The sequence below is a fragment of the Narcine bancroftii genome, chromosome 1 (assembly GCF_036971445.1).
Source record: "Narcine bancroftii isolate sNarBan1 chromosome 1, sNarBan1.hap1, whole genome shotgun sequence".
Classification (NCBI taxonomy): Eukaryota; Metazoa; Chordata; class Chondrichthyes; order Torpediniformes; family Narcinidae; genus Narcine; species Narcine bancroftii.
Genome location: NC_091469.1, coordinates 219,070,574 through 219,142,662, shown reverse-complemented (window position 1 = coordinate 219,142,662; position 72,089 = coordinate 219,070,574). Strand labels below are relative to the sequence as shown.

General features: G+C 42.6%; 3 protein-coding genes across 5 annotated transcripts; all 3 read left to right on the top strand.

The window, feature by feature from the left end:
- Nucleotides 1–9,114: 9,114 nt before the first annotated feature.
- On the top strand, nt 9,115–15,342 carry LOC138739267 (arrestin domain-containing protein 3-like). Of its 2 annotated transcripts, none has more exons than XR_011342135.1 (3): nt 9,115–9,343; nt 13,461–13,571; nt 14,920–15,331. XR_011342135.1 is itself a non-coding variant. In XM_069890996.1 (3 exons), exon 1 carries the CDS (start codon nt 10,204–10,206, stop codon nt 10,498–10,500), a length of 297 nt encoding a protein of 98 aa, XP_069747097.1. In that variant the 5' UTR covers nt 9,562–10,203; the 3' UTR covers nt 10,501–11,874; nt 13,461–13,571; nt 14,920–15,342. The 2 variants fall into 2 exon arrangements, 1 of the variants encoding a protein (XP_069747097.1); XM_069890996.1 differs by lacking the exon at nt 9,115–9,343 and adding an exon at nt 9,562–11,874 and having other exon boundaries at nt 14,920–15,342.
- Nucleotides 15,343–30,996: 15,654 nt separating this feature from the next.
- On the top strand, nt 30,997–56,867 carry LOC138739250 (arrestin domain-containing protein 3-like). Of its 2 annotated transcripts, none has more exons than XM_069890941.1 (4): nt 30,997–31,789; nt 45,036–45,105; nt 54,968–55,118; nt 56,688–56,867. In XM_069890941.1, the coding sequence occupies exons 1-4, from the start codon at nt 31,543–31,545 to the stop codon at nt 56,808–56,810; spliced, it is 591 nt and encodes a 196-aa protein (XP_069747042.1). In that variant the 5' UTR covers nt 30,997–31,542; the 3' UTR covers nt 56,811–56,867. The 2 variants fall into 2 exon arrangements, with proteins under 2 accessions (XP_069747042.1, XP_069747053.1); XM_069890952.1 differs by lacking the exon at nt 30,997–31,789 and adding an exon at nt 39,206–39,672.
- Nucleotides 56,868–60,344: 3,477 nt separating this feature from the next.
- Nucleotides 60,345–66,129, top strand: LOC138739261 (arrestin domain-containing protein 3-like). The gene is made up of 2 exons (XM_069890982.1): nt 60,345–64,358; nt 65,707–66,129. The coding sequence occupies exon 1, from the start codon at nt 60,992–60,994 to the stop codon at nt 61,286–61,288; it is 297 nt and encodes a 98-aa protein (XP_069747083.1). The 5' UTR covers nt 60,345–60,991; the 3' UTR covers nt 61,289–64,358; nt 65,707–66,129.
- Nucleotides 66,130–72,089: the final 5,960 nt, after the last annotated feature.

The following is a 72,089-nucleotide window of genomic DNA, read 5'->3' as shown; positions in this document are numbered from 1 at the left end:
TTGCAACTTTCCAAGCACCTTCTCCCTTGAAAGTCCAGTATACTGCTCATGTCTTCCACAGTGATAAGTGATGCAAAATACTCGTTCAATTCCTTTGCCATCTCCTTGTTCCCATTATAATTTCTCCAGCATCATTTCCTATTAGTTCTATATCTACTCTTGCCTCATTTTTACTCCTCATATATTTCAAAAAGCTTTTAGCATCTTTTTTGATATTATTTGCTAGTCTCCTTTCAAAGTTCACCTTTTCCTTCCTGATGACCTCCTTAGTTGCCTTCTGTGAGCTTTTTAAAAGCTTCCAAGTCCTGTCTCTTCCCACTAATTTTTGCTTCCTTGAATGCCTTTTCCTCTACTTTGGCTTTGACTTCTCTTGACAGCCAGTTATGACATTTTTCCATTCAAATATTTCTTCTTTTTTTGGGATATGCCTGTCCTGATGTTTCCTCATTTCTCACACAAACCCCACCCATTGCCGCTCTGCCATCCTCCCTGCCCGTGTGCCTTCCAATTAACCATCGTCATTTCCTATCTCATACCACTGTAGTCCCTTTCATTCCACTGCTATACTGACATCTCTGATTTTAGTTTCTTCCTCTCAAACTGAAGGGCAAATTCTATCATGTTATAATTAGAGTCTCCTAGGGGTTCCCTTACTTTCAGTTCCCTTATCAACTCTGGTTCATTGCACAATACCCAATCTAGAATTGCCATTTCCACGGAGTGGATCGCTGGTAGCATGTGGGAAGCACTATGTCAGAAGTCAGAAGCATAGCAAGTGGGCCAGCATTGGGATTAGACTGATAACTGGTTCAGACCATGTGTTGCAGAGAAAGAATCTGCTCACAGCCAGTTTTAACAGAGTTCATATACAATAAATGGCAGTGCCTTCCTGCATGTGGGCTTCCTGTTGCGGTCAACCTGACAAATCATTGTTAACATTTGGCAATAATTTAATCATTGTTTCACGGAAATCCAAAGCTTATCATCTCTGCAGATAAGTGTGACTGCAGATAAATCACAAGGTTGAGAGGTTCCCTGCCTCCACTTAAACAATATGCAACTGACTCTTGTATGTTCTTGTAAGCAACTTATGGGTGAACCCTTAACCCTTTGTGTTCAGATTTTCCTCCACACCGTGCTCCCGACCATTTTACTTGCGAATGTTCGATCACTAGAGAAGATTAGCTGAGGCTGAATCTGGTGATTTCAGAAACTCCATTCCAGACTCAGCTATCCAGTTCCATGGCCTTATTTCCCTCAGGGCAGTCAGCAATGCTACTGCTTCTGGCAAGCCTCGAGGAGGGCAATTGTGAATTTACATCAACAAAAACTGGTGCACCAATGTCTCTGGTGTAAAGAGCTTCTAATGTGCAGAGATGGAGTACCTGAGGGCGAAATGCAGACCTTTCTACATGCCAAGGGAATTCACGGACACACTGATTGCCTCAGTCTATGTTCTGCCTTCAGCAAATGATGGAGGGGCAATGAAGGAGCTTTATGGTGACATCATCAAAGCCCAGACATCCCACCGTGACATTGACATGACTGCAGCTGGCAAGTTTAACCACATCAACCTGAAAACTGTCCAACCACAGTTTCATATCACGACAAATTCACCTCCAGAAGGAGAACATCCTAGATCAAGTGTACAACAATGTCCCTCACTCATACAAGGCTGTCCCTTGCCCCATTTTGGATGCTCAGACCACCTATCTGTCCTACTAACCCCGGCGTACAGACCACTGACAAAACAAACAAAGTCAGTTCACAAGAGAGATCAGGATGCAGCCAGGGTGGGGCCACAGTTGCACTGCAAAACTGTTTTGAGACCATAGACTAGAGCTGTTTCAGGGAGGTGGCCACTTGCAACAGCTGTGTAAATGTCAATGAGTACACAAAGTCAGTGACTGGCTACAGCAGCAAGTGTATCAAGGATGTCATGGAGATGAAATACTTCACAACCAGGGCAACGGGAAACCATGGTTCGATCCAGATGTCCGTGCACTTCTCAGAGCTTGAGATGCAACCTTCAGCGCAGGAGACAAGTTGTCACTAGGGTTAGCCAGGACTGAACTCTCCCGACAATCTGGAAGACAAAGCATGGGTACTCACAGAGACAACCCAAGCCACATGTGGCAAAGGATCAAAACTTTAACAGACCACCTTGCGAATCAACAACAAAGATGCCTCCCTTCCAGACAGACTGAACATTTTTTATGCATAGTTCGACAAGAATAGGCTAACACCAAAGAAAGCTCCATCACCCCATGAAGAACAGGTCCCTGCGTAGCTTTGGTCGAGGTGTGGAGAATCCTATTCAAGGCAAACCCATATAGGTCAGCAGGACCAGACGACGTGACTGGTCAAGTACTAAAGGACTGTGCAGACTGATCGACAAGATCCTTATGGAGATCTTCAACACCTCACTGCAGCAGTCCATCGTTTCTGCAGGTTTCAAGCCAGCACCATCATCCTGGTTCCAAAGAGAACGACTCTGACAGGTCTCAGTGACTACCACCCAGCGGCATTGACCTCACCATTATGAAATGCTTCAAGTGTCTAGTGATGAAATACATCAAAGCACATCTTTCAGAGACAGAAGGCCCATTTCAATTCACCTACAGTCGAACCATTCCACTGACGATGTTTTAGGCTTGTCCCTCCACTTCATCCTGACCCACCTAGAAAACTATATCTAAAACATCAGGCTGCTGTTCATTGACTTTAGCTCAGTGTTTAATACAATCTACCCCAGACACTGGTGGAGAAGCTGTCCTCACTGGGACTCAACACCCCTCCCTGTAACTGGATTCTGGGCTTCAAAACGGAAAGACAGCCATCTGTCTTAGTTGGCAGCCAAATGCTGAGCACTGGTGCACCTCAGGGCTGTGTATTTAGACCACTCCTGTTCATGCTACTGACCCACAACTGAATTGCCAGATCCAGTTCGAACCAAGTCATCCAGTTTGCAGATGACGCAACAGTAGTTCGCCTCATCAACACTACAGACACAGAAAATCTTGTGATTGTGGTGTGAGAATAACAACCTTAGTCTTAACGTAGATAAGATAAAGAAGATTATTGTGGACTCAGGAGGACCAGGGGATGACCACCTTCCACTAGATGTTAATAGCTTGGTAGAGGAGAGAGTAGAGTCCACTTGAGAAGTAACCTATTCTGGACTTGAAACATTTCCTCACTTGTCAGGAAGGAACAGCGACTGCCTGACCTTGAAATGCTGAAGCAGGCAAGGCTACTGGCACCATTCTGTCAACTTTCTGCAGGAGCTCTATTGAGAGTGACCTGGCCGGCTGCATCACAGTGTGGTACAGTTGCTGCAGAGCATCAGATCAGATGTCATTTCATAGGACCACAAAAGTGGCAGAGAGTATCACTGGGGTCTCCTTCTCTCCCATCACTGTGATTTACTCGGATCTTTTTTTTTTGAAGAGTGCTTGAAAAATCAGGGAGGACCTCTGCCACGCTGCACGTAACATCTTCCAGCCAATCCTCTCAGGAAAAAGATACAGAAGTATCAGAGACAGAACCACTAGGCTGAAGAACAGCTTCTTCCCACAGGCAATGAGAATGATTGCTAAAACAACTCTCCATGGTCCTCCTATTTATTAATATACAGTATGTGCATATGAACTGTGTATATGCATTGTTTGCCTATATACAGTAGGTGTTATGTTTGTACATGAGTTTGCTTTGTTCTCTACTGTGGACCAGAGAACACTGTTTCATCAGCTTGTACTGGTACAATCAGATGACAAATAAACTTGAATTAACCACAGGAAGTGCAGCTAGCTGCAGCTCCTTATTGAACGAGTCAAGGAACAATGAATTTGGATAAACTCAGGATCAACTGAGACGGTCAGATTGCCATTAAACTGATGTGGTCACATCTAAGGTACAGACTGCAAGCTGAAGAGGAAGAAGGAGGCCGACTATTCCCCGAAGTTACAAATACAGGTAGTCCCCCCGCTTTTCAAAAGTTCCCTTTACACCACTTTGCTTTTACGAAAGACTTACATCACTATCTGTTTTCGCTAAATAAAAGAAACCCAGAGGATTTTCGCTCTTACGAAAAAAGGCGAAAAGCGTAAATGGTGCTCAGCTTTTGTTTTGCAGTGAGCCATTCTAGAGGCAGCGCGCACCCCGAGCAGTGAGAGTGGCGCCACCAAGCTCCTTCCCCGGGAACTACACTCAGCATCAATCACCATAGCTTTGAATTGTGACTGTGAGCATCTGTGCTTTATCTTGCTTTATTTTGTGCATCCGTTCACAAGATATGTCCTAATGTATCAGAAAAGCCTAAGAGAGCTTGTAAGGGTGTTACATTTAGCTGAAAACTGGACTGAGAACACTCCAAAAAAAATTCCCATATAAATTAATGGTAATTGATTCTTCGATTTACGCCGTTGTGGCTTAAGAAAGACTTCATAGGAATGCTCTTCTTTCGAATAGTGGGGAAACCTGTACACCAGTTTGTATATTGCTGGGGGTCATGACATAATAGAGGGTAGCAGCAGCGACCATGTCATTGGCTCAGGTAAGAAATTCTTTGTGCACCTGATTAAAGAACCACTTCTGTGGCCACAAGCAAAGAGTCCAGGGTGATATGTTGCCTCCCTGGTGCCAAGGTCCTGGATGACTCTGAACAGGTACAGGACATTCTGAGATGGGTGAAAGAGCAGCCAGAGGTTGTGATCCATATTAGACCAATGACATTGGTAGGAAAGGAGGTGATGTCCTGCAGAATGATTTCAAGAAGCAAGATAGCAAGTTAAAAAGCAGGACATCGGGGTGGTGATTTCAGAATTGTTACCCATGCGACATGCTTTTAGGAAGAAACAGGAAGATAGCGCTTTTAGTGCTCAGCCAAGGAGCAGGTGCTGGAGGAGGGTTCCATGTATGTGGATTATTGGGCTCACTTCCAGGGGAAATAGACCCTGCAACCAGGGATGGGTCGCACTGTGGTGAATGTCTGCCAAGCTGCCTGTCTCCCCCCTCTGGCGAGCCTTGCGGTACTAACATTGGCTGTGCATTATCTCTACTGTTAAGGACAGTCCCCTTGGCTATAAATGTGTATGCACCTATTGTCTTTCATTATTGTATCATGAGTTTCTGCTAATAAAAGCCATGATTATTGTTTGACCACATCGTCTTTGTCTACTTCATCAACTGGCTCTTCAGGCACCTGAACCAAAGGGCAAACAACATCCTTGCAAGGAGTCACCCAAGAGACTGCAGATGCTGCAATCTGATGTGTTGGAGGAATTCACCAGGTGAGCAGCAAGACTAGAAGAAAAAGGATTGTCAATGCTTTGTTCCAGAGCTTTTTATCAAGATTGGATGTGGAGTTCCAGCCTGTAACATTGATAATCCCTTTGGTTCCACTTAGATGCCTGGTTCACTGAGTACCTCCAGCAAATTAGCACCTATGGCATCCTAGGAAGAACATAAAGGGACAAGTGAATGGTCACAGCAAGACTACTTGGCCTAGGTCAGCTTATTTTAATACGGAGTCTGGATCCGCACTTGAAATTATTATGGTGTGGCTGCAAGGGAGATAAAGTTAGCAGTTCAATATTCCTGGGTTTTGTTGTTTTGAACAAGATAGAGAGGGAAGTTAAAGAGGTAGAGGCATTGCATTTCTAATGAAAAACAGTATCACAGCTCCACGCAGAGAGGACCAAATAGGTGTCTCATCTACTGAGGCAATGTGGGTAGAGATCAGAAATAAGAAATAGGTAAGCAGTCTGACAGGGCTACACACTAGTCCTCCCAATAGCCACCAGGAGGTCGAGGAACAGATATGTAGACAGGTAATGGAAAATTGCTCAAGCAGCAGTGTTGTTAGACTGGGAAACTTTAATTTCTCCTATATTCCCTAAGGCATTCGTAGTGCTTCGATAGGGCTGAGTTTGTGTATCCAGGAAGGTTTTTTTTTAATAGATAACATTGGACAACAATTTTTTTTTCCCCAAAAGGTTTGCATTCTGAAAAAAAAGGATAATGATAGACAATTTCAAGTGAATACAACAATAATTTCAGAATTGCTATATCACAGGAAGTTGGAGAAAACTTTAATTAACTTCTATTGAAGTTAGAAAGTTTAATCACATACTGATGTCGACACATTGAGTCGTTGAACTGTTGCTGTTTTTCATTTGTACTCAACATTTGATGCCTGTCAGGTCAGTCTCCAGCAATAGTCGGCCAGCATTAGTGGATCCCAGTTGCCCTGATACCACTTTTCCATGGTCACAATGTCCTGGTGAAACCTTTCACTATGTTCGTCGCTGACTGCACCAAAATCAGTAGGGGCAAATGCAGAAAATGAATTTTCAGTGACATGATGCACTTCATGGTTTTTTTTAATGCTTGAAGTAGACTTAAAATTTGACAGGAAATCACAAAAATGGGTTATATCTAAAAAAAGACATGTGATGGAAAATTTTTAAGCTGATGTTCATGATCAGCAGCCAAAAATCCATAAAATGTGCCCTAAATTGTTCAAGAAACAAAATTTTCATTGTCCAGTGTAATGTAACCAGGATAGTGGGGGAGGGGGAGGCTGGTGGGAGGGAGGGGAAGGGGTCATACTAGACCAGTGGTTCTATGCCACAGGTGCTCTGTGGTTAGTAAGGGATTACTTAAAGTGGGATGTGAGTGGAAAAAAAAGTTGAGAGCAACTGTGATGGGAAATGAACCTGGCCACGTGACTGGATTTCAACGAAAAAGCATTTTGGGAATCATTCCAATCAGGATAGCAATTAAGATAAAACTGCATAAAATCACACTTTCAAGACAACTATGTTAGTCCATTTACAGAAAAACCCTTATCACTTTTCTAGGTATTTTGTGATAAATAAACTTAAACAAAGCAAAGATAGACCATAAATCCAGCTCACTTTTGTATAAACACAGCACTCACTAATTTGTACACATTGCTTCCCTCCATAAAACAATGCCACACCCCACATGTAATTGCATGCCATGAGAATTGTTGAGCTCCTCTATCTTGTTCTTCAACATTCCATAAACATAATTTGCTCAACTCCACAAGTTTTTTTTCAAGCACATTTTCTTTCCAGTCTACAAACAGAAGTATTCAGGAGTCTTGGCTCCTAGCCTCTGATGCACAATGGGAGCTTCCTTTCTCTCCTACCCAGCCCCAGACCCAGACACTCCCTCCTCTTCTTTCCAACCCTGCTTTACCTCTCCCTACCACTGGATGACCCCTGCCACTGGATGACCCCTACCACTGGATGACCCCCACCTCATTCCACCCCCCCTTCATCTGGTCAAATAGCCCACCCCTCAGACCCAACACGACTCCCAACCTTTCTTCTCTTCCTCTTACCACTCCTCTTCCACATTCCCCTATCACCCCAGAGTCCCATCTTCTCTACCCATCCTCTGGACCCACACCACCCCAGCTCCTCTCTTTGTCTTCACCAACTATCCTGACATCTCCCAACGCCCACCCCCCCCCACCCCGACTCTGACCCAATTTAACTAAGAGGAGTACAAGGTGTTGTACTTGGGTAGGTTAAACAAGGTCAGAATGGGCCTGGAGAATGTTGTTGAGCAGAGAGTTAAGAGTTCAGGTACTGTATATACTAATAACTAGTGTAATAGTCAATCCCATATAAAAGTAACTCCCCCCACATTTTTGCATATTTTCCATATATCCCATGATTCCCCTACTGTTGGTTCAGCTGCCTGTCCACCAACGCTTCCGACACCCCAACCACAAGCCTCATTCCTGCTGAACTCCCGATGTCCTGACTGCTGATCCTCACCCTAGCTGTCTGCCCACTGGACCTCCCAATGTCCCTACCCCAGATCCTCGCTCCGTCTGCCCGCTCAGCTGAGTTCACAACGCCTCAACTGCAGATGCTTGCCCTGGCTGCCTGCCTACCAAAGCTCCCAACCCCCCAACCATAAACCCTCTCCTCGGCCAACATCCCACCAGAGCTCCTGAAGCTCCAAATGCGGATTTATCATCTAGTCCCGGCAATCCGAGCTCCCAACACCTTGAACAATGCAGCTACTTACTGCAGTGACCCAAAAAATTGGTCCCCAAAACTTGGCTATTACACGAGTATGTATGGTACATAGTTTCAAACAAGTGGTGACACAGATAGACAGGGCAATGATACCAGATGGCATGCTGGCTGGCCTTCATCAGTACAGGAGCAGAAATATCATGTTACAACCATACAAAGCATTGCTGAGATCACACTTGAACTACTGAAAAATATATCATTAAGTTGGGAAGGGTGCAGAAGAGATTCAAATGAATGTTCCAGGACTGACAGGGTTGAATTATCAGAAGCTGGATAAGATGGGATTTTTCTCCCTCGTCTTTAGGAGGCCATGGGGGGGGTGGACCTTATAAAATCATGATGGGAATAAATAAGATTAAATAGCGACTGACTTTTTCCCAGAGCAGGGGGATCTAAAACTAGAGGGCATAAATTTAAGGTGAAAGAAGAGGAAAGATTTTAAAGGGAACGGAGGGGCACCTTAGAACACCACTGCACAGAAACAGGCCCCTTCGGCCCTTCTAGTCTGTGCCTTTTCACGGAGTGGTGGGGTTTTTTTTTGAATGAGCTGTCAGGGGGTATGGAGACAATTTGAAGGTTCATGAATTGGTTTCAATGGATAATGGGCTAAATGCAAGCAAATTTTTTTTTAGCGTGGTTGGCAGGGACATGTTGGGCAGGAGGCCCTGTTCTCTACATTTTTTTTAATTTAGACATACAGCATGGTTACAGGCCATTTTAGCCCATGAGCCCATGTTGCCCAATTAATCCACACTTTTGATACATTTTGAACTGTGAGAGGAAATTGGAGCCCTGGGGTAAAACCCATGCAGACACGAGGAGAGCATACATTCAGACAGCGCGGGATTTGAATCCACGTCCTGATCGCTGGTGCTGTCAAGGCGTTGCGCGAACAGTGCAGGCCCTCAGGCTGGAACCTCCCCAGAACCCCACCCCACTCCACAATGACACCGCGACGTTAGCCGGGCGAGCGGAACGACACAACGTGGGAGTGGTGTCACCAGAGCCCCATGTCCCCATGAGGTCCCTCTGTTTGTACTCAGTTGACTGCTTCAGGTGGATTTTCCGCTAAGAATGCGCCGGAAAAAGAGAACGCGGCCCTTTGATTTGCTGTTCAGGTGACAGCGCTAGAAGCGCAGCGCTGGCCACCTGAAGGGACAGCTGAACCGGGATGCGTATCTGAGCGCACTCCGGCTCCTGTCCCTTGGGCTGTCAAGTTAGGATGGCTGGCGGGGGGAGAAGGAGGCTGGAGCGGCCGGAAGGTGAGTACAGCGCTCAAGTCGGGTACCGGCATTGTTTCGCCCAGCCCCCTTCTCCACCCCCCACCCCCCCCCCCCCCGGCCGCTCCAGTCCCCCTTCTCCTACTCCCCCCCCCCCCCCCCCCACGCCGGCCGCTCCAGCCCCACTTCCCCCACGCCGGCCGCTCCAGCCCCCCTTCCCCCACGCCGGCCGCTCCAGCCCCCCTTCCCCCCCGCCGGCCGCTCCAGCCCCCGCCGACCGCTCTAGCCCCGCAGTTCCCGTGCTGACAGCCCAGCCAGGTGCCGCTGCCCCGACGTCCTGTACCGGGGGAAGGGGCAGCTGGGAGAGGAGCTGTCAGGTGCTCGTCAGCTTTTAGGTGGCTGCATTCAGATGGCTGGGGAGGCCACTGTGCTGCGGCGATTACCCTTCTAGGAGGAGGGTTACAAAGTTCGCCTTGCAGGCGCCTCCTAAATATGCGGCTTTTCAAGCGGAGCAATTGGCCACCTGAAAGTGCCGAGATAGGGACAAGTGTACAAACCGCTTTCTTCACCATGCAGTTCATTTCTACTGCCTCTCTCAGAAGGGAAGCAAATTCTGCTCAGACAAGCTTTCTCTGGCACTTTGCCATGACACCTGAAGAAGGGTGGAGCCCATCGCCTGTTCCAAAACAGTCAGTGATCGTTCCAAGTCTTCATTCCACAACTTAGCGGGGAAAGGTCCAAGACCAGCCCGTCCGTGCAACCTCCACGGTCCTGGACCCGCCAGTTTGAGCACCCTCCACGGTCTAGGTCCAGCCTGTCCGTGCACCCTCCACCGTCCCGGCCAGTCAGTCCGTGCCCTCTCCAAGGTCCAGGACCAGCCCATCTATGCACCCTCCACGGCCATGGGCAAAGTGAAGAAATTTGCCATCGTTTACGACCGTCCTGTTTACTCCAGCGGGGAATGCGTCACTGGGCGGATTGTGGTGGAGCTTACGGACCAGATCGAAGTGACAGCTCTCAAAATGCACGCCAAAGGCGAGGTATACGTTCATTGGACTGAGGGTCACGGCAGTTCCAAAACCAGTCAAACTCGACTTTACACTCAGGAGCTCCGAAACTTAAACCATCAGCACCTGATCATTGGGGCAGGTAAGTGTGCCGGACCGTTGCATAGCAGAAAGAGTCCAAGCAGTGACTGAGAAGGTGTGTATTAACTCAGCACCATTGGCGACGGGCGGTTGGATTCTCCCTTCCACCACGGGTCACTCTGGCCGACTGCGGAGCACTCCACGAATCTAGTTTCCCCCTGTCATCTAAAACAAGTCTACTGAAACCTGAAAGGAGTGTAAAGATCTTACTTTGTGGTATGGCATTGTGGAGAATTGGAGTCTCGTCGTGTCCGATCGTGGGTGAGGCCACGGCAAGACCCACTGGACAACTGGAGACCCCAGAAGTAGTCCCAGGGGCAATGGGACAAACGGTCTCATGTGGGTCTGGGCCTCCTGTGAAATGTCAAATAAGTGAAAGGTTCAAAAGAAAATACTTCATGTGGAATGTGCAAAGTTACTTTCTTCCTGAATAAGCCACTTTTTTGGAAATTGTTGGGCATTCTCGCGGTGGATGTCATTACAGTCAGAGGGAAATTACACTTCATTGTCATTCAGGAATTACGTGGAGGCATCATCTTTGGTTCATATATATTCACTGCTGCCTCTCAAAGAACAAATATTTATCTTGGTCAGTGGCAGCCTTTATATGGGAAATCCCTCAAGTTCACCTGCAGGGGTCTGTCTTCAACAACATTGAATTCCATTGGGTCGGTAAACAAGAACATTTACAGATGCTTGGGTCTAGTGCACGACAAGTCACTTCAACTTTATTGATATCTGATTCCACAGCCCGATGAAGCAGCGTTCTCCGGTCCTCAGTGCAAAACATGCAGACACACAATCAGACATTACACACAATGCATATGCAGGATAAGTATTTCATCAATACAAATAAATATTAGAGTCTCCAATGGTCAGTGTGAGCACTTCCTTTGATCATTCAGTATTCTTCAGTATTCTCACTGCCCGTGGGAAGAAGCTGTCCTCAGCCTGGTGGTGCTGGCTCTGATCCTCCTGTCTCTCTTTCCAGTCGAGAGCAGCTAAAATATACTGTTTTCAGGGTGGAAAGGGTTATAGCTTGATGAACTATTCAAGCCCGAAACGTGGGTTATGTATCTTTATCATTGCTCTATAAAGTACGTTGTTTAACCTGCTAAGTTTCCCCAGCTTTGTGCTTTTATTACAGATCTATAAAAACAGACTTGTGCTCACCAGTAGAGTACGGTGGAGTTATACAGACTTCTGCTGGCATGTAATTCAACCCAGTAATGTATCTGTACCCACTGGTACTATACCCCAAAGGAGTACAATGTCAGATGTGCTTGCTGATATGTTACCTTAGTGATAGAAGCTTAGGGTGACCTCATAGGGGACTATAACATCATGAGGAACATATATAAGAAGAATGGTCACCATCTCCTTCCCAGGGTAGCGGAGTCTATAAATAGAGAACATAGATTTAAGGTGAGAGGGAAATTTTCACACAGAGTAGGAGGTATGTGGAATGAACTACCAGAGGAAGTGGAAAAGATGAGAAAAATTACAACATTTAAAAGTAATTTAGGCAAACAAAGCCAAATGGGACTACTTAAATGGACAATTTGGCTAGCATCTCTTTCTCTCTTCCTCTCTCTGTCTCCCTCTCTTTCCCCCTCTGTCTCACTCTTTCTCTCTTTTTTCCTCCTTCTCTCTCTGTTCTCCCAGCTTTTAAATTTAGAAAACTCTTAGAAAGGTTCTCATCCTTCCCCCCCCCCCCCCCCCCACTCACATACCACCTTTAGTAATCTCTTACAAACCAATTATAGCATCCAATTCTGAAGGTGCACTGTGGTTAGTAAGGGATTACTTAAAGTGTTATGGTTGAGAACTATGGTCTTAAGTTCTGCTGGGATTTAAAACTTTGCGGAATTTCCCAATTTGTGGGCCAAGATGCGCCAATACCGCTGAGCCGTTCTGTTCGCTATTCTCTTCCTCCATGTACATCCACATGCAGTAGATAGGTCCAGCTAGCAAATGTAGCTCTTTAATGCTCCAGTAGCCCTGCTCAACCTTACAATATAACACCACTCAGCTCTACAAACAAACCTGAACTCTTCAAACCCTTCATGCCACTCATTCGAGGAAGTCAATGATCCCAGTGTTGGTAAATGGGGATTGATAGAGATGCCTACTTGATGTCTGGTGACCTGAAGGATCTGTATAATGTTATAACTATGACTTCACCATTTCACTCTACAAGGTTCACTGTGTTCCACTGAACAAATACGGGCTCATTTGATTCTCACCCCCACCCCCCCCCCCCCCACTCAATATTTTGTCTGTCTTAGTTAACTGTTATGGTGCACATGTGCCAAATCTCTCTGCCACCCATTTTTAATCCATAGAGAATGGCATCAACACTCGCAATGTAACCTTGTGGCAATATACTTTATTTTTTTTAGATTTAGACATTGTAGTGATATGTATATACTGCTGCTGCTCTGCACGTAAGTGGTTGGCCCACCCACTGATGGCTCGACCCCATGTAACCCCTCCTCCTGTGACCTGGCCTTAAAGGTCAACCTCCCTGCTCCCTTCCATTCAGTCGAGCACATGGAGTTGGGCCAACCAAAATCTAATGTGTATTAAAGCCTATAGTTTCTCACACAGAAATTGATTCATTTTGCCGGTTTACATGTCAAGACATCATGATTAACACAATTAATATAGGGTATCGGCTGGTGCGATATAACTTCTTGCATCAGCTATACCTTACTCCACAAAAGTTACACAAATTAAAATCAGAAATATCAGACCTATGTTTTCAATGTGATCAAGAAATAGGTACGTTCTTGCCTTCAACTCAGTCATGCCCTAAAGTGGGAAGATTTGGATATTCTCCTGGAAAAAAAAATTACTGGAATTCAATACCTGAATTATTTTATTGGGGAATTTAGAAGATGTAAGACCTAAAATGAGGCTGTCAAAATATCAATTAAAATTTGTTAAGTTTGTTTTAGCAGTGGCCAGGAAATCCATAGCAGTTACTTGGAAATCTGCTTCCCAACTAGGTTTAGCCTGCTGGAAGATGGAAATGCATAATTGTGTTCCTCTGGAAAGATCACCTATAACCTTAGATACAAGGATGATGTATTTTCAAGAATATGGAATTCATTCCGAAGGTACATGGGATAAATCTTTAACAATTCCCCCCCCCCCCCCCCCCCGCCTCCTGTCTCCTCTCCCTGGTGCTCACCATGGACCCTGGATAAATCAGGTTATTTGTCCCGTGATGGGAGTGCAGTTTATCCGAGGTGAAGCTAATCTTTTCTTATTCTTATTCTTTCTCTTTTCTTACCTTTTCTTCTTTTTTCTTTGGGGGTTGGAGGGTTCCTTTAATTTTCTTCTTCTTTCTCTTTATTATCTTTCTCTCTTTTTGGTTCAACATGGACACTGAATTTGCATTTTTGTAGAATTTTTATAATTTTTCTTTATAATAATTGAATCACATGTTGACTCTTTATTCTCACATTCTTTAATATCGACATATGGATGGATATCTGTATTATTTTGTTAATATTATGGACATTGATGTTTTAGTTTTTGATTATTCTTCATTTTGACTGCATGTTGATTGAATGTTCCCAAATAAAATATTCAAAAACAAACTGTCCAATATGGATCTCTCTAGAATCTAATTCTGTTACAAAATTTTCTATCATTTCTCTTCTTGGATCCTCACCTCCTATATCTTTAAATAAAGGATATGGGTAAATGAGGATATGGGTATAATTTAGAAAACATTTTGGTTTAATGAGAGTTTCTCTTTGCAGTCCTATTTTTTCCTAATTATTTCTTTCAGCTTTCCATAATTGATGTAACGTTTAAAGAATGGTAGAGATTGGGCATTAAGTGTTTTAAAGATTTATTTGCTGAGGGGAGTCTCGCTTCCTTTGAACAATTTTCAGTTAAATATGGTCTACCAAATACTCATTTTTTCTTCATTGTCAACAGATTAGAGATTTTTTTTACGATCTCAATTGCATACATTTCCTAAGAGGACTGATTAGAATTTACTTGATGTAATTTTTAATTTACAACCTTATTATAATGGTTCAACATCTAACATTTATGATATGTTGTTGGGAATAAGAGAGGCTCCCTCAGATAAAATTTAAAAAGCCTGGGAACAGGACCTACAGCTTTTAATTCCTGAAGAAACTTGGAATGTAATTCTCAAATTGGTTAATACCTCTTATTTAAGGGGCCTGCCACATGTCCAAAGTCAAACAAGGTAGATCTATCAACTTGTTGTGATAAATGCAACAATGGAGATGCTTAATTCATTCATATGTTCTGGACATGCCAGAGTCTTGAGAAATAGTAGATCAAAGTATTTCAATCTTTCTCTTCACTTTTTAAAATTAATTTTAATTAAATCTCTTAACTGTTTTATTTGTATTGTTGGAGAGCGTGATATAATGTTAATGACATCTGAGCTGCATGCATCAACTTTTATTTCTCTTATAGCGAGGCAGGCTGTGTTACTCAAATGGAGGGACGTTACCCCGCCTAATCATGCCCGATGGTTATGTGACGTCGTGTCATGTTTAAATTTAGAGAAGATTAGATGCTCAATATCTGATTTGAATTTAAATTTTCAAACACTGTGGGGACCCTTTTTGAATTACCTTTATAATCGTTGATTTGTTTTGAAGGTAGAAGTGTTGACTAATGAGGTAATTTATCTCTCTGATGAATATTCTGTCTTCCTTTTTTTTTGGCCAAACAGTTTCTTTCATGGTAGTGGGTTTAGATTTTCCTTTTTTTAAAAAAAATAATAAAATATCAGTACAATATAATCTGCCTGATTAAAATGTGGATGAAATGATATGATTTAAGTGTAATGTATCTTTTTGAATTTTAGCATGTACTCTGTATTTTTGGATGTGAAATTTCCATGTTAATAAAAATATCTAAAAACAAAAAGCAGAAGTCGATTGCAGGGAGATCAAACTTTACACCTTTTTACACTTACTAACAGTTGCTGTAATCTTATTGGACATACTCATCTGACACACATCCCTCACCAGGCTCTAGAGGAATTGAATTGCAATGGCCCACCTTAAAATCCTGCGTGGAACCTAAAGTTTATAGGAGAGCGTCTCTATGGACCTTATTTGATGCCACCTATCCCTTATTATTATTCTACATCCTAGTTCTATCTTAGCATACAGGTAATATCATAGAAATATTCTTTGGCTTGGCTTCGCGGATGAAGATTTATGGAGGGGGTAAAAGTCCACGTCAGCTGCAAGCTCGTTTGTGGCTGACAAGTCCGATGCGGGACAGGCAGACACCGTTGCAGCGGCTGCAGGGGAAAATTGGTTGGTTGGGGTTGGGTGTTGGGTTTTTCCTCCTTTGCCTTTTGTCAGTGAGGTGGGCTCTGCGGTCTTCTTCAAAGGAGGTTGCTGCCCGCCAAACTGTGAGGCGCCAAGATGCACGGTTTGAGGAGATATCAGCCCACTGGCGGTGGTCAATGTGGCAGGCACCAAGAGATTTCTTTAGGCAGTCCTTGTACCTTTTCTTTGGTGCACCTCTGTCACGGTGGCCAGTGGAGAGCTCACCATATAACACGATCTTGGGAAGGCGATGGTCCTCCATTCTGGAGACGTGACCCACCCAGCGCAGCTGGATCTTCAGCAGCGTGGACTCGATGCTGTCGACCTCTGCCATCTCGAGTACTTCGACGTTAGGGATGAAAGCGCTCCAATGAATGTTGAGGATGGAGCGGAGACAACGCTGGTGGAAGCGTTCTAGGAGCCGTAGGTGATGCCGGTAGAGGACCCATGATTCGGAGCCGAACAGGAGTGAGGGTATGACAACGGCTCTGTATACGCTTATCTTTGTGAGGTTTTTCAGTTGGTTGTTTTTCCAGACTCTTTTGTGTAGTCTTCCAAAGGCGCTATTTGCCTTGGCGAGTCTGTTGTCTATCTCGTTGTCGATCCTTGCATCTGATGAAATGGTGCAGCCGAGATAGGTAAACTGGTTGACCGTTTTGAGTTTTGTGTGCCCGATGAAGATGTGGGGGGCTGTTAATCATGGTGGGGAGCTGGCTGATGGAGGACCTCAGTTTTCTTCAGGCTGACTTCCAGGCCAAACATTTTGGCAGTTTCTGCAAAACAGGACGTCAAGCGCTGAAGAGCTGGCTCTGAATGGGCAACTAAAGCGGCATCGTCTGCAAAGAGTAGTTCACGGACAAGTTTCTCTTGTGTCTTGGTGTGAGCTTGCAGGCGCCTCAGATTGAAGAGACTGCCATCCGTGCGGTACCGGATGTAAACAGCGTCTTCAGTGTTGAGGTCTTTCATGGCTTGGTTCAGCATCATGCTGAAGAAGATTGAAAAGAGGATTGGTGCGAGAACACAGCCTTGCTTCACGCCATTGTTAATGGAGAAGGGTTCAGAGAGCTCATTGCTGTATCTGACCCAACCTTGTTGGTTTTTGTGCAGTTGGATAATCATGTTGAGGAACTTTGGGGGGCACCCGATGCGCTCTAGTATTTGCCAAAGCCCTTTCCTGCTCATGGTGTCGAAGGCTTTGGTGAGGTCAACAAAGGTGATGTAGAGTCCTTTGTTTTGTTCTCTGCACTTTTCTTGGAGCTGTCTGAGGGCAAATACCATGTCAGTAGTGTCACATTTGTGGCCCGAAATGTGAAGTTAATAAAACATTAAACACAAGTTTATCAGGTAAACTTCTTAGTGTCTTTTTATTCTCCTGTTTCCTTTGTTCTCCTGCCCCTGTTCTTGTCTCTCTCTCATACCACGTGACTTCTGGTATATCTCATACATATTCATTATCATGACAAGTAGTTCCTCTGTTTGCGCGAAAGCCGCACTGTGATTCTGGGAGAACATTCTCGGCGACACTAGGTATTATTCTATTTAGGAGAATCCCAGCGAAGATTTTGCCTGCAATGGAGAGCAGCGTGATTCCCCTGTAGTTTGAGCAGTCTGATTTCTCATCTTTGTTTTTGTACAGGGTGATGATGGTGGCATCACGAAGGACCTGAGGCAGTTTTCCTTGGTCCCAACAAAGCTTGAAAAACTCATGTAGTTTGACATGCAGAGTTTTGCCGCCAGCCTTCCAGACCTCTGGGGGGATTCCATCCATACCTGCTGCTTCGCCACTTTTCAGTTGTTCGATTGCCTTATATGTCTCATCCTGGGTGAGGACCTCATCCAGCTCTAGCCTTAGGGGCTGTTGAGGGAGCTGGAGCAGGGCGGAATCTTGGACTGAGCGGTTGGCACTGAAAAGAAATTGGAAGTGTTCTGACCATCGGTTGAGGATGGAGATCTTGTCGCTGAGGAGGACTCTTCCGTCTGAGCTGCGCAGCGGGCTTTGGACTTGGGGTGAGGGGCCGTACACAGCCTTTAGAGCCTTGTAGAAACCCCTGAAGTCGCCAATGTCCGCGCTGAGTTGGGTTCGCTTGGCGAGGCTAGTCCACCACTCATTTTGGATCTCCCGGAGTTTGCGCTGAAGATAATTATCCTTAACTGACAAATTACAATACCCTGTATGTGGAAGATAGATATTCTGAGTTCTAGGCCCCACTGGTGTGATTTGTCCTGGAGACTTGATAACTTATCCTTAAAGGTCTTGTTGCCTTGTGTGTGAGAATACAATAGTGTATTTGTGGCTCGTTAACATGTTTCTTTATTTTGATTATCTTGGCATTGCCATTACCTGAGACTAATAGTTGTAGAGGGGCTGTCCTGAAGAATTTCTGACACATTTTACAATTGGTACCTCATGGAAATGTCTGGTATGTCTTGCTGGTCCCAGTGGAATTTGTTCTTGAGGGGAAGATTGACCTACTCGTAATGCTTGTGTTCTGATTTCAGATATGGTATTAACAGTAAAGTTGCTCAAGGCAGTTATCCACAGCTGATTGAGTGTATTGTCACAACTGTATCTTTGTCTTGTTTCCATTGCAAAAGAAGTAAAAATAAACTTCCTCATTACTTTTGCCACCCTGTGGTGGCCAGCTTTGTTAGCATAATCTGAACCTGCCAGATACATAGTGTTGGCTCAAGAGATGGCTGCATTGAATCGGGTGGATACATAATTAATTACAACTTGTCTCTCCAGCTCTAATCTCCAGTTATTACGTTATGTCCGAACTCCCAGATGCTCAGACCCATCTGTTTTATTTCTGATTTCATCAATTATGACATTAATTGTTCCAGCATATTGCTCTAAGAGGTTAACCACATCCTGTTGACATACACTCACAACTGCATCTTTACCTAGCTAGTTTTCCAGTATAAGGTTTGGATCCTGCACAGCTATAACCACCCTTTCCTGAACATCTTCAGTAGCATAATCAAGTTACTTCCTGAAAGAGTGATGATCATGGCAGTGGCAACTGTTTTATGGGCAATGGCACAAAGTTAACTTAATTTCTGTTCATTTGAATCGCATTACAGAGAAGTATTTGGACTGAGAACATTGGTGGGTCCCAAAAGAGTTATAATGGAGTCAATTCCTAGATTTTTTTTCCCCCAAGCAGGAGTATTAGGGAAAGAGTTCATCAGGACTGGTTCTAATGGCACACCCTTGCATGTCTTATTCCAAACTATTCCTACCACTGAAAGAGGCCAACCTTGGTGTCACTCTGATTAAGGCTCAGGCCACATCGCATGATTGATTGCATTTATGTTGTTCCCACGGTTGCTCAGCCAGCCAGCACATTGTGTAATCTCACGCAAGAAGATATCCCTTTCATTCCTTCAACTTTGTCTAATTGAAATGGTCTAATCTCATGCAAGAGATTATCCCTTTGCACTCTTTCAACTTTGTATGCCAACAAAATGTCGTATCTTTCCACCTTTGTTTCAACTCAGTTTCCTCAAGTTAATAAATCTAATACAGTAATGTCACCGGTATCTGGCACCCATGGAGATTGCAGATGCTGGATATTTTCCAGTTGCCTGAGACACACTTATACTTTGCCTACATTATGAGAAAAAACTGTTTAAAAGTCATAAGACAGTGCAAAATATAAGGATATTTTAAAAAAAAACATCAGTATTGTAGTCCTTAACCTTTAATCAGATAATTCCCATCTTATAAAATTTAAATTTGAATCGCTGGCGCTATAACGCGTTGTGCTAACCACCATCATAATTCACACCTACCTACACCCCCCCCACCCCCAAAGTTTACAGATAAGGCCTTACTAATATATTTGATACTAATGAAGATCTTGGCAGGGATAGGGAGGCGTTTTGGGACTGTTTCCCCAGTGATGAGTGGCGTTTGCTGCCTCTTCATCCATTTTATTTAAACACAACTTAATTCAAACAGCTGCTGCAGTGGGGTTTGGCCAAGGTGCTCCACTGGCTCTCAAGAGGTATGTGTTGCTTTGAAGAACAATTACTTTTACAAATTTAAACCTTTATTCATTAAAAAAAAAATTCCTTGATTTTTTTTTTGCCGGTTGCTTGAGTTCCAGATGCAGGGAATTTTACTGTATTCCTCTCCATCTGGAACTCCGGCAGAAATTCCATTGTTTCCATCACACATTAGCCAGGCCCCAAATTCTCTACTCCTGGTCCTGTAAAACAATTATCCTGTTGAAAGCTGCACATCAATTCTGTCCCAAATCCCAGACGCTTCTAAGTAATGTGATGGGAGCATTTCCCCGTGCCTTTCCTTGTAATTTGACGACAGCTGGCCCTGACATAGTATCCCCAGCCATGATTCACATTATCTTCCATCGTCATTCACCCACGCATCCTTCCCTTGATCTTCAAATATCCCTTCAATTAAATATCCAATATCATAGAAACAAGTCATCCTTTAGAAGAACAAATACACAAAGAGTGCTGGAGAAATTCACTATGTCATGTAGCATGTTTAGATATGTAGCCATTTCTCCTCCCCTCTCATTCATTAATGTGATGATCTACTGTGATTGTGGTGTCAAGAGGGCGTGCAAAATCTTTCACTCCGCACACAGCATCTTTCAGCTGCTCTCGTCAGGGAAGAGACACAGGACTATCAGGGTCTGCACCACCAGGGTGAGGAACAGCTTTTTCCCATGAGCAGTGAGAATGCAATACGACCAAAGGAACTGCTCACGCCAACCATCCGAGACTCTCATAATCATGACTATATATACATATACATACACAATACTTCCAATACTTGTCCTGCATATGTATCGTTTGTCTGTCTGTGTGTGTTGTATTTGATTATGTGTCTGCATGTTTTGCACTGAGGACCAGAGAAACACTATTTCGTTGGGTGCGATTAGATGACAATAAATTTGACTTGACTTGAACAACGTTTTAGGTCTGTAACATGATCGATAGTACTTGGAGACTTGTGAGGAGAACAAACACGCTTTTATTCACTTACAACTAATGGCCAGTATATACAGAGGTCTTCAGGTGAATCTGGGGTAAGGAGGGAAAACAGGGTTTATGTTGGGACCAACAGGGGCAGAGCCAAGAGGAGGGGTCGGCCGTCTAATCTACACACAGACAGTGAATTCCAGTTCACTGCAAGGTCTGAGCCCTTTGTCAAGGTATGAGCAAAATGCAGACAGTGTCCTAATTGAAATGGTAAGGGGAGGAGCACATGCCCAACAACGACAGCCATGAATGACCTTTTGAAAAGTTGAGGTGTCCTAATCTATCTCTCAATACCACCAACTCAGTTTGACCACTTTTCTAAAATGTTTGAATCCCATGTCTGGATTTAGAGATTGCCATTGCCCACATTAACCTCAATCACACATGGCCATTATGAAATTCACATCTTTATTTCTCTCAAAATTAATAAAGTGAATTGAAGAATCACATTAATATAAACTTCTTAAAATAGGGGGAACAACATGCGCCATTCACTTTCCCATACTTGTAGCTGTCCCTAGATGTTGGGTGTAATCCACTGTGCCAATAGTGAATCCTCTTGTAAATGCTCGCACCTGCCCTGCAACTGCCACACATCTCCCCAACTCTGATTCCAGTTTGACGTTCAACAACAGTGCCCTGTTGCCCATGCCTTTAGTTAATGGGGTTGAACAATGTGCAATCATCAGGAACGTCCCAGACTATAACATTGTAGAGAGCAGCCAGATTGGATGACAATTAGGTGTCATCAATTTGTCCTGTTTTTCATGAATGGGTTTTGGAAATATTTCCACACTTGCAGGAAGATGCTGGATTTGTGTCTGAGCTAGAACAGTTTTGGTGAGTGGTGCAGATCATCTGAAGTGCAAATCTTCAGTACTACACCTGGGATGTTGTCTGCTCTCATCTTTGGCTTGGCTTCGCAGACGAAGATTTATGGATGGGGTAAATGTCCACGTCAGCTGCAGGCTCGTTTGTGGCTGACAAGTCCGATGCGGGACAGGCAGGCTCGTTTGTGGCTGACAAGTCCGATGCGGGACAGGCAGACACGGTTGCAGCGGTTGCAGGGGAAAATTGGTTGGTTGGGGTTGCGTGTTGGGTTTTTCCTCCTTTGCCTTTTGTCAGTGAGGTGGGCTCTGCGGTCTTCTTCAAAGGAGGTTGCTGCCCGCCGAACTGTGAGGCGCCAAGATGCACGGTTTGAGGCGATATCAGCCCACTGGCGGTGGTCAATGTGGCAAGCACCAAGAGATTTCTTTAGGCAGTCCTTGTACCTTTTCTTTGGTGCACCTCTGTCACGGTGGCCAGTGGAGAGCTCACCATATAACACGATCTTGGGAAGGCGATGGTCCTCCATTCTGGAGACGTGACCCACCCAGCGCAGCTGGATCTTCAGCAGCGTGGACTCGATGCTGTCGACCTCTGCCATCTCGAGTACTTCGACGTTAGGGATGAAAGCGCTCCAGTGAATGTTGAGGATGGAGCGGAGACAACGCTGGTGGAAGCGTTCTAGGAGCCGTAGGTGATGCCGGTAGAGGACCCATGATTCGGAGGCGAACAGGAGTGTGGGTATGACAACGGCTCTGTATACACTTATCTTTGTGAGGTTTTTCAGTTGGTTGTTTTTCCAGACTCTTTTGTGTAGTCTTCCAAAGGCGCTATTTGCCTTGGCGAGTCTGTTGTCTATCTCGTTGTCGATCCTTGCATCTGATGAAATGGTGCAGCCGAGATAGGTAAACTGGTTGATCGTTTTGAGTTTTGTGTGCCCGATGGAGTGGGGGGGCTGGTAGTCATGGTGGGGAGCTGGCTGATGGAGGACCTCAGTTTTCTTCAGGCTGACTTCCAGGCCAAACATTTTGGCAGTTTCTGCAAAACAGGACGTCAAGCGCTGAAGAGCTGGCTCTGAATGGGCAACTAAAGCGCCATCGTCTGCAAAGAGTAGTTCACGGACAAGTTTCTCTTGTGTCTTGGTGTGAGCTTGCAGGCGCCTCAGATTGAAGAGACTGCCATCCGTGCGGTACCGGATGTAAACAGCGTCTTCATTGTTGAGGTCTTTCATGGCTTGGTTCAGCATCATACTGAAGAAGATTGAAAAGAGGGTTGGTGCAATAACACAGCCTTGCTTCACGCCATTGTTAATGGAGAAGGGATCAGAGAGCTCATTTCTGTATCTGATCCGACCTTGTTGGTTTTCGTGCAGTTGGATAACCATGTTGAGGAACTTTGGGGGGCATCCGAGGCGCTCTAGTACTTGCCAAAGCCCTTTCCTGCTCACGGTGTCGAAGGCTTTGGTGAGGTCAACAAAGGTGACGTAGAGTCCTTTGTTTTGTTCTCTGCACTTTTCTTGGAGCTGTCTGAGGGCAAAGACCATGTCAGTAGTTCCTCTGTTTGCGCGAAAGCCGCACTGTGATTCTGGGAGAATATTCTCGGTGACACTAGGTATTATTCTATTTAGGAGAATCCTAGTGAAGATTCTGCTCTCATAGTCTTTGTTGAATTAGTTATTCTGCGGTGTTACATGGAATTAATCAAATTTGTCTGAGACTTGGTATTCTAAGCCTGCAGAACTTTGAAAGAAGTCAAGATGGATCATCTATTTCCAGCTGAATATGATTGCAAATCCAAAAAGATAAACTGCTCGAGAACACTGAATGCAGCATCTGTAAAATGGGCACCTAATTTCACTGATGTACAGGAAGCCACATTGATGTGGGCTTCTCTGCATTAGTGAGACGAAGCGTAAAGCTAATCAACTGTCCTGCAGAACACCTGCAGTCTGCCCACAGTAGCCCTCCTGACAACCCAGTTGCCTGCCATTTCATCTTCCCTTCACATTCCCATACCAACCTGCCTATCAATAGCCTTTCCCACTGCCAAGATAAGGCCAAACACAAACTAGAGGAGCAGCCGCCGATATTATATGCCAGAGTTGTCAACAATCCAATGGTATAAACATTGAATATTCCAAATTTGTGTAACACACTCCCTGTCACTCTCTCTGTTGCCACCCATCACCCAGTTACATACCCTATCCCCACTTGGCTCCACCTATCATCCCTCCATTACTTGGTTCCACATCACAGAGTAAGACAGATTCCACCATCTCCAGCCTTCCGTGTCTCCGCTTCTGCTTCCATCCTCTGCTTCTGCCTTGACCTATCCCTTCTGTGTTCTCTTTCTTTTATCTGTCTCTACCTCTCACTTACCAGTCGCCGTCATCCAACATCGTCCCTCCCTCTACCCATCCAGGATCTAGCTCCAACCATCACCTGGTTCTACCTATCTGATGTCAGCCCCTGCCTCAACCCTTCCTCTCACCTTTTTATTCAGCTATCTCCCTTCTAAACCCTCTGTCCTGACAGAAGGGTCTTGACCCCTGCTTCTACCGATGCTGACTTCCCTGCTTCCCTGACTCCAGCAGTTTTCTCTTTGCTCCACAAGTCCAGCATCTGCTACCTCTTGTGTCTATGTGGTTGGAATGCCTCAGCCCTGTCTTTAACATACTGATCAACAGGGATTTTTGGAGTCTCCACCTCCAAAAAGCTGTTTAATTAACCAGCATTGTCCACCACGCAATCTGTTAGTACTTCAATGTTTTAATCTGATCCATTGGTTATGAGGTTGCTCAAATCTACCTTTTGCATGCTTTTGTTGTTCAGCTAGGGTGTAATTGAGTTGTTGCTTCATGAGGCTCGTTTCCTTTCATGTATAGTTTGCGCAATTCTCAGCTTGTCCTTTGGCGCTCTTCCTAAAACCTGTATCAGTTCCCTAGCTTAATAATGATGGTAAGATGGGGGATATATAATAGGCCCTGAGGTAGAGATTGTGGGTGGTATAAATTTCTGCTGCTGCCTCCGCCGATGGTCCATTGTTGCCTCACGAATGCCCAGATCTGCTTTGAGTTTTTCCTATTTTGCACGATTGAGGTGCCAGGAAGGTGGCGTTGATTTGAAGCTGCAATTTTAAGTTAAATCTACAAGTTCCTTTGTGGAGGGATCCATCCGCCGCAATGAGATTGGAGGAAGTGGGGTCGAGTGGAATGTGGTGTTTCATTCATTGCTTGCTGTTCTGCCCTTCAGTCCTCAGAAAGGATCTTAGAGATGGAATCTAAGGTCTCCATCCTGCATCCCAGCATTGTGCAGTCTCAAAATGGCCACTGGCTGTAAAGATGACCAAGACCTTTCGTATCTAACCTTCTTAAACTAAGTCCAGAGAAACAATGGATATTTATCTGCTCAATACTTTTTCAACAGTTTGACTATACTGACCAAGCAGGTGAAGATTTTCAATGAGCTTCATCACTCCACTAAATTACAGGCTGTAATTTGTCATTGATTTCCGATAATATTGCCTTCAATACTTATCATCATCAGTCACGTCTTGATACAACTGTACAAGATGCTCAAGAGATTAACTTGAAAAGGATTTAGACATACAGCATGGTAACAGGTCGTCCTGGCCCACTACCCCGTGGCCCACATTACACCCCCCCCCCACCAATTAACCTACAATCCCCTTATGTTTTTAAAGGGTGGGAGGAAACCAGAGCACCCAGAGGAAAACAATGCAGAAATGGGATGAACATGCAAACTCCTTACAGACAGCGGTGGATTTTAACCCAGGTCACTGGCACTGTAACAGCATTGTACTAATCATTCTCCCCTCTGTGATGCCTTGAAAGAGTATTGTGCATGGTTCTAGTCACTCAGCCACAGTAAAGATGTCATTAAGCTGGAAAGGGTGCAGAAACGATTCAGGAGAATGTTAGTGGGCACAGCAGGCTTTAAGAATGGACAGGCTGCGACTTTTCTCCCAGGATATTGGAGGCTCATTAGGTGCTTCTCAGACTCTTATATGTTCATAAGAGACACAGATAGGGTAAATCAGTGAGTTTCAAACTTTTTAATATTCATATTTGTATTGAATTTAACAAGAAGTGAAAGAAGAAGAAAAATATACTGTACGGATACAAAGTAATTATAAATTTCACCTAGAAGAAAAATGAAGGGTTCCCAGAAAATTTATTAAATACAATCTATATTTGATAATTTATGATCAATGTAGTTCCCTCCTGCTGAATGCAGAAATGCTAAAGATAAAATTAAATTATCCTATGTCTTTTTGAATTATGTCACTAATGATAACCAAACAGAATTCAATATTATATCTTGTTCCTGCAGAAAAAAAACAAAACAAAAATTATCCTTAACTTATCCTTAATATATAACCCCTAAACTAAAAAAAATATACCACTTGGTTGCCTTAAACCACCAAAAGCTTAACAGTTGGTGTATGGCCTTATATATAAATAAGTAAGTTCAGGAAGAAATTATAAACGTTTCATATGTTATATAGATAATAGTAAGCTGTGGTGAACCGCACCACTCCATTATCAAACCAGCAAAACTTGTGGGCCCAGCAGAATCAGGAGTTCCTGGTGGACGGGGGGGACACAAAGAACTCTGGGAGGCAAGTGACTTCAGAGGTCGGGTGACTGTGATAGCGCGCCAACTGTAGTTATTTAAACTCCTGCGAAGATTCCATTAACAGTTCTGTTGGTTCAGCTCACAGACAACTTCTGTTGTGCTTTATTCACTGCACCACTCGCTGCATTGGTGACCCCGACGGGCAAATGACATTTTGGACCTCATTGTGGATGCACAGAATGCCATTGCGCTCAAACTTCCTGTATTTTGGACCTTGCAGTCTGGTTCGAGCAGGCCAAGGCCCAGTTCCATCTACGCCTGATTACCACTGATGCAACCAAGTTACTACTATGTTCTTGTATCGCTGGACCAAGACACCACGGGGCATATTGTTGATTTCTTACACCAGCCTCCAGCCAGCGACAGGTATGAAGCCATCAAAGACGTATTTTCAGCCTTTCCCAACACAACAGGGCAGCATGACTTCTCCATATGGACAGCCTGGACAACCACATTCCTTCCGAATTAATGAACAAGATCCTGGCACTCATGGATGGACACAAGCCCTGTCTGCTTTTCGAGCAACTTTTTCTCAAGCAAATGCCAGAAGACACCAAGATGCAGATGAAGACTTTAACAACCGTTGTCGCTTCGCAGCCCATGCTGAAGAGTTGTGGCACAATAAGCAGTATGGTAGACTTTCGGTTGGGGATGTAGTGGTGCCTCAGCAAAGGGCACAAACCCTGCCCACTCCGCATAGTGGTGCGTCATCAGACTCAACTGGATGCAGCGCAGACAGAGCAGTGGTGCAATTACCCTCATAAATGGGGAGCTTCAGCCCGCCCCTACTGTCCCCCTTGAATGCATCTGGGAAACGGCTACGACGGCAAGCCACAAGAACAGCCTCCTTTTCCTCTGGGATTGACACTCATGCCATCGGTTCTTGGTCGACACTGGAGTGGAGGTTAGCGTGTTTCCCTCCTCTGGCCCAGACACACGTTCAGGAAAGAAGGGCCCTTCCCTCACAGCCGCCAACAACAGCAGCATCCAGACGTACAGGTCATGGACAATTCCACTCAGTTTCAGCTCAGCCCGGTTCAGCTGGTCCTTCACCATTATTGATGTATCACAGCCATTCCTGGGAGCTGATTTTTTGAGAGCACACTCCCTTCTAGTAGACCTCAAAGGTGGCCACCTAGTTAATTTGAGGACTTTTGAGTCCCTCGCCTTGCACCCCGTGGCATTGCCCGCAGCATCACCTCAATTCGGTGATGCTCTCGGACAACGTACACGGCAGAATCCTAGTGGAATTCACCAGCATTATTACTCTGCAGTTCTCAACAGCCCAACCAAAACATGGAGTACAGCACCACATTCTGACTTATGGATGACCCCTGCATACTCGAGCAAGCAAGTTCTGACACATGGAGGAAATGGGGATTGTTCGCCGCTCCGACAGCTGCTCTGACAGAGGAGTTCAGTTTACATCTGGGTTATGGTCTACAATCACACAGTTGCTCAACACACAATTGCATTGGTCAATAGCCTATCATCCCCAGTCCAATGGTTTCACTGTCATATGAAAATGGCTCTCATGGCATATCTGAGGGGACCAGATTGGATAGATGAACTGCTTTGGGTAATTTAAGGTATCTGTACCACACCAAAGGAAGATCTAGCTATGTCCTCTGCAGAACTGGTTTACAGAGCCCCCCCCCCCACCCCCCACGTCCCAGGGGATTTTATTCCAGCAGCACGTGGGCAGCAGGAATCTCCCGCTTTGGTACTCACATGCTTAAGAGGAAAGGTGAGTACACTGGTGCCAATCCTGGCCACCAAGCGTGGGTCTACATTTGTACATTCTGCTTGAATTCAAGAACTGTCTTTATGTGTTCCTGTGCAGGGATGCACACAGGACTCTGTTGCAATGGCTATATGAAGGACCTTTCAAGGTGCTATGGAATGACCTCAGGCAAGAAATGGTTTTGGTAGATTCCTGCAAATCAGCACATGTGGACCTAGCTCAGGCATTATGGTGGCATGCCCCAGCACAGGGGGCATCTGCCGGCCCGTTCTAGCCATAGACGTGAGACTGCGGTGTCACCTCCGAACTCTAGTTCCAGGGGGGGCGGTGTTAGGTGGCAAACCAAGCCACTCCACTTTCAAACTAACGTCCATAGTTGCAGGCCCCTCAGGATCAGGAGTTCCTAGTGGCCACTCTGCACAAAGAACTCTGGGAGGTGCGTGATTTCAGAGGTTGGGTGATTGTGATAGCACGGTAACTAATTATTTAAACTCCTGCAAAGATTCCATTAAACAGTACTGTTGGTTCAGCTCACAGACAACTTCTGTTGTGCTTTATTCACTGCACCACTCCCTACAAAACCACTATTATTCATTAAAATATTTTATAAAAGTGTCCCACATTTTATCAACTTCAATTTTCAAAACATTGCATCTAATCTTCTCGAGGTTCAAGTATGATAAGGTTATCCATTGAGCATAACTGGGAGGGAGAGAGTCCTTCCATCTTAGCAAAATACACCTTCTACCCATTAAAGTGGCAAAAGCTATCACGTGGCCATCCAACATCGATAATCGACTGTTCTCTATCACCACACCAAATAAAGCTGGAATGGGATGATGTTGAATAGTAACCAATACAGGAAAATACATTAAAAAATTTTCTTCAATAGTGAACAGGACCAAAACATATGAAATAAGGAAGCAACCCTATACAACATTGTATTGGGAAGGGTTATGGCTGTCATGTGACAGCTCTGCCCCCTACCTAGTCAGAGAACCAGCTGCCAATCAAGGTTTGATTCCACCCCATCCATTTGTGCACACCTTGCTGTTGGATCCATGTAAATTACCTGGACAGCACTCTCTGGCCTGCCTGTACTTGGCCTTGGGCCATTGGCTGCTGTGATTGAAATAACCCTCCTGCCACTGAGTCATTGGATCCCTGTAAATGATCTGGGCTGGACTCTCCAGCACTATAAAGGTGCCATGTGCTCTTTGTCAGCTTGGGACCATCCTGTTTCACTCCAGGCCTAGAAATGTGGAAGGGTGCTGGAGAAACTGTTGGTAAGATATGCACTGTTAAAAGGGTGGGGAGTGTTTAATTAGTGTCCCTTATAGCATAGAGCCATGCCTGCACTGAGTCAAGGGGTGGTGGGGCACTGGTGATTTTTCCTTTTTCGTTGCATTTACCAGTCCACTGTATGTGTGTGTTTTGTTCCCACTTCCCATGCTATTTTCCCTATGTTTGTTATTGTCTGCTATTTCTTTCCCACATTTACTGTAAACTATGTGTGTGTGCGTGCACACACGCATGTGCTGCATCAGTTACCATTTCCCACACTAGTCTTCTGTAAATAAAATCCTTCCCCATCAAAACTGTGTTCAGATCCTTGCCTTTGAGACTTACCAAACCTGTTTCCTCACTCACAACAAACATCTATTACATAAAGAGTTGATAGTAGGAAAAATCTTAGAAAATTTATCTTTGGATAAATGTGTTCTTAGTACTATCTTGAGTTGAATAAGTGAATGCCGTGCACAAATGGAAGAGGAATGGACCAATTTTAAGCACAATCCATATATCCTTCGAAAGAATAGTTTGTAAGTTACTCTCCCAAGCACTCTTAACTTTTTTCATAGAAATGCAACATGGAGCATGTAAGCATGTGAATTAATACAAATGTAAAATTTGAAAGACATTTGGTCAGGTATGTGCATACGAAAGGTCTAGAGCAGGGTTTCCCAAACTTTCTTTCCACTCACATACCACTTTAAGTAATCCCTATGCCATCAGTGCTGTGTGATTAATAATGGAAAGGGAAGGTTGAGAATTCCTGTTCTCGACCTAATTGTTTTGGAAATATTTGCTTGAAAAAAACCTGTCATTGGCCCATTTCCTTTGGAGTTCTGAGTTCACATTAACGAGCCAATTAGGTACGATTAAAACAGTGGTTTTCAAACTTTTTCTGTCCACACATCACCTTTACTAATCACGGATCACCTATGGCATATAAATTACTTAATGTGGTATGTGTGGACAGAAAAAGTTCGAAAAGTCGCTGTTTTAATTGCAATTGACTCGTTATGTGCACGGTTTCCTAACTCTGAAGGAAATGGACCAATGACAATTTATCTCAAGCAAAATATTTCAGTAACAATTGGGTCGAGAGCAGTGATTCTCAACCTTCCCTTCCCACTCACGTCCCACCTTAAGCAATTCCTTACTTATCACAGAGCACCGATGGCACAGGGATGTGAGTGGGAATAAAAAGTTTGAAAACCACTGCTCTAAATTTTTTTTTAAATCATCATTTGGACAAACACCCAGAACGACATTGAACGCTGTGATTCCAGCGATGGGAAATGGGATTATTCTGTTTCAGTTGGTAATCCAGGATTTGCTCAGAAGTGACCAATGCCTTCAGCCTGAACTGCCCAGCAGTCGCTATTTCCAGTGCCTTCGCATTGCGTGGGTCGCATGAGGTATTGGTTTTAAGCGGCAAACTTCCCCAATAATAAAACACGGACTGATCAGAGTTGACATTGCAGGACCCCACCCCGTTTGGTGCATCGCCCAAAATGCTGCTGCCAGGCTGTCAAACACTGTTGGTAAGATGTGCAAAGGGTGGGGAGGCGCTGTGACTGACGCGTGGAATGTATCAACCTTGCAGATGTAAACATTCGGTAACACTAAACCTAGAGATAGACGGGGACGACACGAATGGCTTTTGTATATCGTGGACGCACGTTGTTGATGACTAAAGTTTAATGTTGAAATATAATAGACAGTCGAGTATTCAGTTTAAATGAGCCTTCTACAAAAACGGAGCCTTCATCGTCGCGCAGCCTTGGAGTGAAAGAAATGGGGTTTGAACGTCAAATCACGCTTTTCTTCCACCGTCAAGACACACGAGCTTTCTCTGGCACTTTGCCCGATGCCTGAAATAGGGCGGAGGACGTCGCCTGTTTTAAGATCGTTCCAAAACTTCCTTCCGGCACTCAGCACTATCCCGGAGCAGCCCGCCTGAGCGCCCTCCTCGGCCCCCCGGACCCGCCCGCCTGAGCGGCCCCCCGGACCCGCCCGCCTGAGCGCCCTCCTCGGCCCCCCGGACCCGCCCGCCTGAGCGCCCTCCTCGGCCCCCCCGGACCCGCCCGCCTGAGCGCCCTCCTCGGTCCCCCGGACCCGCCCCGCCTGAGCGCCCTCCTCGGTCCCCCGGACCCGCCCGCCTGAGCGCCCTCCTCGCCACCCCGGACCCGCCCCGCCCGCCTGTACGCCCTCCACGGCCATGGGCAAAGTGAAGAAATTTGCCATCGTTTACGACCGTCCTGTTTACTCCAGCGGGGAATGGGTCACTGGGCGGATTGTGGTGGAGCTTACGGACCAGATCGAAGTGACAGCTCTCAAAATGCACGCCAAAGGCCAGGAGTACGTCCGCTGGACCGAACGTCACGGCAGTTCCAAACACAGACACACGCGGGTTTATACTCAGAAGCTCCGATACTTCAAGCACAAGTACTGGATCATTGGGTCAGGTAGGTGCGTCCTTGCTTTGTACAGATTCGAAACACAACGACGCAGAAGTGTCTCAGCCCAGCGACGGCTGCATTCAGCTGTCTTCCACTTGTTACTCTGGCCGTCCACGGAGCAGATTGCAAGTCCTCTCTCCTGCGACTTTGAAACGAGTTTGAACGCAGCTGGGCAGCGTTCAGCGCCACACACTTTCATGTGTTTCCTGCCGGCGAAATTGTTTGTGCCATCATGGGAGGATCCTTCACGGGACGCTGCAATGGGACAGTTTCTCTTTTGCACCCAGCCCCCTCGGCTAAAGCAGAATTCGAGTCTCCTTTCGTCGGACCTTGGACCACAGCAAGACCCGCTGGACAACAGGCTCAGGGGCAGTGGGACAAATGGTCTCGGGTAGCAATCATTTAAGAAAATCCTATGTGACGTGGCGAAAATGATAACCGAGGATTTAGTAAGTTTGTCCAGGGAGGCGACCACATGGTAGAATTTGGTCTTGTCCGACGAAATCTGGCCGAGGTGAAACTGGGCCTCCATGTGGCCGAACCAAGTCTCCAGCTCCTGAACCCAGAATTCAGGCAACTTGAGGGCTATAGCACTGATCCCAGGTTCGCTCATGTTGGGTTCAAAGACGTTTGAACCAGTCGGTGTCACCAATTGTAGCGGCAGCTACACTGCTACGGAAAGAACACACACAACCAGACGGATTGAGCTCAGTGAGCAGAAAACTGGACTTGTACTCCCAGCCCGGACCTGGCTGAGAAGCTGGGGGGGGGGGGGGGCTTCTGAGCCCGCTGCCCCACCGCGTGGATTACAAGTGGGGCCGGTTCGCCTGCCTAGTGGCATGCCGCCACAAGTTATTTATTTCTGAAATCTGAATATTTGAGTAAATCACAACAGTCCTCACGGTGTGTTCCATTCAGAAGGAATCTCTCTGATGGGTGCATTCCAAGCAGCTAAGAAAAACACACAAAGGTCTGCATTTTTTTAAATGTACAAAGTGAAGGAAGGAAAGTTTGGGGGAGACATCAGGGTTATGTTTTTTTTTAACAGAGTTGTGGGTGCCTGGAATGCCCCTGGAGGCTGAAACATAAGGGACATTTAAGAAACTTCTAGACAGGTACATGGATTAAAACTAGAGGGTTATGGGGTTAGGAGGGTTTCTTGATTTTTTTTGGGTCAGAATATGTAGGTCAGCCCCACACGGAGGGCCAAAGGGCCTGTACTGTGCTGTAGTGTTCTATGTAACTGCAATCCTCCACTCATTCTAGATGAAATCCACATGAGCAGTACTGGAAAACCTTTTGGCAAGGGCATTCGTTCTGCCTCCACTTCAGATGCAAACCTTCTTGGTCCCACATTCCCTGGAAGAGAACCCAATTATCTAGAACTCTGAAGCCGTCCCTTCTGCACCATCTCCTTAGCTATGTATTAAGGAGCATTATCCTTCTATTTCTATTCTCACTTGCAATTGTGAAATCACAACCCTGGAGGTTCTTTCCTTGAACTAAGCACCTAACTCCTTTTTTTTTGCATACTTTATTTAATGAAAGTACAGACATACAAAATTTTCTCCCTTTATTCCTCCCTCCCCTCCCCCCCACTAATAACTACCCTAAAAAAATAAAAAAAGGAGTTAACATCTATTACCCTGGAGGATGCCATCTCCATCCGGGAAGAGAAAAAAACACTACATTTCTAGACCCATATATTTCATTTACGGGGTCCACACCTTAATGCAAAAAGAATAATTATCGCTTTGTACTGACAATAACCACAAAAGCAGTGTGAGTATAAGACAGCTTTAATAAACTAATATGTACACTAAGAGGTCTTGTCTCTCTGCAAGACAAACCTGGAAGGCTCGACTGTAGCTCTGGACTGCTTTATATACAAGGTCACTGGGATGACCCATGGTGACCTAGTGGTGTAATTACATATCACCACATGCTTAAATTATAAGTTGAAACAAGATCTCAACTCTATATGCCATCTTTGAATACTTGACTCAATTTCATTTTTCCAAGTGATAGCTATGCATTTTCTAGCCACTGCTAATGCTAATCGAATAAACACAATTTGAAACTTCTCTAATTTTAGCCCCAAACTCAATGTTGCACTATTATCCCAGCAAAAATAACATTGGATCAAGTTCAAGTTTAAACTTAATAAATCTTCCAAGAATTCCATAATCCTACACCAAAAAGGTTTCACTTTTTCACAAAGCCATACTGAGTGTAAAATAAGAACCGGCCTCTTTACCACATCGAAAACATAAATCCGAAGAACTAAATCCATATTTCCTTAACTTCTCAGGGGTTAAATAAAGCTGGTGAAGAAAATTATAATGATCTAATCTATATCTCACATTTATTAATTTAGTCATACTGTCTTCACACATCATCAATCGTTCTTCCTGAGACATTGGAATAGACAACTCTTTCTCCCATTTAATTCTCGTTTTATACAAATCTGGTTTCCTCATTTTATGCTGCAACAAAGCATACATTTCTGAAATAAATCCTCTTTCTCACCTCCATCAGTAAGTAGAATTTCACCTAGGTAACCTTAGTTTATGTCCAAAATTATCTAACAACAAAGCACGAACTTGATAATATGAAAAGAATGTTTTTGACATAATTCCAAATGTTTCTTTGTCTGTTGAATGCAAGAAAAGAACCAGCTTTGTAACAATCTTCTACCAACTTGATACCTTTCTGTCCCATGATTTCAAATATTGATTATTCTTTGAAAAAGGAAACAATTTATTTTGATACAATGGAGTCCTAGCCAAAATTTTACCTTTTGTTCCAACAATTTGATTCCTATTATACCATATCTCCATTAAGTGTCTTAACACAGATAAATGACAATTTTGCAAATGGTGAAGAGCACTTAACTCCTTGCACTCACTTTGCAGGTCCTTATCACCCTCCCTACCCACGCCATTATTGGGGGCCAGACCAATATGAAGGCAAATGTAGCTGGAGTGAATATAAATAGGAAGTTCACAGAATCCATGAGATTGGAGGTGTGAGTTAGAATGATAGTCTTTGGCTATGGTATGATATGTATTTATTGGTAAGATGCCAAAGAAAATGGTAGGTGACATGGGATGAATAAGAATAGGATGCACACAATGGATGCTCGGACTTTAGCAAGTATTGAGGGACAGATGGACTTTAGTGCACATGTTAAAGATCTCTTTTTTTCACAGTGCTCAATGATTTTCAATGAAAATCAAGGACATAAGGGTGGGAAGAACCAGTCTTTGGTGACCAACGAAATAAAGGAAGGTGTCAAGCTAAAAGCTCATGCATACAAAGTCACCAAGAGTAGCAGGAAACTGGAAGATAGGGAATTTTTTTTTTAAAACAAAGAACTACTAACCCAGCAATAAAGAAAGAAAATACAGATTACAAAGGAAAACTCACACAAAATATAGAAATTGTTAGTAAAAGTTTTTTTACAATTATATAAGTGGCTAGAATGAATATGAGAGGGGGAATTAATATTGGGTAATGCAGAAGTGGCCGAAGTCCTGAATGACAATTTTATGTCGGTCTTCACAATGGAGGACACATTTACCATGACAAAGAAAGATGTTATGGATACATTGGGAGGTGAGGACCTCCACACAATCAGTATCACTGGAGAGTTAACTCTAATCAAGCTGTTGGGCCTAATTTTTAAATGTATATTTAAATTTTTTAATTTTACCCCCTTTTGTCCTATAAACCCGTGCTGTCTTATTAATCCCATTTCCTCTACAAGCCCCTTGTATGTTTTGAAGGGTGGGAGGACAATGGAACACCTGGAGGAAGTGCACACAGGCACAGGGAGAACATACAAACTCGTTAAAGGCAGCACCAGATTTGAACCCCGGTCACTGGTACTGTAATAGCATTAAACTAACCACTATACTAACTAATGTTAGGTAAGACCCTTGTCCTGATGGAATGCATCCCTGGTTACTGAAAGAAATAGAATGAGTTATAGTACAAAAATTTGTGATAATTTAGCCAAATCTCTGGGCAAGACCCGGCAGATTGGAAGACAGCAAATATCTATCATGCTTCTGTTTTGAAGAAAAGGAATGAAGGTCAAAGACAGGTGACTACAAGCCAGTTAGCTTAATGTCTGTAACTGGGAAAATTCTTGAAGCTATCATTAAGGAAATAGGCACAGCAAGGATTCAGAAAGTTTAGGTTTGATGAATTTACTGGAGTCCTTTGAGGATATAACAGATGTCCAAAATATGATCCCTAAGGTGTCACATGACAAACTTAATTGTAAGAAATGGATGCATGGAGTTAGCCTAAATTATTACTTTGATAGGGGATTGGTTTTTGGGAGAAATTGGTATTTATCATTAGTGAGCAGAGTGCCTCAGGGGTCAATGGTGGGCCCACAAATTACATATTGAAGTTTGATGATGAAACTAAATAAAAGAGGAAAAGCAAATTGTGAAAAGGATTGTAGAATCTGCAGAAATATCAATAGGTTAACTGAACGGTCAAGGTTTTACACCAGCAGATGCGAGGTAATCTTCTTTGGATATAGAAGATCAGATTATTATTGAAATAGTGAAAGATTTCAGCATTTTGTGCAGAGGAACTTTGGAGTGCTTATATGAGAGTCAAGAAGACAAAAATGATGGCCTTCATTGCGAGAGAGGCTGAATTAAAATGTATGGAGGTTTCTGCTGCAATGATACAGGAAACTGATAAGGCTGCACCTGGAAAAATTGGTTTTGGAGGTGGTGCAGAGGAGGTTCATCAGGTTGAATCCAGAGGCTCGAGGGGGTTAGCCTATGAGGAGAGATTGGGTTGCCTGGGACTATGCTCACTGGAATTCAGACCAATGAGAGGGGATCTCATAGAAGCATAAAGTTATGAAAGGAATAAATAGGACACATGCAGGAAAGTTGTCAGGTAAGACTAGAATGAGGGGACACAGTCTTTACATTCAGGGGAGTAGTTTTTGGACCCAAATGAGGATTTCTCAGAGAGTGGTGAATCTGTGGAATTCTTTGCCCAAGGAAGCAGTAAAGGTTGTGGCTGCCTCATTAAATATAATTAAGACAGTTCATTTTACAGTCGTGAAATTAAGGGTTATGGGGGAAAGGCAGGTAGATGGAGCTGCGTCCATGGCCAGGTGGTGCATGCTCAATGGCGCAGATGACCTACTCCTACAACAGCAATGTTATGGTGCAACTATTCTCAAGGTGGGGTGTATGCCCCAACTGTGGGGGCATGGGAATATTTTGGTGGGGTGTAGGAATATTTTGGGAAAAAATTCAAAAGTTGGTTTGACCATTTGAAAATGTTGGTTACCGACTTCAATAATAGATTTTGTGATTTAAAGGCAATGGATTTTCTCCTTTGGTTAACTCAGCCATTGCTAGTGGACTTATCTGAAGTCCAAGTGCAATACCAAGAGGAGTTTCCTGAGTTGCAACATGATGAATCTATGAAAACTCTGTTCAGAGTGAATGGAACTATGATGTGGCTGTCTAATGAGATCAAAAAGAAAGACCCAAACTCAACTACTTTAGCAAGGGAACTATTGATCTACTTTCCATCTTCTTATTTAGTAGAATGTGGGTTCAGTGCTGTTAGTGATTTGCTACAAGCTAAGAGAAACTGACTGGAAATTACTAGAGATTTGAGGTTATGTTATGAGCCAGAGCCCAGCAGCAATATATATTCACCAAGCCAAATGGTTACTTAAACAAAAGTTGTTTTTAATTATCTTTAAAGATGAAAATAGAACCAAACTTTAATTTATTGACTTACTTAACCTAACTTAACCCCCCCCCCCCTTCTAATTCTAAGTGCATGTGTGTGTAAGTTCAGAAAAGTTTTACACAGTCCAATCTCACTTCTCATTCCTTCAAGTTCACTGGTTGCAGGCAATTCTTATACTGTGTACAGAATTTAACATTTATAAAGTTCACCAGGCTTTGGTGCTTGAAAGGTAAATGGTTACCACTCAGGAAGATTCTTGTTGGTTTCAGAGAGAGATTTGTTGTTCCAGGACATCCACGACTGATGTACTTCCATCAGTCACTGCAGTGACTTGCTGACAAAACTTGCCCCTCCAGGGTTCTCCAGATGATAACCTTTCTTTCAGGTCATCACAGAGTCCTTTTTTGTTTCTCTTATTTCCAAGTGAAATATTAGACAGCCAGTCCTCTCCTCTTGCATAAACCACAAGGGCTTTGACCAGGCCAGCTTCCAATTAGGCTTGCCAGCTTGTCCTGTTCCAGTCCCAGCTACTTCTGCTGGCTGTAACATGGTCAAGACATTTGTGTGTGTGTGTGTGTGTGTGTCTCTCTAAGAGAAAGCCTGTTTGACTCTCTCAACTTGCAAAACCATATGACTCTCTTACAACAGCAAGCTCTCCTCCAGATAGCAGCATCTTCAACAAGCTCTTTCATCTGTTGCCTTTTGCAAACAACAATCCATTAGTGAAGTATTTTGAGCACTATATGTCTAGCATCGGACAGAGCTCCAGTATTTTAAATAAGATCTGTGTTAAAATGTTTGTATGTAACCTACTCTAACAAACATTTCCCAATCTGTCTCCCAAAAACACATCTATATAGTCTATTTACTCTGTCACGGTTGAAACTAACAAAATTAGTCCCCTGATCAAACAAAAAGGTCAGGGGTCATGTTCCCACTGAGGTGACAATTGTGTGTTTGAGATGGTCCACATATCGAAGTAGTAGTTGAATATGTACCATGTGTTCCAGTGTATTCCCGACCTTGAAATACACTTGCACAGGGCGTATGGGTTTTTTTGGAAAAATTAAAGTAGGGAATTAGAGTTTAAAAAAAAAGGTTGAGAACCCTTTAACTTCGTGGTGCGAATCTTCCCGAGTGTGGGGTGTGCTTTTCCTTTAATAGCGGTTGTATTTCGGGGGGTAGTGGCCAGTGTAAATCGAAGGACTTGTGTGATGGTCTGAGCTGCTGTCAGAACCCTATATTTCTTCCAATAATAACAATATTATTTGCAACTATGCCCTGCAGCGACACGGTTACTTACTTTGTTGGCTGCCACAGAGTTGCTGATTTCACCACCAAATTCTGGTCACCAGCAGCAAATTTGCAACACAGGAAGCGTGAGGAAGTTACTTTAAACCGCCACATGCTCCTGTTCGACAGTGGACAACTCAAATCAACATCCCTTCCTGTGTTTTCTGAGATGGCTCCATTTCAACCCGTCCTCGACGAAAACAAGGAATAGGACCCATCACGTAAAACCCTGGAGAAAACATTCTTTGCACGAATTCCCCTTTATCGCAAGGAGGAGGCAGAAATCGAGATCGGACAAGCCTTCCCAGTTTAACTTTCGTCACGAAACATTTAAGAGGTGGAGTCGCCAGCTTCAAGCGCTGTATCGTTGCAAATCAGGTCTTCAGTTTGCCACCGGACCCGCCCGGCTGTGCGCCCTCCGCGGTCCCGGACCCGCCCGTCTGAGCGACCCCCGGACCCGCCCGGCTGTGCGCCCTCCGCGGTCCCGGACCCGCCCGTTTGAGCGACCCCCGGACCCCCCGTCTGTGCCACCCTCCGCGACCCCTGGACCCGCCTGTCTGTGCATCCTCCGCGGTCCCGGACCCGCCCGTCTGTGCCACCCTCCGCGACCATGGGCAAAGTGAAGAAAATTGCCATCGTTTACGACCGTCCTGTTTACTCCAGCGGGGAATGGGTCACTGGGCGGATTGTGGTGGAGCTTACGGACCAGATCGAAGTGACAGCTCTCAAAATGCACGCCAAAGCACAGGCGGACGTTCGCTGGACCGAAACTGACAGTTCTTCCGAGCAGACTCAGGTTTACACGCAGAAGCTCCGGTACTTTAAACACAAGTACATGATCATTGGGTCAGGTCAGTCATTGCAGCGATTAGAAACGGGACAGTCGCCCAGCAGCAGTGGCGAGGACTGGGTCCTCCCCCCACTGCGGACCAGTGCTCACCTTGCCACCTGGAAACGCGTTGAAAAGTACTCCTGTTCAAAGTAAATGTGAGCGTTCAGCTTCACGTACTTCTTGTGCTGGCCAAGATTCCCATGTCTGGGTCAGTGGAATACGGGAGGCTTCTCTCGGTGACACTGCTTTGGGATGTTGTCTATTTTTACGCTTCCCGGCGAAAACCGAGTTGGGTCCTTTTGTTGGCCGAGCCACTGCACTTTCCCTCGTTCCTCTGCCTCTCCGTTCCTCCAGGTCCCCACCCATTTCCTTCCATCTCCCATCAGAGCGCTTTCTTTATTTGCCCTCACCCTCTCTCTGTAACTTCTCATCATCTGTATTGATTACCTCTTGCCTGTTCCTTTGTACCCCAACCCCTTTCGGCGCTGCAGATTCTCTTTCCTTTGTCTGCTCTGGTATGTGTAGAGAGATATTCTTGTTCTAATTTTTGTTCTAACTTGGAAACCATTGAAATCACAACATCAGTTTACACATGTTATGTTGGCGAGCCTTTTCAGTCAGTCTATCTCACCTCACTGTACAACAGGAGTTCCCCGGAGAAGCCTCTGTGAACATCCTGATATTAAATACGGGAAGGAGGAAAACTACACGGGTAACATCTGATCTACTAAGTTGTTCCTTTCTGAAACCTTGCATTTAAAAAAAAAAATTACTCCTGTACTCACAGTTTGTGGCATAGCATTCAGAGGGAAACTCTCTTAGGGGAGAAAAAAAAACATACAGGTAAATGTTAACTTCGCTCTATTCTCTTAGGGGGCAAACGGTCCCCACTCACGAGTCAAGCTGTTGAGCCTTGAGCTAAGGAAGGTTACTTTGGACTCTGCTTGAAATTCTATGCGGATGTTTGTGGGAGAGTAGATGAGAGAGTATTGAATGTTGCGTTTTTGGATTTTTCATAAGCCTTTAAAAGTTTGCCTACTGGAGGCCAGTGAAGGAGGCTTGAACACATGGAACTGGTGGCTTGAAGACTGAGAGCTGATTAACTGTTAGAAATAACAAAGTGTTGGAACAAAAGAGTCCTTGATAGATTGGCAGGCTTCATTCAGCTTGCTGGGTAAAGCAGAGATGGGTATTTATATCAGGGATTTGCTTCGGAGGACCAAATATAATATTTATTAGTTGCTCTGGCGAAGAATCTTACTGGGAATGTGAATTAAGATAGATACAAATTGGCTTCAGGTGGATACAGGGGAGTGGAGTGATTTGGCAGTGTTGTAAAATGTGAGTCATTCATTTCATATTTTTAGTTCTGATAGATTGAGAAATGTCGATTTTTTTTTCTCTCTCTCAAAACAACCTGGATAAGTTTAAACATGTTATTGAACAGAGAACATAGAACAGTATCAATCAAGAAGAGGCCCTTTTGTCACACCAGAAACTCCTGAGGAAGTAGAGGCACTGACGTGCTTTCTTCACGATGCCATTGATTGTTGAGTCCAGGAAAGATACTCCGAGATAGTCACTCCCAAGAACCTAAATGTGCTCACCCTCTCCACCTCTGATCCCCCAATGATCCTGAATTGTGTACCTCTGGCTTTCCTTTCTTGAGGTCAACAATCAGCTCCTTAGTTTTGGTGACATTGAGAGCAAGGTTGTTAGTGGTTCACCATTCAGCCAAGTTTTCAATTAACATCCTCTATGCTGACTCATTGCCATCCTTTATACAACCCCCTATCATGGTATTGTCATTAAATTTGTAGATAGTGTTACTGTTGTACAGAGCTACACAATCATAGGTGTAAAGTGAGTAGAGCAGGGGGCTAAGAATATAGCCCTATGGTGCTCCAGTACTGATGGAGATTGTGGAGAAGTTCTTACAAATCTTCACTCATTGTGGTCTGGAGGTGAGGAAATCCATGATCCAATTACATAGTGGGATGTTAACTCCCAAGTCTCGCAATTTTCTGATCAATTTTGAGGGGATGATGGTGTAAAATACCGAACTGTAGTTGATAAAGAGCATCCTGATGTATACATTTTTGCTGTCCAGATGTTCCAGGGCTTTGTGCAGGGCCAGTGAGGTGGCATCCACCATAGGCCTGTTGCCACGATAGGCGAACTGCAATGTATCCATGTCACTACTCAGACAGGAGTTGATCTGCTTTATCACCAGCCTTTCAATACACTTCATCACTGTTGATGAAAGTACTACTGGTTGATGGTCATTAAGGCAGGTTACTGCACTTTTGGTTATTGCTATGATTGATGCCTATATGAAAAAGGTGGATGCCTGTGGTGCATTGTCGTACAGAAAGCAGACTCAAGACTTAAAGATTGATCAACAGGTTTTATTCCACTTCAAGTGTCTGCTGCAGTTAGCTGTGGTTAGCTATGTTAGCTCCGCGCGACTGACCTTGATGGGCCAGATATGGCTTATATCCCGGCAGGTGATTGACAGCTGACCGGGTGGGGCTTGGTCCATTCAGATCGGCTGATTGACAGCTGGCCAGGTATTGTCTTGTCTTTCAGAGCTCTTCTTGCAGGTGCACAGGTCACCCCCTGCAATAGGCGAGGGGTGTATCACCGCAGTATCATGGCTGGCTGGAGTGAGATATTGAAGATATCTGTGAATATTTGTGTGAGACTCTGCCTCAATAAGGTAGCCAAAATCTATCACCCTGGTCATGTTCTCTTCTCAATGTTACATTGTAGCAGCTACAGAAGCCCTAGGTTCAAGAACAGATTTTTTTAATCCAACAGCAGTCTGGCTCTTGAACGACCCTTTGAAACATTAATCATGGACTGCTCTGACCCAATGGCAGGACTATCTACATCACTGTGATGTCATTTTATTGTTCTTGCACTGTGGTAACTGAATATTTATCTATGATTATGATATTTTTGAATTTAATATAAAGCATACTATTGGAATTGTTTTTTTTAAATCAAGTACGTGCAAATAAGAACTTTGATGCAAATGTGCAGTATACATAACAATAAACTTAACATGTTCATCACAGTAAAGATTATCTGGAGCAGATCTGGTAGCAGAGTAGGTCTATGATAGAAGAGATTGAGCAACAAGGCTTCTAGTCTAGAGTTTCGAAGAATTAGAAAGGACTCTCATAACATTCTCAGCTGCCTCCACAGAATAGAAATAGGAAAAATGTTTCCCTTATTGAGGATTATGTGGATGCAATTATGATGTCCAAAAGGAATTTGGACAGGTATATGGACAGGAAAGGCTATGAAGCATATGGACCAGATGGAGGCAAATGGGACTAGCTGAGAATGCTCATTTGGTTGAGGGAGGACAAAGGGTCTTTTCCATGCTCAATAACTCTATGGCTCTCTGTGCACAGTTCTGGACACCCAGCTCTAGGATATCTGAAAACTAGAGAAGGGTACAAAAAAAGATTCACAACAACGCTACTGGAACTGATCTGCTTGAGTTATAAGGAGAGGCTGGATAAGATAGGAAAAATCATGAAGGGCATACGAAATGTAGGCATGTGATTTTTAGACAACAATATCGGGAAAATTGAGGAAAAAAATTTAACGTAATTGCTGCTTGAGTGGTCATTTACACTGGGCACCTTTTTAGACTGCAAGTACTTGAGTACAAGAGTCCTGTGGTAGCTGATGACCGTCAACAAATTTTTTCAGTACGATTTACACTGCAGGCTTCCTCCAAAAAGTTGTAGGGGGTCCTGCAGGATAAATCACGGTTCAGGAATTGACTCAAAATTCCTGCAAATTCCTTTTTAGACTGCCCATGTAGCGGCAAAATTCCTTGATTGCATTGTTACATACGTGCAGTCTAAAAACCACAATAGTCTTTTTCCCATTGTATGGGAATCTATGACCAGAGGGCATAGATTTCGAGGAGGACCTGAGGGGCACAGTTTTTACATGGAGAATGTGAGTATGTGGATTAAAGATGCTACAGAAATGGTGGAGGCAAGTACAAATGTAACATTTGAAAGACATTTTTGTCAGGTGTATGGATAGAAAAGTTATAGAGCAGGGTTTCCCAAACTTTTTCTTTCCACTCATTTACTACCTTAAATAACCCCTATGGCACCGGTGCTCTGTGATTAGTAAGGGATTGCTTAAGGTGGGATGTGAATGGGAAGGGAAGGTTTAGAATCACTGCTCTAGACCCAATTGTTACTGAAATATTTTGCTTGAGAAAAATTGTCATTGGTCCATTTCTTTTGGAGTTATGAAGCCGTGCACATAACGAGTCAATTAGGTATGATTAAAACACTGGTTTTCAAACTTTTTTCTTTCCTCCCCACATACCACCTTAAGCAATCCCTTACTAAGTGTTTTGGCAGCTCAGAAATTCATCATTTATTTTAAACGTGAAGGCATCATTTAGGTTTTGCATAATTCCCATGACCCCTCTAACTTTGCAAGTTACTCCAATTTTGCTCATTCCACCAAAGATTAGTGGAATTACGCTGGGTGGATGTGGCACACACTTTACAAATGACCAATTTAAATGACAGACTTTCTCAGGAGTTTGTGGAGATTTGGTATGACACAAAAAACCCTGACAAATTTGTAAAGGTGTGATGAAAAGTGTGCTGATTGGCTGCATCACGGTCTGGTTTGGGGACATCAATACCCCGGAGTGTAAAGCCCTCCAAAAGGTAGTGGACACAACCCAGGACATCACAGGCAAAACATTCCCCAATATTGAGTACATCTACAGGAAATGCTACCGTCGGAGAGCAGCAGCAATCATTGAAGACCCACACCACCCAGTACACGCTCTGTTCTCACCATCAGGAAAGAGGTCTAGGTGCCACAAGTCTCACTTCACCAGGTTCAGGAACAGCGGCTACCCTCCACCATCAGATTCATCAACAAAAAAACTCAGAGACTCATTTAAGGACTCTTATTTGTGCACTTTATTGATTTTTCTTTTTGTTCTCTCTGTATTGCAGTCAGTTTGTTTACATTCGTTATTTGTTGACTGTTCTTTGTTTACACGTTAATGCTGTACTACCAATTGGTGGTAATTCTTCCATAATCATAAGAAAAAGAATCTCAGGGTTGTATGTGATGCAATGCATATAATCTTAACAATAAATCTGAAATCAGAAAATGCTTGCATTTCAAGAAAGCCAAGCTGCTGTGGTGGGAGAGACGGTTAATATTTCAGGTGATTCATTGAAAATTTAACTCTGTCTTTCTCTCTCCACAGTAGGCCTAACCTACTCTGCATTTTCAGCATATGCTTTTTTTACTTTTATTTCAGTAACCATCTGTTGTATTGTGCTTTGAATTAATGTGGTGACTTTGTTTCCACAGAATCTGAAGAAGTTACTGTATTACAGTCAGGGAGACATGAGTATCCGTTCAGTCTGGTGCTTCCGCATGTGTGAGTCAATAACTTTCAACTCTCCTTGTGGTTATTCACTTTCTTTTGAAATACATGTCTAGAATGGGGAAAGTTCCCTCCAAGATTGCTCTTTGGTTACCTAAGGATGATAGTGAACCTGACGAGTTTTTTTTTAAATTGGATCTTGAAATATCTCTTCCATGTTTTGGAGTGACCTGTGTCATCCTCTGGCCATGTTGTTTATCGCTGTATGGTAGGTGTGGCTTTAGGTCGCATCTGTCCGATCTTGGGTTGCAATTGGTGCAACACAGCCTGCATTTGTAGATTCAAATTTGTTTTTTTTTTGTGAAATACTTGAGCATTGCTGTCATATCTCCCTCTTGAGCTTCTTAATAATAAAATGTACATATTAAAAACACCAGTGAAGCTAAATGCCCTTTCAACATGTGCTTCCATTTATTTTTTTGTTTCCCCAGGCAAGAAACATTTGTATTCTCATACAGCATTCTGCATGTTTACATATTTACATGTTTTAGTTTTGAAAATTTTATTTAGTTATTTGAATCATTGCAGAAAAAAATGAATAAAGCATTAACCAAATATCTATATCTTTTATATTTTTTCTCCCCAACACCCCCCTCCAACCAAAAGGAAAGTAGAAAACACCTGCCATTTAATATACAACAATACTAGCATATAGTTATTAGTTATTATTAAATTTTCTGATTAAGAGGAGTGGATAACATAGAAGAGGTGGATGGAAAATTATCCATAAAATCCATATATGGTTTCCAAATACTATTAAAAAAAATTCAACTCGATCCGTTAAACTATTATGTAATTTTTTCCAAAGATTTACAATTTTGCATCTCATTATACCATCTACTTAATTACACTTCTCTATCGTCTTTCCATGATGTCGCTATACATTTCTTTGCAATTACTATTGCAATACTTTAAAAATTTTCTTAGTATTTATGCAATTTCAGTTTTGTATTGCCAAGTAAACATATTCTTGGATCCTTTTATATCTTTAGCTTCATAATTTGCCCTATTAATAAACTCAGTTCATTTCAAAACCTTTCCACTTTTTCACAAGACCACATTGAATGTAAAAAAAAAGTTCCTATTTCTTTCACACATCGAAAACACTTATTTGAATAATTGGAATTAAGTCCATTTAACTTATATGGGGTATAATATAATTGGTGAAGATAATTATATAGAACCATTTGATATTTAACATTTACTGTATTTGTAACACTTTCATGATGTAATTCTGACCAAATCTCTTCCTGAATTTGTATATTTAAATCTTTCTCCCATCACATTTTTGGTTTATATAAATCTTTTTTTTTCTTCGTAGTTTCGTGTAATTTTATATACATGTTAGTAATAAATTTCTTAACAACCGATGTATTTGTTATATCTTCAAATTTACTTTGTTTAGGGAGTTCAAATCTGCTCCCAGTCTCTTTTTCAAATACATTTTTAATTGATAATATGCAAAACTTGTATTATTATGTATATTACATTTATCTTTTAATTGATCAAAAGTTAAAAATAATCCTTAAAAACAATCTTTTATTCTCTGTAAACCTTTACTCTACCAATTGTCAAATAAAGAATTATTCAAAATAAAAGGAAGAAGTTGATTTTGTTTTAATAACATTTTTGGTAATTGATAAATTTTAATTCCTCTCTCGATATGAATTCTATTCCATATTCTTAATATATTCTTTAATACTGATACATCTTTAGTTCCTTTAAACAGCTTTCTATTTCATTTATACAAAATTTGCTCCGGATTAGTTTCACCAATTTTATTCTTTTCAATTTGAACCCAAGTTGGTTTTCACCCCTTTGATAATAGGAGGACAAAAATATAATTGAGCTGCTTTAAAATAATTCTTAAAATTTGGTAGTCTTAGTCCACCCTGATCAAATTTCCACATTAATTATTCAAAACCAGTTCTCGACATCTTACCTTTCCAAAGAAACTCACATACTATTTTATTCAAACTTTGAAAAAAAAGATTCTGGTACGTGAATGGGCAATGATTGAAACAAATATTGCATTCTTGGAAAAATATTCATTTTAATGCAATTCACTCATTCTATTAATGTTATTGGTAAATCTTTCCATCTTTTCAAATCCTCTTCCTTTTTTTTAGCAATGGCAAATAATTTAACAAACAAATTATTTATATTCCTATTAATTTTAATTCCCAAATATTTAATTAATCATTTTGCCACTTAAATTTTGTCAATCTTTTACATTGTGAATAATCCATATCCACATGGGCATCACTTCACTTTTATCAACATTAACTTAATAACCCAACACTAAGCCATATTCTTTTAATCTCTCTGATCTCATTAAACATACTATAGCATCATCAGCAAATAAACTCATTTGATGTTCCTTATTACCTACTTCAAATCCTTTAATTTCATTTAATTCTGCCAATGTCTCAATCACTATTGCAAATAAAAAGAGTGATAATGGATAAATTTTTCAAGAAGATCTTTCAAGCAAAAAGGGTTGTGAGATTTTTTTATTCATAATCACTTTTACTTTTGGTTAATTATACAATGCCTTTATCCAATTTATAAAATTATTTGGAATCCCAAAAGCATTAAGTGTCTCAAATGTTTTAAAAAAATCCCATTCCAATTGATCAAATACTTTATCTGCATCTAATGCTACCATGGGAATCTTCCTATTTTGTGCTATATTTATCAAACTTAAAAATTTAACTTTATTATCTGCTGCTTTTCTATTTTTAATGAAACCAGTCTGATCTAAATTTATTAATTTTGGCAAAAATTCAACTAATCTATTTGCTAACAATTTTGATACAATTTTATAGTCTGTATTCGATAATGATATAGGTCTATATGAGTAAGGATGTAAACAATCTTTCCCTCTTTTTGGAATTATAGTTATTAATGTTGTTTTGAAAAATACTGGTAAATCATGAACTTCTTTCATTTTATATAATACTTCCATTAATAAAGATATGAATAATTCCTTAAATTCTTTATAAAATTCTGGTGGAAAGCCATCTTCTCCTAGTACCTTATTATTTTGTAAAGATGTTAGGGTCTCATAAACTTCTATTTCTGAAAAATTATCAGACAGTCTTAACTTTTCATCCTCCTTCAATACTGGTAATTTAACTTGTCTCAAAAAATCTCTTATTTTATTATTATCTTTCATAAATTCTGAATGATAAAGTTTAGCTTAAAAGTCTTTAAAATTATTTTTTTTCCCTGCATATTATGTTATCTGCCCTGATTATTTCTTAGTTGCAATTATTGTTCTAGAAATTTGTTCAATTTTTAATTTCTATGCTAAAACTTTATGGGCCCTTTCTCCCAACTCATAATATTTTGCCGTGATCTCATTATGTCTGTCTCCACTCTGCACAGTATTAAGGCTTAATTTCTTCAATTCTAACATATTTCTCTTCTCTTCATCTTTATGTACTTGAATTTCCTTCTCCAATTTCATTATCTCTTTATCCAATTGAATTACTTCTTTCATATATTCTTTCTTTATTTTTGAAGTATAACTTATTATTTGACCTCTCAGATATGCTTTCATAGAATCCCATAATATAAACTAACTTGCAACGGAATCTTTATTAGTATCTAGAAAAAATTCTATCTGTTGCCTCAGAGTTGTATTGAACCTCCATCTATAATCTACCTTTTTTCTTCTACCAATGAAAGAGACAAAATTAAATGTGAATAATCTGATAAAACCCACACTTGATATTCCACTCTTTGTCCTCTTTTGAAATTGTGCAGAAATTGAAAATGTATCTATCCGTGAATATTTTTTAAATCGAAAAGAATAAAAAGAACTATCTCCTTCACTTGGGTGGATTTTTCTCCATATATCCACTAAATCCATGTCTTTCATCAAATCTATTGCCATTTTATCTACCTTATTTTTCACCATTCTATCTAATTTAGGGTCCAAAGCAAAATTAAAATCCCCTCCCAACTTTCCACTTGTCATTTGATAAATTCATGAAAAGAACATGCATAAATTTGCTATTATCTTCATTTGGGGCATATACATTCATAAAGTCCATTGTTCCGAATAAATCTAGCAATTTACCATAATGTATCTTCCCGCTACATCTATTACTAATATCCAATATTTTAACTGTTACATTTTTATTAATTAATGTTACTGTACCTCTATCCTTAGAATTAAATGATGATGCTATTTCTGTCCCTACCCAATCTCTTTTTAACTTTTGATGTTCCTTCTCTGTTAAAAGTGTTTCCTTTTTTTTAAACTTTATTTAAGATTTTATAACATGAATAACATATAGGATTACATTTAAAAAAATTAAGAATAAAATAATAAAATTACAATACAGTATCAGTAATCTAAATAAACTATACCCTCCCCAATAATTATTACACATTAATAACCCAACTCAAATTAGTCCAACCCCCCCTTTCCCCCCCAAAATAAAGAGTGAAGAATTAATAAAGTTAATAATATATGTGAGAAAAAGAAAAACCCACTTACAAAAAAAAACCAAAAACATAACCGATTAAAATACTAACAAAAAGAAAAGTAATTAATACTAAGATATCAGACTTAAAAAATATATTTAAATCAAACTTAAATGCATATATTTAACAAACGGAGTTAAGATGAAACATATATTTAACTCAAACTTAATATAAAAAAAATGTAGCATGGAAAAAAAAGATGAAAAAAAACTTTCTCTATAGAGATAAACCTTCACCAAATATCAACTAACTTCACATCTATCATCATATTAGTCACATAAACCACCATCTTAAAACAAAATTCAAACCTCATTAAGCATTGTACAATTCAATTTTAGTACTCTTCCACCATTTTTCCCTTTTACTCTTGAATAGTTATCCAATAAAAGCTCCAATACCACATTTAAATATCCCCAATCATTACGTTAAAATTCAGATATCCAAATAATAAAAACACATCTACAACGAAATCTATATCTTCAACAAATGGAGCATAAACCACAAACAAAATTCAAGCCTCATTAAGAATTGTACAATTCAATTTATAACTTTCACCATTATTCCCTTCGTTCTATAACTAAAATAGCAAAATAATATACACCAAAATTACCACTCCTTTCACCTTAAAGTTAAAGAAAAAATATTTAAAAACTTATCCATCCCATTCACATTTAAATTTCAAATATTCCTTATCTACCGAATAAACTTTACAAAAAAACCCACATCAATTTTTAGTTTTTTAAACAATCAAATACTTATGCTTTTTTAAAAATATTTAAACAAAAAAATACCCCTTCACTCTTTAATCTAATAATACAAAAAAAAGGAAAAAAAAAAAACGGGTAGGAGATTAAAAATACCCCCTCCCGTCTAAACCGCGCAATGCGGAACTCCCAAAAAAATGGGTGTGAGATAACTCACATGTAGCAGATGACTTTCAGGAAATAGTGCCTATCCAGTTCTCTCCCCCAACTCTCACTTCATCTTAAACTAATATCATCATTATTTAATATCCCTTTTTTTAAAAAAAAAAATTTTAAAAAAAGGACAACTCTTCTTTTAATCAGCTCCAACTGCTGAGTCACCATTACAACCATTCCTTCTTGGAGCACGGCTCTTTTCTTCCATCTCTTGTCTCCTTAGAGATCGCAGCGAACTATGTCTCTGTTGAAACTGAGTAATTGGCAGCTCTTGAGCAAATGCTATAGCTTCCTTTGGAGAATCAAAGAACTTTGGTTGGCAACCATCTTGGAAAACCTTCAGAACAGCTGGATATCTAAAGGTTGCCTTGTAATCTTTCTTCCACAACAACTCTTTAGCAGGATTGAATTCCCGTCGTTGGAACATAACTTCTTGACTCAAATCCGCATAGAAGAAAACTTGATTATTTTGAATCATCAAGGGTGATTTTCTCTGTTGTGCATTTCTAATAGCCACTTGTAAAATTTCTCTGTCGTAATAATTCAAGCAATGAACCAAAACAGGTCTTGGACTTTGACCTGAAATAGATCTTCTACGCAAGGCTCTGTGAGCACATTCCAGTATTATACCTTCCGGGAAATGTTCTTGACCCAGCACCTGCGGAATCCATGATGGCGTAAGGATCAGACGTGCCTTCCAGTCCACTCCTGACTCTATCTTATTGTTTTGTCTAGAAATGCCCGTTAAAATTCTTTAAAAGTTTAGATAATTTCAGTGCTGTTAATTTAACTTATGATGCTACAATTGGTGGAAAAGACCAAAAAAAAACGACAACAGATCATCAAAAATTACATTTTCCAAAAGTTCAAGTTTTGGAGCCTACCTACAGGAAAGACACCGGGACTCAGCGTGAAATGGATCCCAGGAGAGAGGTACAGTGTTCGGATGTAGAGTTCTATGTTACATCAGTAGAGCCCCCTAAAGAGGGCACCAAACAGCCTTTAGAACAAAGAGTTACTCACAGGCATTTGTCAACTGTAGAGGTGGTGCTGCAAACTGCATCTCTTGAAATAGAAGAACCTATACAACTTGATGTACTGGGAGAACTTAATACATTATGGACTGGGGAAAACCCCGGCCAGCGTCCTCCAGTCATTGCTGGAGAGGCTGTGGCTGGGGTTTCCACATGCAGTCATACTACAAGGAAGGCAACCAGAATGAAGGAAGGAACAGAAGATCCTTTGGTTATGCAGAAGAAGCAGGAATCTGTTGAGCCAAAATCTCTTCCAATTGAAAAGATTTTTGTGAATCTTGAATCTAAATTATCTTATACAATGCAGGGATTATCCAAGATTATGACTGAACTTGGTACTAGGTTTAATGCTCTGGTGAAAATACATTCTCAACAGATGGCTGAGTTTAGAGCTTTTAAGCTTGAAGTGAGAGATAAATTTAATTCGTGTGAAGAAGATATAGACGAAATACGGGATCAAGTTTTTGATGTGACCAAAATGGTCGAAGACTTACAAACTCAAAATAAAAATTTGGTGAAAAAGATTAATTATTTGGAAAACCAATCCAGACGGAACAATATAAAGATTATTGGTTTGCCAGAAGGTATGGAGGGACGAGACCCAAGAAAATTAAGTGTTTCCTGTAAAAAAAGCTGTCTGTTTTAATATTTTTCATATAAACTAATAAATATTTGCACTTTATTTGATTCTGAATCCCATTGTAATATTAATACTAATAAAATTAAATTTATCAGCCATCTAATCTTTCATAAAATCCAATAACCACCCAACTTTCCACCTCAACTCCTCCTACATCCAAAATACTAACTAAAAATTTCATAATACAATTGTTAAATTCAGTGTATTAAAGAGAATAAAGAAAAGAAACCCTACCACCCCCCCCCCCTCCCCAGGCATACATTATTTACATCTGTAGGAGTTGTGATCACTGGAGCTGGAGGCTGCTTGAGCCTTTTTTAAAATTGCCTCCGTTTTCTTCTGATCTCTGCACATGTGTGACTCCTCGTCCAGAGTCACTTCTTCCCCCGTGGCAGATGGCCATTGTCAGGGGAGACCTTTGACAGCAATATCCAAGGTCTCCCCAGCTCCAGGCTTATCCCCAAGGGCACCTACCCTCCAGAGAGCTTCAGGATCCTTCTTTGAGGTCGGCCTCTCTTCTTTATCAGCTTCTTTTTCTAGTTCCAGTTCTTGTAAAGTAACAATTGTTTTATCTTTCTTAGGAGGCATTTTTTATTGTTCTATAAGCCTTCCGATAGCTTCCTCTTCTATTTTCTTTCAATCAGTTTAGGCTTTTTTAACTTTTTCAGAGAGAGTAGAGATCAAGCCTAGCCCCACATCATCACGTGGCACCCCCCCCCCCCCATATGTATTGATAAAATGTATTGATTGCTTGCTTGACCCGGATTCTTGCATTAAAAGTTCCTTAATAGCCAAATGATAAGACAAGGATGAGTGGTAAGAAGGTGAATAAAGCTTTGGTTGTGTGTTCAGGATATAGATTAGTTTTTGGGACTCCCTTACATTGAAGTCCACATGCTTAAAGTTGATTGTTTCTTGTCCTGGACAGTTAACAAGTCCTCTACGCACACGCTGATTCTTGCACTTCCCCATCAACAAAGAGGATTTATATCCATGTTTCATCTGAAATTACTTTAGATATACATTCTACGGTTCTGCCAAAGGAGTAAAGGACAAATGTCTGCAGACACCATGTTTGAAATAAAAGCACAACGCTGGAGAGACTCAGCAGGTCAAACAGTATCCTTTAAATAGCGAAGATAAAGATACTTAACCAATGTTTCAGGCTTGAGCCATTCATTAAGAGATGAGCAAAATGTAGGCAGGTGCCCGCACAAAAGTTTGGGGAAGGGAGGGGTAGAGGAGGCAATAGGTGGATAAGGGAGGAAGGGCACACCAGCAAACCAGGGGAGGGGTGTGTCTCTGTGACTGGACAGGGAAGGGGAGTGGAGAGCTGGAAGAAAGGAGAGAGGTGTGGTAGAGAGGGAATACAGAGAGTGGGCTAGTAGAAACTGGAGGTCAATGATAATGCCATCCTGTTGGAGAGTGCCCAGATAGGATATTAGTTGCTGCTCCTCCAATTTATAGATAAACTTGATTTAACAGTCCACGAGGCCATGGACAGACATGCCACTGTGGGAGTGGGGTGCATAACTGAAATTGGCCGCTGGGAGGTCCCTGTCATTAAGGAGGACAAAGCAAAGGTGCTCAGAGAAGTGATCTCCCCGTCTGTGTACAGCCTCTCCAATATAGAAAAGGCCACAGCGGGAGCGCTGGATGCAGTGGATAACTCCCGCAGATTCCTTCACTTGGAAGGAATGCTTGGGGCCCCAAATGGTGGTTATGGAAAAGGGTGTGGTTGGAAGTGTGGAGCCCTGCAGTTGCAGGGGAAGGCGGTGATTGGTGGAAAGGGAGGAGTGGACAAGGGAGTCACGGAGGGAGCAATCCCTGCGGAAGGCAGAGGAGGAGGATGTGGTGAATACACAAGCAAAATGTAATGGTATGTGGTGTCTATCGATGTTTTATACAGTGTCCGGCCAATGATAACCTATTAGTGATGCACTAATAGGTCCAACCTTTATTGGCAGGTGATGCAACTTCTGAATAAGTTTCAGACAGTGACCCTCCACAATCCACAATATTCCAGAGATCCCACGTGTTCCTCCACAATCCACATATAACAGGCTCTGTGACTAGAAATCATTGAATCGTTTAATCCATGAGACCCTGTCAATTATCCTTTAAAATAATTTCCTAATTATTTATGACAAGCTCCCATTACCTCATCGGATTTGAGTGGACCCCTAAAAATCAATTAAGGCAACACGCTACTAATGTCTGTTTGGGAACAGTCATTCAGAGAGCTTTGACGTGGCATTTGAAAATCATAAAATCTGCAGCTGTTGAAAATCTCAAATAAAAAGCAGAAAGTGGTGAAAATACTTGCAGAGAGCCACATCCCTGTTGGTACAGGGAATTGGGAATGTGTTTGAAAGTCCCTGTCTCTGAAGAATGTACATGTGTGGGCGGGAGCGGGTAGAAGACTGGTATCAGAGACCTCAGCGAGTCAATCAACAGCTGCACATAGGGATAAGTTGAATGGTTCAGGTCGAAGAAGGATCGGATGAAGGCTTTGAAGGATTCTGGACCAAAAGGCTGACTGGTGTTTTCCTCCAGCTTGCTGAGTTCCTCAGCAGATTGTTGTTTTTTTGTGCTTCCCATGTCTTTTTTTTTGGATCTACGGTCTCTCGTGATGAAAGTCTGCCTGATGATGTGAAATGTTAACAACTCCTGCTGTGAGAGATCATTACATTTACACAAATTAAATTAGTGCTTTGCATGAGCCACAAAATACTCCCTGAGTTTTTTTTAAATTTTCCCATCAGGCCACCACTTCCTTCTTCCTTTAAGGATCACTATGGCAACGTGAGCTATTGGATGACAGCCAAGCTGCACAGGCCATGGAAGCTGAGGGCTAAAGTGAAAGAAGAATTTACAGTATTTAACCAGATTGACATTAACAGTCCGGGACTATTGGTACGTTCTGCAGGATTTTTGGCTGAACAGGTTATGCTTTCCCATTCATTTGGGTATCCATTCACAAGTTGACTGACCACTTTTAATCCAAAAGTGTAAGATAGACAAAGAATGCATGAAATCAAAAGACAAAGAACTCATGAACTCAAAAGCAGGATATTGAGCAAATACACCTGAAAGCAATTCATGTCAATAATGCTTTTTTTTTTCATACTTAAAACCTGTTTAGCAGACACGAAAGATTGAGTGAAATGGCTCAAAATTTAGAGTGAAACCATACAGTTCATTTACTGTGAAGTGTTGATGATAAATAAAGATGAAATAAAACTTCACATGGGTTCCTCTTCTTGTTGCTATCTGGCAATTATTACATTGCTGGTTGGAAGTGTTTCTATCTTCTTATCATATCTCCACCCAGGTTGTCTATCTGGGTTTTCATTCAATTCAAAAATTTAGCTGCACTCATTCAATTCAATACCCTCCCAACCTTCAGGGTAATGTAATGGCAATAAATTTTTTTGAATGCATTAATGTAAGTGCACAAGAATTAGGATTAGCCATAAGGTAGACAATCTATTAAGCATGTTCCAACCTTCAAATGGCAATTCATAAAGTCATTTATTTTGCAGTTGACTTGAGTTAATCTTAATGATTATCATTAAATCTTTTTGAACCTAATCGTTTAGAAAAAAAACATGGAACATTAATTCTACTTTCTACCACGACCTCTTGCACTTGATACTATGTCCCCTCCTCCCTCCATGCCAGAAAGTTGACTCATAGTTCCTTTTTAAATCTTATCCCTCTCACCTTAAATCTGTGTCCTACCCTGGAAAAAAGCCTATGGCTATTCACCTCATCCATTTCCCTCGTATTGTTATAAATCTCAGTGGTCCTCCCCGCCTATCTCCTTAAAGTCCAAGCCCAGTAACAATCTCTTGAATCTTTCACACTTTCCAACTTCATGATGTCCTTTCTATAAGAAGGATATAGATAAGGTGGAGAGGGTACAGAGAAGATTTACAAGGATGTTGCCTGGCTTACAACATCTAGAGTACAGGCGAAGATTAAGGAGACTGGGACTTTATTCATTGGAATGTAGATGGTTGAGAGGGGATTTGATAGAGGTATTTAAAATTATGAAGGGAATAGAGAGACTAGACATGAGCAGACTCTTTCTCCTGAGGGCAGGGGAGGTTGGAAGAAGAGAGCATAAGTTAAGGGCGAGGGGAAAAACTTTAGGAGAAATGTTATAGGAGGCTTCTTCACTCAGAGAGTTGTGGCAGAATGGAATGATCTTCCAGAGGAGATAGTTGCGGCAGGGTCCTTTCTGTCATTTAAGAGAAGGTTGGATGTGCACATGGATATGAGGGGGCTGGAGGGTTATGGGCAGAGAGTGGGAGGGGGGAGTTGTTCAAGTGAACCGGCGTGGACTCGTAGGGCTGATATGGCCTGTTTCCATGCTGTAAACTGTTATATGTTTTATCTGATACACAAGGGAAATCGTTGGATGACCTTAGGAAGGAATGTTGAACTTGATGGAAGCTGTGTTTTCTGTTGTTTTTGCAGGAGCCACTGATGGCAACGGATGAGAAAACTATCTGCTGCTGGTGTTGTGCTTCAGGCCCAATAATTCTAAATGCCAAAATTGAACGGAAAGGATACATAGTTGGTAAAAATCGGAAGCACTGAAACCTGTTCATTTTGTTACTCCATCAGTCATGATAATATTAAATGCACATAGACTTCCTCTTTAGTAACTGCAAATTGCTTTCTTTAAACCATGTCTGTCATGCTTTCTTGCTACATTTAAATTGTCTGCACTCACCCCATTATTTTGTGTGAGTGGGTGTTCCAGTTTACACTTTATGTCTCCAAGACAATTTAAACTTGAGGCTGATAAAATTGAACGTCCTGCTAATTGAGTGAAACACGACAGGCTGCAGATGCTGTGATTGTAGTAAGCACACCAAAATGCTGGAGGAGCTCAGCAGTTTTTTTTCAGCATCTATAGGAGACAAGGGTATATCATCGACGTTTTGGGCCTGAGCCTTCCAAGGTAAAATCAGAAAAGGCAGAAGGATATATCAGAAAGTTTCAGAATTCAAACAATGGGGGAGGAAGAAAGACCAACAAAAGGTGTTAATTGGATGTATAAGGGGCGATATAGAATTTATCACGTCTGTGAAAGAACAATACAGGCTCTTCGACCCACGATATCGTGCCTTCCTACATAAACTTACTCCATCAGAATCGGGTTTGTTGTCATGAACGTGTCATGAAATTTGTTATTTTTTGACAGCAGTATTGTGCAGTAAAGGTGCAAAATTGCTAGAAGTTACAGTCCCATAAATACAATATTTAAGAATAAATAATTAGTGCAGTAAGGTGAGGTAGCGTCTATAGGTTCATTGTCCATTCAGAAATCTGATGGCAGGGAGGAAGAAGCTGTTACTGTAACGTTGGAGATGTGGCTTCAGGCTCCTGTACCTCCTTCCTGATGGTATTAGTGAGAAAAAGGCATGGCCTGGGTGGTGAGGGTCCTTGATAATGGATGCTGCTTTTGTGAGACACCACCTCTTAAAGATATTCTTAATGGAGGAAAGACTAATGTCCATGATGGCGTTAGCCGAGTTTACAACCCTCTATAGCCTTTTCCTGTCTTGTGCATTGGTACCTCCATACCAGTAGCCAGTCAGAATGATCACCACGGTACACCTGTAGATATTTGCAGGAGTCTGTGGTGGCATACCAAATATCAAACTCTTCAAGAAGTCTAGCCACTGATGAACCTTCTTTATGATTCCATTGACATAATGGCCTCAAGATAGATCTTCAGAGTTGTTGCAACCTAGGATTTTGAAGTTCTTTACCATCTTCATTGCTGTTCCCTCCTTGATGAGCACTGGTTTGCGTTCTGCTGGTTTCCCCCTCCTGAAGTCTCCAGTCAGTTCTTTAGCTTTGCTAACACTGAGTGCTATGTTGTTGTTGTGACATCCGTCAGTTAGCTGATCTAGCTCACTCCTATACACTTCCTCATTGCCATCTGTGGTTCTGCTGCCAGCTGTGGTGTCATCGGCAAATTTGTAGATGGCATTTGAATTGTGCTGTGCCACATTGTCATGGGTGTAGAGAGAGTAGAGCAGTGGGCTTAGCGCACATTCTTGCCGTGAGCCAGTGTTGATTGTCATTGAGGAAAAGGTATTGTCATCGATCCACAATGACTGTTTTCTTCCAATGAGCAAGTCAAGGATCCAACTGCAGAGAGAGGTCAGAATGGGCCTGGAGAATGTTGTTGAGCAGAGAGTTAAGAGTTCAGGTACTGTATATACTAATAACTAGTGTAATAGTCAATCCCATATAAAAGTAACTCCCCCCACATTTTTGCATATTTTCCATATATCCCATGATTCCCCTACTGTTGGTTCAGCTGCCTGTCCACCAACGCTTCCGACACCCCAACCACAAGCCTCATTCCTGCTGAACTCCCGATGTCCTGACTGCTGATCCTCACCCTAGCTGTCTGCCCACTGGACCTCCCAATGTCCCTACCCCAGATCCTCGCTCCGTCTGCCCGCTCAGCTGAGTTCACAACGCCTCAACTGCAGATGCTTGCCCTGGCTGCCTGCCTACCAAAGCTCCCAACCCCCCAACCATAAACCCTCTCCTCGGCCAACATCCCACCAGAGCTCCTGAAGCTCCAAATGCGGATTTATCATCTAGTCCCGGCAATCCGAGCTCCCAACACCTTGAACAATGCAGCTACTTACTGCAGTGACCCAAAAAATTGGTCCCCAAAACTTGGCTATTACACGAGTATGTATGGTACATAGTTTCAAACAAGTGGTGACACAGATAGACAGGGCAATGATACCAGATGGCATGCTGGCTGGCCTTCATCAGTACAGGAGCAGAAATATCATGTTACAACCATACAAAGCATTGCTGAGATCACACTTGAACTACTGAAAAATATATCATTAAGTTGGGAAGGGTGCAGAAGAGATTCAAATGAATGTTCCAGGACTGACAGGGTTGAATTATCAGAAGCTGGATAAGATGGGATTTTTCTCCCTCGTCTTTAGGAGGCCATGGGGGGGGTGGACCTTATAAAATCATGATGGGAATAAATAAGATTAAATAGCGACTGACTTTTTCCCAGAGCAGGGGGATCTAAAACTAGAGGGCATAAATTTAAGGTGAAAGAAGAGGAAAGATTTTAAAGGGAACGGAGGGGCACCTTAGAACACCACTGCACAGAAACAGGCCCCTTCGGCCCTTCTAGTCTGTGCCTTTTCACGGAGTGGTGGGGTTTTTTTTTGAATGAGCTGTCAGGGGGTATGGAGACAATTTGAAGGTTCATGAATTGGTTTCAATGGATAATGGGCTAAATGCAAGCAAATTTTTTTTTAGCGTGGTTGGCAGGGACATGTTGGGCAGGAGGCCCTGTTCTCTACATTTTTTTTAATTTAGACATACAGCATGGTTACAGGCCATTTTAGCCCATGAGCCCATGTTGCCCAATTAATCCACACTTTTGATACATTTTGAACTGTGAGAGGAAATTGGAGCCCTGGGGTAAAACCCATGCAGACACGAGGAGAGCATACATTCAGACAGCGCGGGATTTGAATCCACGTCCTGATCGCTGGTGCTGTCAAGGCGTTGCGCGAACAGTGCAGGCCCTCAGGCTGGAACCTCCCCAGAACCCCACCCCACTCCACAATGACACCGCGACGTTAGCCGGGCGAGCGGAACGACACAACGTGGGAGTGGTGTCACCAGAGCCCCATGTCTCCATGAGGTCCCTCTGTTTGTACTCAGTTGACTGCTTCAGGTGGATTTTCCGCTAAGAATGCGCCGGAAAAAGAGAACGCGGCCCTTTGATTTGCTGTTCAGGTGACAGCGCTAGAAGCGCAGCGCTGGCCACCTGAAGGGACAGCTGAACCGGGATGCGTATCTGAGCGCACTCCGGCTCCTGTCCCTTGGGCTGTCAAGTTAGGATGGCTGGCGGGGGGAGAAGGAGGCTGGAGCGGCCGGAAGGTGAGTACAGCGCTCAAGTCGGGTACCGGCATTGTTTCGCCCAGCCCCCTTCTCCACCCCCCACCCCCCCCCCCCCCGGCCGCTCCAGTCCCCCTTCTCCTACTCCCCCCCCCCCCCCCCCACGCCGGCCGCTCCAGCCCCACTTCCCCCACGCCGGCCGCTCCAGCCCCCCTTCCCCCCCGCCGGCCGCTCCAGCCCCCGCCGACCGCTCTAGCCCCGCAGTTCCCGTGCTGACAGCCCAGCCAGGTGCCGCTGCCCCGACGTCCTGTACCGGGGGAAGGGGCAGCTGGGAGAGGAGCTGTCAGGTGCTCGTCAGCTTTTAGGTGGCTGCATTCAGATGGCTGGGGAGGCCACTGTGCTGCGGCGATTACCCTTCTAGGAGGAGGGTTACAAAGTTCGCCTTGCAGGCGCCTCCTAAATATGCGGCTTTTCAAGCGGAGCAATTGGCCACCTGAAAGTGCCGAGATAGGGACAAGTGTACAAACCGCTTTCTTCACCATGCAGTTCATTTCTACTGCCTCTCTCAGAAGGGAAGCAAATTCTGCTCAGACAAGCTTTCTCTGGCACTTTGCCATGACACCTGAAGAAGGGTGGAGCCCATCGCCTGTTCCAAAACAGTCAGTGATCGTTCCAAGTCTTCATTCCACAACTTAGCGGGGAAAGGTCCAAGACCAGCCCGTCCGTGCAACCTCCACGGTCCTGGACCCGCCAGTTTGAGCACCCTCCACGGTCTAGGTCCAGCCTGTCCGTGCACCCTCCACCGTCCCGGCCAGTCAGTCCGTGCCCTCTCCAAGGTCCAGGACCAGCCCATCTATGCACCCTCCACGGCCATGGGCAAAGTGAAGAAATTTGCCATCGTTTACGACCGTCCTGTTTACTCCAGCGGGGAATGCGTCACTGGGCGGATTGTGGTGGAGCTTACGGACCAGATCGAAGTGACAGCTCTCAAAATGCACGCCAAAGGCGAGGTATACGTTCATTGGACTGAGGGTCACGGCAGTTCCAAAACCAGTCAAACTCGACTTTACACTCAGGAGCTCCGAAACTTAAACCATCAGCACCTGATCATTGGGGCAGGTAAGTGTGCCGGACCGTTGCATAGCAGAAAGAGTCCAAGCAGTGACTGAGAAGGTGTGTATTAACTCAGCACCATTGGCGACGGGCGGTTGGATTCTCCCTTCCACCACGGGTCACTCTGGCCGACTGCGGAGCACTCCACGAATCTAGTTTCCCCCTGTCATCTAAAACAAGTCTACTGAAACCTGAAAGGAGTGTAAAGATCTTACTTTGTGGTATGGCATTGTGGAGAATTGGAGTCTCGTCGTGTCCGATCGTGGGTGAGGCCACGGCAAGACCCACTGGACAACTGGAGACCCCAGAAGTAGTCCCAGGGGCAATGGGACAAACGGTCTCATGTGGGTCTGGGCCTCCTGTGAAATGTCAAATAAGTGAAAGGTTCAAAAGAAAATACTTCATGTGGAATGTGCAAAGTTACTTTCTTCCTGAATAAGCCACTTTTTTGGAAATTGTTGGGCATTCTCGCGGTGGATGTCATTACAGTCAGAGGGAAATTACACTTCATTGTCATTCAGGAATTACGTGGAGGCATCATCTTTGGTTCATATATATTCACTGCTGCCTCTCAAAGAACAAATATTTATCTTGGTCAGTGGCAGCCTTTATATGGGAAATCCCTCAAGTTCACCTGCAGGGGTCTGTCTTCAACAACATTGAATTCCATTGGGTCGGTAAACAAGAACATTTACAGATGCTTGGGTCTAGTGCACGACAAGTCACTTCAACTTTATTGATATCTGATTCCACAGCCCGATGAAGCAGCGTTCTCCGGTCCTCAGTGCAAAACATGCAGACACACAATCAGACATTACACACAATGCATATGCAGGATAAGTATTTCATCAATACAAATAAATATTAGAGTCTCCAATGGTCAGTGTGAGCACTTCCTTTGATCATTCAGTATTCTTCAGTATTCTCACTGCCCGTGGGAAGAAGCTGTCCTCAGCCTGGTGGTGCTGGCTCTGATCCTCCTGTCTCTCTTTCCAGTCGAGAGCAGCTAAAATATACTGTTTTCAGGGTGGAAAGGGTTATAGCTTGATGAACTATTCAAGCCCGAAACGTGGGTTATGTATCTTTATCATTGCTCTATAAAGTACGTTGTTTAACCTGCTAAGTTTCCCCAGCTTTGTGCTTTTATTACAGATCTATAAAAACAGACTTGTGCTCACCAGTAGAGTACGGTGGAGTTATACAGACTTCTGCTGGCATGTAATTCAACCCAGTAATGTATCTGTACCCACTGGTACTATACCCCAAAGGAGTACAATGTCAGATGTGCTTGCTGATATGTTACCTTAGTGATAGAAGCTTAGGGTGACCTCATAGGGGACTATAACATCATGAGGAACATATATAAGAAGAATGGTCACCATCTCCTTCCCAGGGTAGCGGAGTCTATAAATAGAGAACATAGATTTAAGGTGAGAGGGAAATTTTCACACAGAGTAGGAGGTATGTGGAATGAACTACCAGAGGAAGTGGAAAAGATGAGAAAAATTACAACATTTAAAAGTAATTTAGGCAAACAAAGCCAAATGGGACTACTTAAATGGACAATTTGGCTAGCATCTCTTTCTCTCTTCCTCTCTCTGTCTCCCTCTCTTTCCCCCTCTGTCTCACTCTTTCTCTCTTTTTTCCTCCTTCTCTCTCTGTTCTCCCAGCTTTTAAATTTAGAAAACTCTTAGAAAGGTTCTCATCCTTCCCCCCCCCCCCCCCCCACTCACATACCACCTTTAGTAATCTCTTACAAACCAATTATAGCATCCAATTCTGAAGGTGCACTGTGGTTAGTAAGGGATTACTTAAAGTGTTATGGTTGAGAACTATGGTCTTAAGTTCTGCTGGGATTTAAAACTTTGCGGAATTTCCCAATTTGTGGGCCAAGATGCGCCAATACCGCTGAGCCGTTCTGTTCGCTATTCTCTTCCTCCATGTACATCCACATGCAGTAGATAGGTCCAGCTAGCAAATGTAGCTCTTTAATGCTCCAGTAGCCCTGCTCAACCTTACAATATAACACCACTCAGCTCTACAAACAAACCTGAACTCTTCAAACCCTTCATGCCACTCATTCGAGGAAGTCAATGATCCCAGTGTTGGTAAATGGGGATTGATAGAGATGCCTACTTGATGTCTGGTGACCTGAAGGATCTGTATAATGTTATAACTATGACTTCACCATTTCACTCTACAAGGTTCACTGTGTTCCACTGAACAAATACGGGCTCATTTGATTCTCACCCCCACCCCCCCCCCCCCCACTCAATATTTTGTCTGTCTTAGTTAACTGTTATGGTGCACATGTGCCAAATCTCTCTGCCACCCATTTTTAATCCATAGAGAATGGCATCAACACTCGCAATGTAACCTTGTGGCAATATACTTTATTTTTTTTAGATTTAGACATTGTAGTGATATGTATATACTGCTGCTGCTCTGCACGTAAGTGGTTGGCCCACCCACTGATGGCTCGACCCCATGTAACCCCTCCTCCTGTGACCTGGCCTTAAAGGTCAACCTCCCTGCTCCCTTCCATTCAGTCGAGCACATGGAGTTGGGCCAACCAAAATCTAATGTGTATTAAAGCCTATAGTTTCTCACACAGAAATTGATTCATTTTGCCGGTTTACATGTCAAGACATCATGATTAACACAATTAATATAGGGTATCGGCTGGTGCGATATAACTTCTTGCATCAGCTATACCTTACTCCACAAAAGTTACACAAATTAAAATCAGAAATATCAGACCTATGTTTTCAATGTGATCAAGAAATAGGTACGTTCTTGCCTTCAACTCAGTCATGCCCTAAAGTGGGAAGATTTGGATATTCTCCTGGAAAAAAAAATTACTGGAATTCAATACCTGAATTATTTTATTGGGGAATTTAGAAGATGTAAGACCTAAAATGAGGCTGTCAAAATATCAATTAAAATTTGTTAAGTTTGTTTTAGCAGTGGCCAGGAAATCCATAGCAGTTACTTGGAAATCTGCTTCCCAACTAGGTTTAGCCTGCTGGAAGATGGAAATGCATAATTGTGTTCCTCTGGAAAGATCACCTATAACCTTAGATACAAGGATGATGTATTTTCAAGAATATGGAATTCATTCCGAAGGTACATGGGATAAATCTTTAACAATTCCCCCCCCCCCCCCCCCCCGCCTCCTGTCTCCTCTCCCTGGTGCTCACCATGGACCCTGGATAAATCAGGTTATTTGTCCCGTGATGGGAGTGCAGTTTATCCGAGGTGAAGCTAATCTTTTCTTATTCTTATTCTTTCTCTTTTCTTACCTTTTCTTCTTTTTTCTTTGGGGGTTGGAGGGTTCCTTTAATTTTCTTCTTCTTTCTCTTTATTATCTTTCTCTCTTTTTGGTTCAACATGGACACTGAATTTGCATTTTTGTAGAATTTTTATAATTTTTCTTTATAATAATTGAATCACATGTTGACTCTTTATTCTCACATTCTTTAATATCGACATATGGATGGATATCTGTATTATTTTGTTAATATTATGGACATTGATGTTTTAGTTTTTGATTATTCTTCATTTTGACTGCATGTTGATTGAATGTTCCCAAATAAAATATTCAAAAACAAACTGTCCAATATGGATCTCTCTAGAATCTAATTCTGTTACAAAATTTTCTATCATTTCTCTTCTTGGATCCTCACCTCCTATATCTTTAAATAAAGGATATGGGTAAATGAGGATATGGGTATAATTTAGAAAACATTTTGGTTTAATGAGAGTTTCTCTTTGCAGTCCTATTTTTTCCTAATTATTTCTTTCAGCTTTCCATAATTGATGTAACGTTTAAAGAATGGTAGAGATTGGGCATTAAGTGTTTTAAAGATTTATTTGCTGAGGGGAGTCTCGCTTCCTTTGAACAATTTTCAGTTAAATATGGTCTACCAAATACTCATTTTTTCTTCATTGTCAACAGATTAGAGATTTTTTTTACGATCTCAATTGCATACATTTCCTAAGAGGACTGATTAGAATTTACTTGATGTAATTTTTAATTTACAACCTTATTATAATGGTTCAACATCTAACATTTATGATATGTTGTTGGGAATAAGAGAGGCTCCCTCAGATAAAATTTAAAAAGCCTGGGAACAGGACCTACAGCTTTTAATTCCTGAAGAAACTTGGAATGTAATTCTCAAATTGGTTAATACCTCTTATTTAAGGGGCCTGCCACATGTCCAAAGTCAAACAAGGTAGATCTATCAACTTGTTGTGATAAATGCAACAATGGAGATGCTTAATTCATTCATATGTTCTGGACATGCCAGAGTCTTGAGAAATAGTAGATCAAAGTATTTCAATCTTTCTCTTCACTTTTTAAAATTAATTTTAATTAAATCTCTTAACTGTTTTATTTGTATTGTTGGAGAGCGTGATATAATGTTAATGACATCTGAGCTGCATGCATCAACTTTTATTTCTCTTATAGCGAGGCAGGCTGTGTTACTCAAATGGAGGGACGTTACCCCGCCTAATCATGCCCGATGGTTATGTGACGTCGTGTCATGTTTAAATTTAGAGAAGATTAGATGCTCAATATCTGATTTGAATTTAAATTTTCAAACACTGTGGGGACCCTTTTTGAATTACCTTTATAATCGTTGATTTGTTTTGAAGGTAGAAGTGTTGACTAATGAGGTAATTTATCTCTCTGATGAATATTCTGTCTTCCTTTTTTTTTGGCCAAACAGTTTCTTTCATGGTAGTGGGTTTAGATTTTCCTTTTTTTAAAAAAAATAATAAAATATCAGTACAATATAATCTGCCTGATTAAAATGTGGATGAAATGATATGATTTAAGTGTAATGTATCTTTTTGAATTTTAGCATGTACTCTGTATTTTTGGATGTGAAATTTCCATGTTAATAAAAATATCTAAAAACAAAAAGCAGAAGTCGATTGCAGGGAGATCAAACTTTACACCTTTTTACACTTACTAACAGTTGCTGTAATCTTATTGGACATACTCATCTGACACACATCCCTCACCAGGCTCTAGAGGAATTGAATTGCAATGGCCCACCTTAAAATCCTGCGTGGAACCTAAAGTTTATAGGAGAGCGTCTCTATGGACCTTATTTGATGCCACCTATCCCTTATTATTATTCTACATCCTAGTTCTATCTTAGCATACAGGTAATATCATAGAAATATTCTTTGGCTTGGCTTCGCGGATGAAGATTTATGGAGGGGGTAAAAGTCCACGTCAGCTGCAAGCTCGTTTGTGGCTGACAAGTCCGATGCGGGACAGGCAGACACCGTTGCAGCGGCTGCAGGGGAAAATTGGTTGGTTGGGGTTGGGTGTTGGGTTTTTCCTCCTTTGCCTTTTGTCAGTGAGGTGGGCTCTGCGGTCTTCTTCAAAGGAGGTTGCTGCCCGCCAAACTGTGAGGCGCCAAGATGCACGGTTTGAGGAGATATCAGCCCACTGGCGGTGGTCAATGTGGCAGGCACCAAGAGATTTCTTTAGGCAGTCCTTGTACCTTTTCTTTGGTGCACCTCTGTCACGGTGGCCAGTGGAGAGCTCACCATATAACACGATCTTGGGAAGGCGATGGTCCTCCATTCTGGAGACGTGACCCACCCAGCGCAGCTGGATCTTCAGCAGCGTGGACTCGATGCTGTCGACCTCTGCCATCTCGAGTACTTCGACGTTAGGGATGAAAGCGCTCCAATGAATGTTGAGGATGGAGCGGAGACAACGCTGGTGGAAGCGTTCTAGGAGCCGTAGGTGATGCCGGTAGAGGACCCATGATTCGGAGCCGAACAGGAGTGAGGGTATGACAACGGCTCTGTATACGCTTATCTTTGTGAGGTTTTTCAGTTGGTTGTTTTTCCAGACTCTTTTGTGTAGTCTTCCAAAGGCGCTATTTGCCTTGGCGAGTCTGTTGTCTATCTCGTTGTCGATCCTTGCATCTGATGAAATGGTGCAGCCGAGATAGGTAAACTGGTTGACCGTTTTGAGTTTTGTGTGCCCGATGAAGATGTGGGGGGCTGTTAATCATGGTGGGGAGCTGGCTGATGGAGGACCTCAGTTTTCTTCAGGCTGACTTCCAGGCCAAACATTTTGGCAGTTTCTGCAAAACAGGACGTCAAGCGCTGAAGAGCTGGCTCTGAATGGGCAACTAAAGCGGCATCGTCTGCAAAGAGTAGTTCACGGACAAGTTTCTCTTGTGTCTTGGTGTGAGCTTGCAGGCGCCTCAGATTGAAGAGACTGCCATCCGTGCGGTACCGGATGTAAACAGCGTCTTCAGTGTTGAGGTCTTTCATGGCTTGGTTCAGCATCATGCTGAAGAAGATTGAAAAGAGGATTGGTGCGAGAACACAGCCTTGCTTCACGCCATTGTTAATGGAGAAGGGTTCAGAGAGCTCATTGCTGTATCTGACCCAACCTTGTTGGTTTTTGTGCAGTTGGATAATCATGTTGAGGAACTTTGGGGGGCACCCGATGCGCTCTAGTATTTGCCAAAGCCCTTTCCTGCTCATGGTGTCGAAGGCTTTGGTGAGGTCAACAAAGGTGATGTAGAGTCCTTTGTTTTGTTCTCTGCACTTTTCTTGGAGCTGTCTGAGGGCAAATACCATGTCAGTAGTGTCACATTTGTGGCCCGAAATGTGAAGTTAATAAAACATTAAACACAAGTTTATCAGGTAAACTTCTTAGTGTCTTTTTATTCTCCTGTTTCCTTTGTTCTCCTGCCCCTGTTCTTGTCTCTCTCTCATACCACGTGACTTCTGGTATATCTCATACATATTCATTATCATGACAAGTAGTTCCTCTGTTTGCGCGAAAGCCGCACTGTGATTCTGGGAGAACATTCTCGGCGACACTAGGTATTATTCTATTTAGGAGAATCCCAGCGAAGATTTTGCCTGCAATGGAGAGCAGCGTGATTCCCCTGTAGTTTGAGCAGTCTGATTTCTCATCTTTGTTTTTGTACAGGGTGATGATGGTGGCATCACGAAGGACCTGAGGCAGTTTTCCTTGGTCCCAACAAAGCTTGAAAAACTCATGTAGTTTGACATGCAGAGTTTTGCCGCCAGCCTTCCAGACCTCTGGGGGGATTCCATCCATACCTGCTGCTTCGCCACTTTTCAGTTGTTCGATTGCCTTATATGTCTCATCCTGGGTGAGGACCTCATCCAGCTCTAGCCTTAGGGGCTGTTGAGGGAGCTGGAGCAGGGCGGAATCTTGGACTGAGCGGTTGGCACTGAAAAGAAATTGGAAGTGTTCTGACCATCGGTTGAGGATGGAGATCTTGTCGCTGAGGAGGACTCTTCCGTCTGAGCTGCGCAGCGGGCTTTGGACTTGGGGTGAGGGGCCGTACACAGCCTTTAGAGCCTTGTAGAAACCCCTGAAGTCGCCAATGTCCGCGCTGAGTTGGGTTCGCTTGGCGAGGCTAGTCCACCACTCATTTTGGATCTCCCGGAGTTTGCGCTGAAGATAATTATCCTTAACTGACAAATTACAATACCCTGTATGTGGAAGATAGATATTCTGAGTTCTAGGCCCCACTGGTGTGATTTGTCCTGGAGACTTGATAACTTATCCTTAAAGGTCTTGTTGCCTTGTGTGTGAGAATACAATAGTGTATTTGTGGCTCGTTAACATGTTTCTTTATTTTGATTATCTTGGCATTGCCATTACCTGAGACTAATAGTTGTAGAGGGGCTGTCCTGAAGAATTTCTGACACATTTTACAATTGGTACCTCATGGAAATGTCTGGTATGTCTTGCTGGTCCCAGTGGAATTTGTTCTTGAGGGGAAGATTGACCTACTCGTAATGCTTGTGTTCTGATTTCAGATATGGTATTAACAGTAAAGTTGCTCAAGGCAGTTATCCACAGCTGATTGAGTGTATTGTCACAACTGTATCTTTGTCTTGTTTCCATTGCAAAAGAAGTAAAAATAAACTTCCTCATTACTTTTGCCACCCTGTGGTGGCCAGCTTTGTTAGCATAATCTGAACCTGCCAGATACATAGTGTTGGCTCAAGAGATGGCTGCATTGAATCGGGTGGATACATAATTAATTACAACTTGTCTCTCCAGCTCTAATCTCCAGTTATTACGTTATGTCCGAACTCCCAGATGCTCAGACCCATCTGTTTTATTTCTGATTTCATCAATTATGACATTAATTGTTCCAGCATATTGCTCTAAGAGGTTAACCACATCCTGTTGACATACACTCACAACTGCATCTTTACCTAGCTAGTTTTCCAGTATAAGGTTTGGATCCTGCACAGCTATAACCACCCTTTCCTGAACATCTTCAGTAGCATAATCAAGTTACTTCCTGAAAGAGTGATGATCATGGCAGTGGCAACTGTTTTATGGGCAATGGCACAAAGTTAACTTAATTTCTGTTCATTTGAATCGCATTACAGAGAAGTATTTGGACTGAGAACATTGGTGGGTCCCAAAAGAGTTATAATGGAGTCAATTCCTAGATTTTTTTTCCCCCAAGCAGGAGTATTAGGGAAAGAGTTCATCAGGACTGGTTCTAATGGCACACCCTTGCATGTCTTATTCCAAACTATTCCTACCACTGAAAGAGGCCAACCTTGGTGTCACTCTGATTAAGGCTCAGGCCACATCGCATGATTGATTGCATTTATGTTGTTCCCACGGTTGCTCAGCCAGCCAGCACATTGTGTAATCTCACGCAAGAAGATATCCCTTTCATTCCTTCAACTTTGTCTAATTGAAATGGTCTAATCTCATGCAAGAGATTATCCCTTTGCACTCTTTCAACTTTGTATGCCAACAAAATGTCGTATCTTTCCACCTTTGTTTCAACTCAGTTTCCTCAAGTTAATAAATCTAATACAGTAATGTCACCGGTATCTGGCACCCATGGAGATTGCAGATGCTGGATATTTTCCAGTTGCCTGAGACACACTTATACTTTGCCTACATTATGAGAAAAAACTGTTTAAAAGTCATAAGACAGTGCAAAATATAAGGATATTTTAAAAAAAAACATCAGTATTGTAGTCCTTAACCTTTAATCAGATAATTCCCATCTTATAAAATTTAAATTTGAATCGCTGGCGCTATAACGCGTTGTGCTAACCACCATCATAATTCACACCTACCTACACCCCCCCCACCCCCAAAGTTTACAGATAAGGCCTTACTAATATATTTGATACTAATGAAGATCTTGGCAGGGATAGGGAGGCGTTTTGGGACTGTTTCCCCAGTGATGAGTGGCGTTTGCTGCCTCTTCATCCATTTTATTTAAACACAACTTAATTCAAACAGCTGCTGCAGTGGGGTTTGGCCAAGGTGCTCCACTGGCTCTCAAGAGGTATGTGTTGCTTTGAAGAACAATTACTTTTACAAATTTAAACCTTTATTCATTAAAAAAAAAATTCCTTGATTTTTTTTTTGCCGGTTGCTTGAGTTCCAGATGCAGGGAATTTTACTGTATTCCTCTCCATCTGGAACTCCGGCAGAAATTCCATTGTTTCCATCACACATTAGCCAGGCCCCAAATTCTCTACTCCTGGTCCTGTAAAACAATTATCCTGTTGAAAGCTGCACATCAATTCTGTCCCAAATCCCAGACGCTTCTAAGTAATGTGATGGGAGCATTTCCCCGTGCCTTTCCTTGTAATTTGACGACAGCTGGCCCTGACATAGTATCCCCAGCCATGATTCACATTATCTTCCATCGTCATTCACCCACGCATCCTTCCCTTGATCTTCAAATATCCCTTCAATTAAATATCCAATATCATAGAAACAAGTCATCCTTTAGAAGAACAAATACACAAAGAGTGCTGGAGAAATTCACTATGTCATGTAGCATGTTTAGATATGTAGCCATTTCTCCTCCCCTCTCATTCATTAATGTGATGATCTACTGTGATTGTGGTGTCAAGAGGGCGTGCAAAATCTTTCACTCCGCACACAGCATCTTTCAGCTGCTCTCGTCAGGGAAGAGACACAGGACTATCAGGGTCTGCACCACCAGGGTGAGGAACAGCTTTTTCCCATGAGCAGTGAGAATGCAATACGACCAAAGGAACTGCTCACGCCAACCATCCGAGACTCTCATAATCATGACTATATATACATATACATACACAATACTTCCAATACTTGTCCTGCATATGTATCGTTTGTCTGTCTGTGTGTGTTGTATTTGATTATGTGTCTGCATGTTTTGCACTGAGGACCAGAGAAACACTATTTCGTTGGGTGCGATTAGATGACAATAAATTTGACTTGACTTGAACAACGTTTTAGGTCTGTAACATGATCGATAGTACTTGGAGACTTGTGAGGAGAACAAACACGCTTTTATTCACTTACAACTAATGGCCAGTATATACAGAGGTCTTCAGGTGAATCTGGGGTAAGGAGGGAAAACAGGGTTTATGTTGGGACCAACAGGGGCAGAGCCAAGAGGAGGGGTCGGCCGTCTAATCTACACACAGACAGTGAATTCCAGTTCACTGCAAGGTCTGAGCCCTTTGTCAAGGTATGAGCAAAATGCAGACAGTGTCCTAATTGAAATGGTAAGGGGAGGAGCACATGCCCAACAACGACAGCCATGAATGACCTTTTGAAAAGTTGAGGTGTCCTAATCTATCTCTCAATACCACCAACTCAGTTTGACCACTTTTCTAAAATGTTTGAATCCCATGTCTGGATTTAGAGATTGCCATTGCCCACATTAACCTCAATCACACATGGCCATTATGAAATTCACATCTTTATTTCTCTCAAAATTAATAAAGTGAATTGAAGAATCACATTAATATAAACTTCTTAAAATAGGGGGAACAACATGCGCCATTCAC

Coding starts and splice junctions, on each gene's coding strand:
- LOC138739267 (XM_069890996.1), top strand. CDS start 10,204: ATGGGCAAAGTGAAGAAATTTGCCATCGTTTACGACCGTCCTGTTTAC.
- LOC138739250 (XM_069890941.1), top strand. CDS start 31,543: ATGGGCAAAGTGAAGAAATTTGCCATCGTTTACGACCGTCCTGTTTAC. Junction 31,790..45,035: donor GTACTGGATCATTGGGTCAG/GTAGGTGCGTCC, acceptor TTGTTTCCACAG/AATCTGAAGAAGTTACTGTA. Junction 45,106..54,967: donor AGTCTGGTGCTTCCGCATGT/GTGAGTCAATAA, acceptor TTTTCCCATCAG/GCCACCACTTCCTTCTTCCT.
- LOC138739261 (XM_069890982.1), top strand. CDS start 60,992: ATGGGCAAAGTGAAGAAATTTGCCATCGTTTACGACCGTCCTGTTTAC.